The sequence below is a fragment of the Acomys russatus genome, chromosome 30 (assembly GCF_903995435.1).
Source record: "Acomys russatus chromosome 30, mAcoRus1.1, whole genome shotgun sequence".
In the NCBI taxonomy this organism is placed as follows: Eukaryota; Metazoa; Chordata; class Mammalia; order Rodentia; family Muridae; genus Acomys; species Acomys russatus.
This window is the reverse complement of record NC_067166.1, coordinates 35,705,061-35,777,149: the sequence shown is the minus strand read 5'-3', so window position 1 is coordinate 35,777,149 and position 72,089 is coordinate 35,705,061.

Sequence of the window (72,089 nt, the reverse complement as noted above, 5' to 3'; positions counted from 1 at the left end):
ATACCAAAGAAAATGATGCAGAAGAAGAAATAAGGAAAACTGCACCTTTCATGATAGCCACAAGCAATAAAAAATAACTAGGGGTAACTCTAACCAAGCAAGTGAAGAACTTGTTTGAAAAAAATCTTCAATCTCTGAAGAAAGAGATTGAAGATGACATCAGAAGATGGAAAGATCTCCCTTGTTCATGGATTGGGAGAATTAACATAGTAAAAATGGCCATCTTACCAAAAGCAATTTACAGATTCAATGCAATCCCTATCAAAATACCTACACAAGTTTTAAAAGACATTGAATGATCAATTCTCAACTTCATATGGAAAAACAAAAAACTCAGACTAGATAAAACAATCCTGTACAATAAAAGATCCTCCAGAGAAATCTCCGTACCTGGTCTCAAGCTGTACTGTAGAGCAACAGTAATTAAATAACATGGTACTAGCACAGCAATAAGCTGGTTGATCAATGAAATCATATTGAAGACCCGGAAATGAATCCACACACATATGGTCACTTGATTTTTGACAAAGAAGCCAAATCTCAATGAAAAAAGGATAGCATTTGCAACAAATGGTACTGGTTGAACTGGATGTCTACATGTAGAAAAATCAATTAGACCCATACTTATCACCATGCACAAAACTCAAGTCCAAGTGGCTGCAACATAAAACCAGAGACACTAAATAGTTTAGAAGAAAAAGTGAGGAAGAGCCTGGAACATATTGGCACAGGAGACAACTTCCTGAACAGAACACCAACAGCCCAGGACTTAACATCAACAATTAATAAATAAGACCCCATGATGCTGAGAAACCTCTCTAAAGCAGAAGACACTGTCAACAGAATAAAGCGAGAGCCCACAGACTGGGAAAAGATCTTCCCCAACCCTACATCTGACAAAGGTCTGATATCCAAAATATATAAAGAACTCAAGAAATTAAACACCACCAAACCAATTTACCCCATTAAGGAATGGGGCTCAGAACTAAACAGATTTCTCAACAGAGGAATATTGAATGGCTGAGAAACACTTAAAGAAATGCTCAACATCTTTAGTCATCAGAAAAATGCAAATCAAAATGACTCTGAGATTCTATCATACACTCCTCAGAATGGCTAAGATAAAATACTCAAGTGACAACACATGCTGGCAAGGATGTGGAGAAAGAAAGAAATTTTATGTTTTGTGGCTATTGTGAAGGGTGCTGTTTCACTAATTTCTTTCTCAGCTTTATTTACTTATTTATTTATTTATTCATTTATTATTTATTTATTTATTGGATAAGGAGGGCTACTTACTTTTTTGAGTTGATTCTTTTATACAGTCACTTTGCTGAAGGTGTTTATCAGCTGAAGATGTTCCTTGGGAGAATGTTTGGGGCCACTTGTGTATACTATCATGTCATGCACCAATATTGATACTTTGATTTCTTCCTTTTCATTTTGTGTCCTTTTGATCTCCTTTAGTTGTCTTATTGCTCTAGCTAGGACTTCAAGTACTACATTGAAGAGATACAGAGAAAGTGGACAGCCTCATCTTGTCACTAATTTCAGTGGAATTGATTTAAGTTTCTCTCTGTTTAATTTGATGTTGGCTATAGGCTTATTGCATATTGTCTTAACTATGTTTAGGTATGTGCCACGTATCCCTTATCTCTCCAAGACTTTCAACATGAATGGATGTTGAACTTTGTCAAATAATTTTTTAGAAAGTAAAGACATGATAATGTGGGTTTTTTCAGTTTGTTTATATGGTAGATTACATTAGATTTCTATATATTGAATCACCCCTGAATTCCTGTGATACAGCTTACTTGGTCATGTTGGAATAGAATATATTTTTGATGTGTTCTTTGATCAGTTTGCAAGTACTTTATTTAGTATTTCTGCATCAAAGTTCCTAAAGGAAATTGGTCTGAAATTCTCTTTCTTGAGTCTTTGTGTGTTTTAACTATCAAGGTGTCTGTCATTATGTCTCACTTTTCATTTCTGATTTTGTTGATTTAAACATTATTCCTCTGCCTTTTAGATAGATTGGCTAAGGGTTTGTCTATCTTGTTGATTTTCTCAAAGAATCAGATTTTGGTTTTATTGATTATTTGAATTGTTTTCTTTGTTCCTAATTTATTGATTTTAGTCCTGAGTTTGATGATATTCTGTCATCTGTTCCTCTTTGGTGTGTTTGATTCTTTTTATTCTAGGATTTTTATACAGCACTGGCTTACCTGTCTATGAATGGCACTACCCACATTGGACTGAGTTGTTAAGATGCTAGTTATGAGATCTCTCCAATTTCTTTATTAAGTTGCTGAGTGTTGTGAATTTTACTCATAGCACTGGTTTCATTGTGTACCATAAATTTCAGTATTACAACTGGTATCAAGAAACAAAATAATTTAACAATTTAATCTTTTTAAAATAGAAACTCCTTCCATTTTACCACAACTAATATTTTAGAATTAAGCTTATGTAAGAATATAAAAACTTAAAATAGTTAAATGATGGACACTATACAGCATTAATAGCAGTGAAATTTATCTAATTATGTGGTTGCCTAAAGGATTGATCATTTTTAATGCATGCTTAATTTTATGTTAGACTCTAAAGTTGTGGGATTAAAGCAAGGAGACTTTTTCTCACCAGTCTCATAACAGGAGGCAGAGGGATTGCCTATGACATGCACTCTTTTGGCCACTAGTTGATCACTTCCCCCTGCTGGGGGACCTTGGCAGGTGACAGAGGAAGAAGATGCAAGCAGTCCAGATAAGTCTTGAAAGACTGGCGTCAGATGGTAAGTGATGAGGATTCCCCTTTTCTGAGGACTATGGACCAAGCAGAGACATGGGAGGGGGCTATAATCAGGAATTAAAGTGAATAAATTAAAAATGAATAAATTAGAAAGCAATCCATTTTTAAAATAAGTGATATAATCACTATTCTTTTTTTTTTTTTTTGAAAATTTATAGATGTGAGAAGAAGACACTTAAATTGAAGGTCCATCAGATTAGTTTGTGGACATAAATGAAACATTTTCTTGATTCTAACTGCTGTACGAGGGTACACTCCAATGTGGGCAATGCCTTCTATAGACAGATAAGCCAATGTTGTATAAAAACAAGGAAGCTGACATTAAGCTGGTGTTTTCATTTTGTAGGTCTTCTTATGGCAATCATATTGTTTAAATTTCATGAGTGTGTTATTTCTGCCATGTATGGAAAATATAACAATAATAAAGGAAGATGGGGTCATGATTTTTAGGTAAGTGAAGGGAAATAGGAATTATTTGAGGTGGATGAAAAAGGAGTAAAAAATATAGGGTAATCATGTATAAATTATCAAAAGTCATAACATTTTATATAAAAAATAAACAAAAAATGTGACATTATTCCTCACTTCAAAGACATCATATATTTCTACTCTAAAATGTGGTATTATAACCGTACAACTAAATTGTATTTCAAGCTTTACTTCCAATACTTTAAAAGTGCTATTTCAGGCTGTTTGGGATAAGTAGGTCATAAAAAATAACTTAGGTAGTTGATTAAATAATGGTTATATCAATTACTAGTCTACTTTTGTTACCAGAATATATACTAGGTGTAACATACAGATATAGTTCTATGTAAAGATAAGATAAAATACTTAGATAAGGTCTTCAAAAACCTCAAAGATATACAGAATATGGCACTTAAAGGTATTTTATTATTTCAAAGATTCGTTGACAATGAGATATGTTAATGCCTGGCAACACCCAACCTAACTCAAAGAAGATGATGCACATCAAAGAACCACCTTATGGAGATGGCAAACAAGCCACTGGACAAAATGTCCTTGTTTCTGCAACAGATTGAATTCTGCATAAAAATGGGCAAACTTGGATGCAGGGAGAGTCAATAGTTCCTGACTCACATATATGACCATCAGCATATTGGGCAATGAGGTTGAAGATGATGCTTCAATGTTATAGCAAGTGTTGGGTGACTGTTCAAGCAGCTAACTGTCTTTATCATCTTCTCACTTGGAAAGCTGCTAACCTGCACTCCATTTGTACTCAGCTAATTAATTTTACTCCCTCTCAAAGTCTCTGATGAGGATGAAGACCAGATAGTTTCGTTCTACAAGAAAGCTTTGTTGTTTAGGGGTTCAGATGTTTTTAGGCTAGATTGATATTTTAAGTTGATAGAGATGAGATATGATATATAGGGATTTACATTCAAAATTTTAGATGCATCAATATAGAAAAGATGTTTTCTACAAGGCTACCAAATACAAATAGCTGAAACACTTTGAATGTAGCACTTATATAATTCCTGATTGTTTCGTGGTTCTTCTTGGCTGTAGGTAGTTTATTGTATATATGTGTACTAATATAAACATATATGCTTTAAAAAGTAAGTGAACTGGACCATGGAGCAAGCAATGAAGCATCATTCCTCTGTAGTATCTGCTTCAATTTCTACATCTAGATTTCTGTTTAATAGTCCCACCCCTGATTTCCTCAGTAACTACCTACCAGAAGTGTAATATGAAAATAAACCCTTTCCTCCCAAGTTGTTTTGTTCATGATATTTATCACAGCAACAGAACAGCAAACTGTAACAGGAAATAGACACTTCTACACAAATGGCCAAGAACAAAGAGTTCAACACCCCTAAACATTGTAAAATACAAAGCAAACACACAATGTGATATTACTTCATTTCTTTACAAATCATTGTAATAAGACTAAAGTTTTGGAAAGAAGTACATAAAAGATTGCTATACAATTGTGATGAGAATGTAAATTACTATGATCATTTTGAAAAAAATGTATGGAGTTATTAAAGAAAGTACAAATAACACCACCTAGTAGCTATGATCAAAAGAAATAAAATAAGTCTCTCACAATGAAGTCTACACTCCTATTATACAGTTTTCCTATTAATAATAAAGAAACAGAGACACTATAAATACCTTTCAGATGATGAATATATAAAGAATATGTGATGCATCTACATCTATATCTGTCTATCTACATATGTATCATATATATGAATACTATATGGAACAACAAGAACGAATGGGAGTTCTTTATGTTCAGCAGAGTAATTCAGGCACAGAAAGAAATATCACATAATTTTATTCATCTAGGCCATCCTAGTTGCTATCATTGAATCATAACAATATTTCATCATAAATACATACAATTTATGCCAGTGTATACCTGATAAAATAAATACAAATTTATAATTAATAGTATTTCAAGAGAATTTTTCTTTGTTCTGCCTTGCTAAAAATTGAACTAGGGACACCCACATGATGGTCAAGCTATATCTCCAAGCTGCTCAAAGAGCTCATTATACAGAAAATTCTTACTTAAGATACAACTTAACACAATTAAGAAGCACAGAAAGCAACCTTAATTATAGCCAGAGTGCTCTCATCTAGTCAACACTAAGGCTTCATTTTATTAAGCTTTATGTGCCTCACCACAGACCACCAAATTTTATTCACAACATTACACAATAGGATAATTATTATCATTTATATTTTAATAAAACATTTTATGAATCCTCTTTTATGACTGTCAAGAGACAGAGGCACATATCTGTATAAACAGCAACCAAAGACTAAACAAATTAGCATTTTCAGAAATACGCAATTTTCAGCTGGGTTGTGGTTTTGCATGCCTTTAATCCCAGCACTCGGGAGGCAGAGGCAGGCACATCACTGTGAGTTTGAGGCCAGCCTGGTCTACAAAGCGAGTCCAGGACAGTCAAGTCTGCACAGAGAAAGCCTGTCTCAAAAAATAGAAAAGAAATATGCAATTTTCTTCAATATTTTAGAGAGGTTAAACGTACAGGTTATCACATATTGTGGCCACTAGAATTGTGCTGCCCTCTTCTTTGAGGCTTTTTCCTTTTGATACCACAATACCCTTTAGATGTCCAATCAGAACATGCCCCAAGATTCTGGAATAAATTGAAGTCAGGAGTCACATACATGTTTTAATAGAAGGAACTAGTTAAAGCCATAGGAGGGAAATGAAAACAAAATAAACAATAGAAATAAATTTGAAACTAGCAGCTCTCTGGAGTTCAATAACCAATCAATCTATTCTACTTGCTAAGTTCCAGGTTAGTGAGAGATGTTGACACACATAAACACACCCCACCCCACACATACACATGCAGACACAGGCACCCCCTCACACACATGCACAGACACACATGCACATGGATAATTTATGAATAATGGCATTTTAAGTTGTTCTCTGGCCTCACAAAGCATGTCCCTTTGTATATACATGCACAAATTTTCATCATGAAATTTCCAAGTAAATGTATAGAGCTGGAAAAGATCATCCTGAATGAAGTTACCCCGACTCAGAAGGACACACATGATATGTGCACACTTAAAAGTGGATATTAGCCATATAATACAGGATAACCATAATATAGAAGCTAAGTACCAAGAAGACCTTAGGGAGGATGCTTATTACTCATTCAGAAAGGCAAATACAGTATACACTGGAAGCTATTGAAGACAGTGGACAGAATGGGAGCCTACTACAGACATTCTCAGAAAGACTCCACCCAGCAGGAGATCCAAGCCGATGCTGAGACTCAGTCAAACTTTGAGCAGAGCACAAGGAATCTTATGGAAGAATGAGTAGGTAGAAGGACCCTGAGGACAGCAGCTCCACAAGGAGACCAACAAAGTCAACAAATCTGGAACAAGGGGCTCCTGAAGAGACTGATGCACTAACCAAAGACCAGGCATGGAGAGAACCTAGGCCCCCTACTCAGATGTACCCCATATGCAACTCAGTCTCCATATGAGTCCCATAGTAAGGGGAGCAGAGGCTGTCTCTGCCATGGACTCTGTTGTCTGCTCTTTGATCACTTCCCCCTGGCAGGGTGCTCTACCAGACCAGAGAAGAAGAGGGTGCAGACAGTCTTGATGAAACTTGCTAGGCTGGGGTCAGTTGCTCGAGAAGGAAGGTTCCCTTCTGAGGACTATGGGAGGGTTATAAGGGGAAGAGGAAGAAAGAGTGGAACCAAGAGGAGAGGAAGGAGGGAGCTATAATCAATATGTACAGTGAATAAATTAAAAATAAATTTAAATATAAAAGAGTACGATATTTTAAATTATCAAAATCCACAGAAAGTTTTCTTCAAAGTATGAGCAGTGCTGAAGCAAAATTTTATATATTTTAATAAATATTTTAAGCTTTCTTCAACTTTATTTCAGTTAATAAACTCTGACAACTTCAAATATAACACAAATTTTAAACCGGATAAGTATAGCTTTTTATGAACATAACTACAAAGTGACCCTGTTTGGGATGAGCAGAGTACAGGTCTATCCCTTATCAGAAATTAATATAGAAGTGTTTCTTTTGGGTTCTGAAGTATATATATTCATGCTAACATGAACAATTGATCCATCAATCTATAGATAGAAGATAGTTTGATTGACTAATTGATTGTTGCACACACCCACCCACACACACACACACACACACAGAGAGAGAGAGAGAAGAAAACAGGGTTCAACCTTCCTAAACATCAGAAAAATACAAAGTAAAAGCAAATATTGTTCACTTACATATGATATCTCAAAATAATTTCATATACTATTTTTGTGTATTTTACTGTGAGTAGAACTTCATAAAATTTTAATTTTGTGTATTTTATATTCTTTTTACTGTTGATCTGTTGATACACATTTAGTCTGAATCCACAATTTGGCCTGTATTAAGAGTGCTTCAATTATCATGGGCATACAAATATGTGAAAATCATTCTCTATGGTATATTGAAGAACTTGCAGTGACTAATCATATGGAAGTTATGGTTTTAATATTTTGAAGAGCCCTTATGCAGGTTTCCATGCTGGCTGAGCTAATATAGAGTCTTTCCATTTAGAGAAGTTTATTTATGAACACTTTAACCAACATTTATTTCTTGTTTCCTTTGTAGATAGCCATAAATGCTGGAGTGAGATGAAATTACCGGTTAGTTTTGCTTTGCATTTTGAAAATGGCTAGGATACTTTGTTCATGTGAGTTTTGTCCATGTATATTTTTTCACTTAAAAAATCATTTTGGGTTGGCAGAAGGGAGTCCCTCAAGGGAAGAATGGATAAGAAAACTGGTGTATTTACAGAAAGCAATAGTACTCTGCTCTTAAATCAAATGAATCATGAAATTTGCAGGCAAATGGATGGAACTAGAAAAGATCACCCTGAGTGAGGTAACCCAGACCCAGAAAGACACACATGATATGGACTCACGTATAAGTGAATTTTAGCCATATAGTACAGGATAAGCATACTACAATGCACAGACCAAAAGATGAGTAATGGGGAAGGACAAATTGAGTATGCTTAAATCTCACTCAGAAGGAGAAATAGAATAGACAGAGGTAGTTCTTGAAGAGCCAGAACGAGGTAAGAAAGGAAAGACAGAGAGATGTGAGAGTGGAGATCAGATGTGGTGTGAGCAGGGGTTTGAGGACAAAAGTAATATAGAGAATGGAGAAACTGTGGGTAGAGCATCTCTGTGACAATCTAGAGACCTAAGTCAGGTTAGGCACCCAGGTGGATATGAGAAGAGACTCCTACTAGCAGGGGACATAGAAACTGAGGACCACACCCTGTAACTAGACAAGTCTAGTAGAGGGAGGGGAAAACCAACCAAGCCACAGAAACTTGAAACTCAAAATTCACTCTGCCTACAAAATATACAGAGATAAAAATAGAGCAGATACAGTAGAGCTTGAAGGAAAGTCCATCCAATGCCTGGCCCAACCCAACACCCACCCCCATGGGAGAAAACCAACCTCTGACACTATTAAGGATACCTTGCTCTGCTTGCATACAGGAGTCAAATAGAGTTGTCCTCTGAGAGGCTCCACCCAGCAACACCTCAAAACAGATGCTGAGACTCACAGGCCAACATTGAGAAAAACATATGGAGCCTTGCAGAAAAGTGGGGACAAGGAGCCAAGGACGTGGAGGTGAAAGGAGCTTCACAAGAAAACCAACAGAGCCAACTAATCAGGGCACAGAGTGGCCTGCCAAGACTGAAGCACCAAGCAAGGACTTTGCACGGACTGGGCCCACAAAGATTTAGCTGATGGACATTTCAGGCTTCCAGTGGTTCCTTTAGTAAGGGGAGCAAAGGCTGTCTCTGACATGGACTATCTTACCAGCTTTTCAATTACTTACCCCAGTGGGACTACATTTCCAGGCCATCAGGGAAGAGGACATGCTCAGTCCTTATATGACTTGATGACTTGTGGTGAATGGGAAGGAGTGCTCCCCTTTTCTGAGGAATACAGGAGGGGCAGTGACACTGGCAGGTGAGGAGAGGTGGGGCCATGACCAGGATGTAAGTAAATAAATAAATAATCATTAAAAATTCAGTTTATTTCCATTTTCTACTTGTTAATTTGGTTTAATCCTTCTTAATTATGAAGATGTTTTAGCATAATCTTTTAACTCTACAAAAAAACACTCATTGATTTTATTATAATACAAGAAAAAGATTTAATATCAACTCTCTGATACAAAAACAATTTAGAGCCAATAAAGGCAGTATTCATAAATGTTAGCATTTAAGAAAAATTTAGGAAGTCTAGACAAACACTATGTTGAGGACTGGACTGAGGAATTTAAACTCCTTGTTTTCCAATTGGTTTCTCCCAAGCTGAAAGCAGCTAGACTAACCCAACAGCTGGTTTCAAATTCAAGGATTAAATACTGCCTTTTATGCTGCTATTTTTCAAACATGCACAGATTTTAGTGGGCACACAGCAATGCCAATTTTCTCCTTTAACCCTTCTAATTAAATAAAGTATGCAATCAAAATAACAGGAATGTACTTTTACTTTGCCTAATGCAGCGAGGATTCAGCATTTTAGCATTTTTGTCTTGATTTTACTCATGCAAAAAGCTGTTATTTTTGTTTGGAGAGGAACAGAATGGTCCTAAGAAAATAGGAAGGGTCTTTGTACTTCATAAGTGATTTACAGTAGCAGACATTTATCACTTGGCAAGCTTGAAATCCCTTCCCCGTGACTTTGATTTTGGTGTAGCTTTTCTGCCTTGTAAGTACCATTAGAGCTGAGAAGCAGATATTCTAGGTTTAGATAGCTCAGATGCTTCACGCTCCTAAACACTGAAGCATTTCAGTACTGTATCTGTGGTAATTATATAATTTACCCTGATTTAATGTCAAAGTCACCCCATCATTGACAACTGGTGACACTTGAATCAACATTTTCAAATATGGATAACAATCCATATGTACCATATATATTTGGCTACAATTATTATTATTTCTAAATTAGTAAATTTGAGCTTTTATCTGCCTGTAGAATTCCATTGTACCCAAATAAAGAGGAACACTTGGGACCACAGATTATTTTATGAAGTCAGTTAATTTCTTCATACGAAATGATCTTAGTATAAAAGTACAGTTATTTTTCATGAATGAAGCACTTATGTTATCCATACTTTATAATTTTTAAGTCTTTATTATGATCTATTACTATTGCTTTAGTTTCTGAGTAATTAATTTGAGAACTATCCTATACTACAGCTACATATGTTTATAATATATACTATATATGAATATATATAATAGGTATTTTGTGTTTACATTTATAATTCAGCATTTGCCAACTACAGTGATTCTTCTCCTATTGTTGTAAAGCATGAAAGAGTAAACTAAAATGTGTTAGGCTAACGAATAGTTTAATAATGGATTTTATATGATAAACCTACATATTTGATTATCTGTGGACAACTTGGTGATAACAATAAATAATAACTAGAGTGGTGAAATTTTCATGTCAATATTTTCATTTCAAAATAATTTTATATGCCTGTGCTTTTAACAGAATTACCAAAACTCAGGAAATAAAAGTATGGATTTGTCAATCAATACGCTTTCTAACACTACATCTCTAGCTATGCCAATATATTCGCTTAAGATTCACACTCCTTTTCTCAGCACTTCTCAAAATCTCATTCATCCTTCAGCCATTGACTCAATTCCCACTTTTTCAATAGAGGTCTCTCTCATCATTCAAGCTAAGATGAATTCTTCTTGGTCTGAGCTCCCTTGGAATTTTTTTACTGTACAATGTTTTCAGAAATTAATCGTACATGTTCTTTTTTTGGGAGGGGCAGAATGAGTTTAATAGGTTTACACTTCTAGGTCATAATTTATCATGGTCATAAGTCAAAGCAGGAACCCCAGTGTCAGGAAGGATGGAAGGATACAGCTTACTGTCTCACTCTCTGGCTCATGCTCTTGAAGTAGGGAAAAGAGTAATCAGAGACATTGGAAGGCATCTTGACTCTAATATAAAATAGTTGTGTAACATTGGCCAGTTACTTAGTGTCTAGTGACATGAGCAAGTATCTGATCCTCACCACCTGCCAGGTATGGTTTAAGATGCCCCCACATGTATTATTTCATTTAATCTACAATTAAGTGAAAAGGATAGTTGAAATCATAATGCTTCTCTGTATATAAGGACATTGATACATGGTGCTCTTATCCATATTACTATGTCAGGTTAGTGTAATAGTCAAAGTCATATCAATAGCACAATATAAAAACAGAATTCCAACCTCAACAGGCTGCTCTGGTGTATATGCAATACAGTTCTGTGTCAGGATTATGGGACAGCTCTTAAACCCTTGAGATTATTAAGTAGGTGGCACTAAATAATAAATGTGAAATGGCTTCTTGTACTTGCGCATAACATGTTGTTCCCCTCTCTTATTTATTTATTTATTTATTTATTTATTTATTTGTGTGTGAATTGTCACTCACGTTTTACATTTAACCTATCAAGTGCTTACACAGTTCCGAAAGATGACACAGAAACTGCTACTTTGTTACTTATATCCCTAGGCCAAGAATGCAAATACCGTTACGACATGTAACTTGTGTGCCTTCAGCCTCACCTCTCACAGTAGGTCCATCTCTCACCTCTCACAGTAGGTCCATCTCTCACCTCTCACAGTAGGTCTGTCCCCAAGTATATCTATCACCAGTAGCTCTCTGAAAATCCCTTTGCCATTTCACACAGACAGTCCATGGTGATTCACTCTACTACCATCCCATTGTTTATCTCACCTACTTTGAGTCTGCTTTAGCCCTGCCCAGCCTTCTCATGAAAGTCATGCTCACACAGCCAGCAAAGAATGATCCGCTTATCTGTCTGCACAACCTCCCATGTGTGCCAGGTTTTACCGCTCAGTAAACAAGGTAGGCTCTGGGTATTTCAATGCACAGTGAAAGGATCTGCAAAGCAGGGCCCTGGCACTTAGCATTTTAGTATTCCCTGTGCTTTGTACAGTAACTGGAACTGCAGGCACGTGATGGGGCTTATTAAATTTTCCAGATAACACAAAATTCATTTCTTGAACTTGATTTGCTCTGGAAAAGGTTTTGGAAAAAGGGATTTCCCAGTAATAGACACTCTTCCAGGAATCCAACATTAGAGGGTTTTTTTCTCTTTCAAAAATGTATTCTGCACAATGGTTTGCTAGTGGAGACAGAATTGTACTATGGTAAAACAGACTAGACAGTAATGAATCTTGACCATCTTGCCCTTGAGATTACAGCATTCATTAGGATATCTACTAATTTAGCAAATATTTATTGAGTGCCATTGCCTATTATAAAGGGTAGGAAAGAATCAGTCTCCTCATGATCAGGCAACATACCTTGTCTCTGAAAAGTCCTACAATAAAGAAACAGCTTCACCTTATTTTGAAAAATATATACTGATACATTTGATCATAATTTAATTTTTATATATCATTACTCCAGATACTACAAACTTCAGAAAATATTGCCGGTCAATGTTACCCATTCAGATAAGACATTTTCTCTCCTAACCTCTTCACTTTTTAAAATCTTAGTTTTTACTTATGTGGTGGTAAGTAAAAAAAAAAAAATGGTCATTCATGTCATTTCCTCAAAACTTAAAATATTCTCAATATTTAAATTGCTATGTATATAGAATAAGTGCAGATGTAATGCTATAAAGCTGATGGTAGACACTAATAACAATGTGGAGCAAAAGCCACTGGAAGCCTCCCCTGCCAGTAGAAACAAGCAGCATGTTTAGCATCAGTCACTTACCTGTGGTTCTAATGTCTTGCTTGATCCGGTCCTTGTTCCTACTTTTGCCAAGATACTGTCACACAGATTTTGAAACTTCATCTGGAATTTGCTACCATGTTTTACTGAAAAATAAGTTTTTATTTGTTATTTCTTCTGGAACGGGAAATGCAGTGCAAAGCTACATCAATGGTTAGATCAATTAATTTTTAAAGTTACTTTTAATTTTGTCATTATCTGCTATCCAAAACAAAATTACTTTTTCAAACCAAATTAATTTTCACCTTTATGTTTCTTCTTTCCTGTGTATGTATATGTCTTATATTCAGGTGTGTCGGCCATTGTCAAGTGTGTCTAAATTAATTGTACTCCACTTATGTTTTTTATTGTAACAATAAGCATTGATTTTTACTTATTTTTAAATATTATTTTATTATAACTTTTCATATTGCATCCCAATTGTAATCCCCTCACTCTTATTTTCCTGTTCCCACCCTCCTTCCCTCTTCCTCCCTATTACCCTCTGGTAGACCTGACAGGTGGGGCTCTTCTCCCCCTATTAGATCTCTTCAGAATTACCTGCCTCCCCTTCCTCTGTGTTCCCTCATGACCTCTTTGCCAAGGGACAGTGATCAAATTGCGGGCACCAGAGTTCTCTACCATCCCCCCTTCCCCACGTGGAGAATGAGATATCATCAGCTACATATGAATAGGAGGTTTAGGTTCTCTGCTTGCAATGTACCCAGACACAGAACGACAAGCATGGTTTCCTGGCTTATAAGCGGATATTAACCCAACATAAATGTCCTCTGAGAACCCCATCGACCAGATTGGTACAGATACTAGCCCTTGCTGCCAGACTCTGGATTTATACTGTGATTTATATGACGAGTTGGGAAATGGAAGGACAGAGGCTCCACAAGGAGACTCTCAAGGCTGGAGGATTTGGACCCAGGGGCCTGCACAAACTGATGCACCACTTATTTTTTGACGTAAGGTTTTTCAGTGGGTGTGGAGCTGGCAGTTTTGCCTATATTGGCAGGCCAGACAGCCTGGAAGATCTGCCCATCTTGCCCTACAGATCTTGAATTACAGAGGTCAGACATTGTCATAAATTTTATTGGTGAGTAGGTGCTCAAGAACCAAACTCAAGCCCATCCTTCTTCAGCAAGCCTTTTAAAACACCCGACGCTGGTGCCTCACATTTGACCATGTCCCCTGGAGGGGGAGACCTGGTGGCACTCAGAGGAAGGACAGCAGGTAGCCAAGAAGAGACTTGATACCCTATGAGCATATACAGGGGGAGGTAATCCCCCTCAGGAACAGTCATAGAGGAGAGGATTAAGGGGAAAATGGGAGGGAGGGAAGAATGGGAGGATACAAGGGATGGGGTAACCATTGAGATGTAACAAGAATAGATTAATAATAAACAAAAACAAAAAACAAACAAACAAACAAAAACATCTGACTGATGCTAGCACTTTCGTTTTCTCTGGAGCTCCTTTCTTTTCTTTTTAAAATGTTATTTATTTATTCGTGTCTTCTATATTCTATGCCAACTGCAGTTTTCCTCGTTCCTCTCCTCCCACTCGGCACCTCATTTCCCTCATATACATTCCTTCTCCATTTTCCTTTAGAAAAAAAAGTACGTCTCCCAAGGATAGCAACCAAACATGCCATACCGAGTTGTAATAAGACTAGGCACGTATCCACGTATCATCATATCAAAACTAGACGAGAAAACCCAGTAGGGAAAAAAAAGGGGGTCCCAAAAGCAGGCAAGACTCAGAGGCAGCCCCTGCAAACCATGCTAGGAGTCCCCAGAGAACACCAAGCTCCACAACCATTACACAGAGGTCTTAGGCCAGATTCATACAGGTTGCCTGGTTCTTGCTTCAATTTGTGTAAGGTCCTATGATCCCTGCTTAGTGGATTCTGTGGGGTATGTTCTTGTGGTATCTTTGACCCATCTGCCTCCTTCAATCCTTCCTCCTCTGTTCACCCAGGAACCCCAAGCTCCACCTGATATTTGGCTGTTGATAACTGCATCTGCTCCATCACAGGTGGCTTTTCACATGGTATTCCACTTGGATTTATGAGCATCTATAATCCTCCCAATGCTGCCTCTGTCTCGTTGCCTTTTCGATGAGTGGCTGATTATATTTCCTCAGGAGATATGGGACTATTTAATTTGTTTCCCTGATCTTGATTCAACTTTGCATGGGTCTATCTTGAGAAAACTGCTTCCTATCCTCTGAATCACTGAGGATTAAGTCAACCCATGGAAATCTTAGATGCTTAAGAATCACTGGTAAGTGAACACTTGTGCGCAAACTGAATAAACTATGGGATAAAAACAGGATATGGAGTAGTGATGAGGATAGTAACACACGGGAAGTGCCACATGCCCCTTTGCCACAGAAGATGTTACATCAAAGAAAGTTGTGAGCAATACCATGAGTTTTCCCCTGCTAAGGCATCTTGGGTCTTGTTAAATTGGTTTTCAAAATATCTCATTATGAAAGAAGATTAACAGCTCTTTTATTTATTGCTGAACAATATTTGGTGATGTATAATAAATAAACATTTATTAAGTCAACAAATGAAAAGAAGTTGGATTGACTTAGAAGCTGAACACATTTTGCAAATTTACCTCAGTGAAGAGACATATCTGTGACAGGAAATTCATTTAATCACTAGCACTGCTCAAATGGTAAGTGATAATTCCTTTCTTCCTTTGCTTCCCCTACACCTCTTTACTCCACACTCCATACTTTCCTTTTTCTTCTTTTATTGTCTTTTTTTTTTTCAAGTGTTGAGAATCTAAACCATAGAACGTCTTTAGCTGCACCCAACTGCTGCTGGAGCACTGTGCACTAACACTGTTTATAAAGAGATCCTGGCTTTACAAAATAGAACTGTATCAGACATTGTGTAAGTCACACAACTGTACTGGAATTTAAAAAAAAAAAAGAGTTTTCTTCTCTCTTGGTCTCTTCAATAGTTGAAATGTGTGATTCCTCTAATAAGTTAAAAATGATATACAGAAGGATAATTTGTAGTGAACAAAATTAGTGAAAGAGAAATTCCAAATTCAGATTATGCCAACTTTAAAGTGGAAATTTGTCAAAAGAAAATATTCTTTTTTTCAATAATTACTTAGTTAAAATAGACTAAAAGACCTTTCAGTGAGGATTACAATGTCAATTGTCTACAGCTTAAAAATATGACCAAAATCCAATTAAAATAAAATTGAATTAGCATATTATACAGTGGAAATTAACCTACTTTATACATTTTTAAGTTTGTTATAGAACTATTCACTGTGTTTAGAATGTTAACATGAGCAATCACTTACTACATTTGGGTAGTTTCACTTTTAGTGACTTCAATATCTTTCAAGAGGTTCCTTAATGAACTCTCCAGGGATAAAGGGATGGTTCAGAGAGTATGAGCACTTGCTGTTTTTGAGAGGGCTAGAATTTGGTTCAACAGCACCCTGATCACACAGTTCACAACAGCCTGTAACTTCAGTTTCAGGGGAACAGACCCTCTTCTAGCTCCTCAGGCACTCACATACACCACAGCACATACATAAAAACATAAACAAAATAACAATAAATCTTTAAAAGTTTTATTCTGCATTAATACTTTTCTAGTAAGCTCTCAGTGAATAATTAAAAGTACAGTTGATGATTATCATAAATATACAAAATTGTCCATATATTTGTTACTAATTACCTGGTAGTTTATACTCATAAAAATGTCATATTCTTGTCATTTTCTTTTGTCCGTACTACCTTGGTCCCTAACTTCGTTCCAATCATGGAAAAGCAAACATAAAATCCTGATGTTGAACAAGTCTCTCCTAGTTCCTTGTCTATGATGCATACAAAAATTGTCATCATATTTTTAGGAAGGCTGTAGGCATATAATGGATGCTAAGAGATAAGACTCATTAGTATTAGGAATCAAGTGTATCCACGTTTTGAGGTAGTTGCTGGATATGAACAACTTTTTTTTCCTAGAATGTCCAGAATAATCAGCCCTATATGGGTTTCATATAACAAAATGAGTTAATACGTGCAAGGCTCTTCATTATCATTTTCTTAAGATGTTCTGAATTCTAAAAGCTATTTTATTTCCTTGTAATATACACTAAATTACATTTCATAAAAATTCTCTCATTGATTTTTAACTTTGCAGATAATCCTTCTGTCATAACACCTCATCGCGTATGATTCAAATATCCTTTTCTGGAAGGTAGGTAGGTTTAGAAGAATACATTACATCAGGGTCCTCTAACTTAGAGAAATGAGTCCTGCGTATAATGATTTGTCCCTACTTGGAATTCCATTTGCTTTCTGACACTGAGTGAAATAATACTCACTTCCCAGACTGCACATTTTCTTTATGATTTTTTTTTGTGTGTGTCAGTCATAAATTCTCACGTGTAAAACAATATAATGAAGTAAATAACGGCTGCAATAGTATAAAACTAAACTTGAATATTTTCTCTCTATAACATGTCAGTTTCACCCTGTTGTGATTTGGTTTTTACTAATAGTAAACATTGAGTGCAGACTCACTGAGTACTCTCTCTGGCATATAAAATAAGCTATCTTTCATCTCAGTTACGTGGACTTTATTTTTTTTTCTCTGATATTTGAATCAAAAGTTTTCATGTTAAATCCATGTTAATGTTGAATTTGAATTTCCCTCTGAACTGGAGAGTGTTTGGGTTCTCTTTATTTATGATGAAGTTCATCTAAAATTTCTTATTTCACTGATTAGAGCAAAGTTATACATACTGTTTGATATGTCAATAATTTCCAGATAGAGAAAAAATTCTAAATGAAAACTGAAACATTCAACAAAAGCACTGGCACCTGACGTCTGGTACAGAAGACTCAGAACACAGAGGACATTATTTCCAAGCTAGACTTTTCTTCCTATAAAAAGATGCCACCGGCAAGAATAATGGTGCTCCACAATGTTACTAGAGTGCTATATTTGTAAAGCAGCATGCAACCTCATAAAAAGGTAATGAGTTCCTTAAGTGATAGTAAAATAAGCTTTCATGTAGAGATTCTCAGAGGTGCTGCTGTCCATGGGTAGTAGATGTACATTACCTATTTTGTGTTGCAATTTTCACTACAGAAAAAAAAAAAAGAAATTATAGTAATGGTCACTTTTCTGTCTTGTGTGATAAAAAATACCCTAGTGGAGTTAACCTAATTAGAGAAAATGACAAAATCTTAAGTAAAATTTATACTTACCTGGCTATTCTTTTTGTAGCATAGTATTGGATAAGACTGGTGGCTTATCTCTATGACTGATCACAGACTTAACCCAGATGCCTGATTTTAGTTGATTTGTTCTACTTTGAGTTTAATCCATTATTGCTACAGAAAGTATGCAAAACTATTTGGCATTTAGTTTAAGGTATTACTTGAAGACTCCCTTCTATGTTCCTTTGCAAAATACTAGAAAGTAAAATTTTTAATTTTGTAAACTTATAGTTATAAAGATATTTAAGAAGCTTAAAATCTTTCTATATTTTAATGTCCTCCTTTAAAGAAAAAGAAATCCTGTGTACTATTTGCACAGAATCAATAGGAATTTGTTTAGCACAATCTCTTGACTAATTGCACGTAAAATCAGAAAAATTTTCCCTGTTCATTCTTTACTCTTAGTATAGGTTCTCTCACTCTTTAGTATAACAGGAAAGAGATATTCACAGAGTTCACTAAGTGGCAGATATGTCAAGTATTTAAGTGCTTGTCAAAGTAATGTTGTCAAGGTGACATGTTAGGGTAAGGAGAAATTCTAAAAGTTCAAATAGAAAACATGATTCTGAGGTAGATATTTTAAAATACATTTGATAGATTTCAAATAAATAATATAAAACTCATATTGAAGGAAAGCCATAAAACAGATGCACCTCTGCTCCCAAAGTGTAAAATATGCATATCTCTCTAAAACTAGAGAGCTAACAACACAGGAAGGTTGTTAGCTTGAAGTGAAAAAACTATAAAAGTGTTTCCTCTAAAATCAAAATCAAAGTGTCACGGAGCTAAATTCCATTTTCCTTAGACAGGACTATAATATATACATAAATACTCACATGAATACATTTCTTCCACTTGCATTACATGGTTTATTTAATGAGAGAGGGAAACATAAAAGTTGACATTGATCTGTAGCTACTAAAGAATAAGTCTGTACAGGTTTGAAAATAACCACATAACAGCAGCTTTTTTAATTCTTGCATCTCAAACTGGGATATCAGCTTACCCTGACAGCAACTAGCTTTTCACTAATAACTCGTGCTAGAACGTCAGATATAACATGTTAAGTACATATTTTTGTATTTACATAAATTAGGTAAAAAAAAAAGTAAAAGGATAAAATTCAGAAGAGCTGCAACTAAATGGCTATTTGCTTTTCAAAATAGACCGGTTATTAAAAAACATTTTGGGTGTGATGCTGTTATTTTAAATAATAAAAATATAACAAAATGAGGTTAAAAAAACAAATACATTCGAATTGGAGTAAAGAAGCAAACAGAAGGGAAAAAAGCTTAAGAGAGGGCACAAGAATCAGAAGACCTGGTGTACATTGTGCAGACCCTCTGCATACGGCACAGTTACCATGCGTTCATATGAGCTTTTTTGATCTTGGTGATTTAGAAGGCCTTTTTTTTTCTTAGTGTCTTCCACTGATTTAATTTATTGCTATGTATTCTGTGTTAGAAAATTAGTAGTATTTGGTATTATCCTGGGTCCCTGGGCTATCAAGTCTCAGGTTCTTGGTCAGCCTAGCAGTGTTGGGTATAGGCTCTGTCTAGATACAAGTATGGGCTGTAAGTCAAATCACATATTGGTTATTTAGTCCCACAAGATATTTGCCACCTTTGCCATAGCATATCTTGCAGGTTAGATAATAGAGTATATCACTGGTTTGTGGTTGGGTTTGTGTTTTGACATTTTGTTTTTCTTTTTTGAGGGTAGATGGTGTAGCATTCAGACTATCTTCCTGTACCAAAAAATAGGCTTTATCATGATATGTAGGCTCAGATTTTTCAAAACCTACTTTATTTAGTGTTCTTAAATACCTCAACTTCAATTCTAACTCACCAACCAGAGGATGGAGAAAAATAATGCCAGTTGGAAAATGGTTTATGAACCTATTGAGAAGTAGTTCTTTGAGTCAATTTTCTTTGTGTTGTTAGGATACCAGCAGTCCGATTCAACAGCCAACACAAAACAGCAACAGGAATCCATAGCAGTGGCAAGATCCAGTAGACACAACAAGGTTTGGCTGACTCAGCATTGAGTCAGTGGAAGAGACCAGAATCAACCAAAGTACCATAGGTTCTCTGGAATATTTCTCTCTGTGAACTGAAGACCAGCAAAAACCAATGGAGACCAGCGAAGAGTTGCACAGGCGCAGCAGTGTAACAACGCAAAGGGCATCTCTCCTCTGTCTGTGGTTCTATTCTTCCAACCATCATGTGCCCTTCCATTTGTCTATTCTCGGCAAAATATCACATGCTCGCTCAAAGACATCTTCCAGAAAAACCTCACATGACATAAGTGAGTCTTCAAAGAAAACAGAAACTTCCACTTCAATGGTACCAACTCAACTCCTTAATCTTTGATGAGTGGTGTGGTGTTGATATCAGGAATACGTTTGTTGTTAGTCTGTGGAAAGCAACCCACAGTTTTGATAACAGCCTGGGTTATTTGGGAATTTCCATGTGACCCTGTTGGCCAACAGGTGAACACTAGTAAACATCAACCAAAGACCTTGGTCATATCTAGAGTTACATAGAACCTGATTCTGCAACATAAAAAGGAGTATTGAAAATAAAAATTTCTCAAGTCTTACAGATAAGAATAGTCAAAGCATTTAATTTTCTGGAATCACAAGTAGAGGATTGAATGGAGACCATGTGGAACTCTGTACCATTTAGCCTGAGGGGAAGAATGGATATTGCTGTAAAGAGCTTATTTTGTAGTGATTTGGGTCATCAAAACTTAAAAAAAAATAAAATAAAATTCTCAGAAGCCAAAAAATTTATTTTGAATTTTCAAGACTACACTCTCTGACAGTGCCTATCATACAGACACATAAAGCATTGAACATAAGCTCCTAAACTCCCAGTTCTTGCACCAGGAGATAGGTGCAAGGTCTATGATCCAGGAAGGATGTTTTATATAAAATGAGGGCAAAAACTAAGACCACATGCAGCTAGGACTTCAGACAGTGACGAATGATGAGGCATTAAGCATGGCAGAAAGGGAATCCAGCCTCCATGATTCAGGGAAGTAGAGACGTGTTAAATCCATGGATAGCTTTGTATGTAAAGGAAGATAGATTGCTACCACCTTTCTTGAAAAGAGATTGGCATGGCGCATTTCAGAATCTTCTGAATTAACAGTGACCATCAGTATAAGTTCAATATTATGTGTAGAGTTACTGTTATTTTAGTAAATAGCATATGGCTTAGAATGTGGAAAGAATCTGGAAATTTAAATAATCATTTAAATTTTATGAAAATTTATTTTCTATATAAATAAATTTTTAACCTTTTATATGGTTTGATAATGAGTTTTATGCCTCAATGTGATGGCTAAAACGCCTCAAACCTGTAATTCTCACTTGCCCAAGAATGGGGAACTTATTAGAATAACGGGGCTATGGTTCACGTAGTATAATGAGGCATGCGTATTTGCTTCTGTAAACAAGGTTGGTTGTCCCAGCAGATGGGATGTATTAATCATAACTTGTAGGCAAGAGTTACACTAGCACGTATGCTTGCCACTATACCACTAATCGGGGGATGGTGTTAACTATGTAGCTTTTGGATTTTGCCCTTATAAGCCTTGACTAATGTAATTTGATGCGGTACTCTGGAAATCCCAGGAATGGACCTGACCGTATCCATGAACCTGGACAATATTTAATACAGTTTACTTCAAATGTGCCTCAAAGATTGTTGAAATGTTCTTACTCTCACCTGGCAGGATGAACACTATGTATTCCTTATAGCATGTGCAAAATATGTCACATATTTATGTTTTTAATCATAATGAGTGAGTTAACCCAGAAGCAGAAAGAATCAAATGGTATATATTCACTTATATCTGCATACTAGCCCAAGGGGCATGTCCCACGAAAGCCTTCACTTACCAGGAAACTGGGACAGAGGGGAAGGCACCCTATTGGGACTCTAAATGAGAGACGCATGGGAGAATAGCAAAATAAAAGGATACAGAGGGTCCTAGAAATCTACAAGTAGAACAATATGATAGGCAGATTTGGGCCCAGGGGTCCCGCTCAAACTAAGGCACCAGCCAAGGACAATACAGGAGGTAAACTTTAAACCCTTCCCAGATCTAGCCAATGGTCAGAACATTCTCCACAGTTGATTGGAGAGTGTGATATGACTTTCTCACGTACTCTGGTGCCTCACATTTGACCATGTCCCCTGGAGGGGGAGACCTGGTGGCACTCAGAGGAAGGACAGCAAGTAGCCAAGAAGAGACTTGATACCCTATGAGAATATACAGGGGGACGTAATCCCCCTCAGGAACAGTCATAGGGGAGGGGAATAATGGGAAAATGGGGGGGGGGAGGAATGGGAGGATACAAGGGATGGGATAAACATTGAGATGTAACAAGAATAAATTAATTAAAAAAAAGGAAAAAAATATTAATCTATTTAAAATATAAATCAAGATTGGCAAAAATATAGATGATATTGGGTAAAAAAGATCAAATAGAAGTTCAAAGAAGTATAAAGTTCAAGTGTAGAGTTCAAAGCATAAAGAAGTTCACACGTTTCTTTTACTCCTTATTTAAGAGACCAGTTAAATCTGGGAACACTATTAGCTTTACAGTAGAGTGAACGATGACATAGTATTTCTTACATTTAGTTTTAAAGGAAACCTAGAAATTCTGTTACATCTAAACTTAGCTGAGTCTCTTCAGATTCATCACTTGCTACCATATGCTATGTTCAGATCACAATTTCCATAATCTGTGAAGTGGTTACAGATGTCTGCTCTTAAATAAAAACAACTACAAGTTTGCAAAAGAATGTGCATGGGCCATGTTTCCAATCTAAGACTGGGAACTTTGCTCTATTTTGCAGATTTATCTTCATACTTTTAAAACTCCTAACAAGATTTGCTATGTAATCTACACACTTCTTTTAAAGCTTTCCTTCATTTCATGACCCATTCTGAGTGCAGCAATGTCACACAGTGGCCATTTGCTCTCCTTTGAAGAACAACCTTCAAGCACAAGCAAACACCCTTTCCCTTTAGCTGATAGAATCAAACAGCTCTCTTCTTACTCAGAAATATTTAATCTACTTGCTTTGGAAGAAAAGTTTTTTTGTTTTGTTTTGTTATGTTTTTTTTTTCTTTTTTAATTTTTTTAATTTATTCATATTACATCTCAATGGTTATCCCCTCCCTTGTATCTTCCCATTCCTCCCTCCCTCCCATTTTCCCCTTCCTCCCCTTCCCTGTGACTGTGACTGAGGGGGACCTCCTCCCCCTGTATATGCTCATAGGGTATCAAGTCTCTTCTTGGTAGCCAGCTATCCCTTCCTCTGAGTGCCACTAGGCCTCCCCATCCAGGGGACTTGGTCAAATATGAGGCACCAGAGTACGTGTGAAAGTCAGACCCCAGATGATCCTAGAAACCTACAAGAAGAACATTATGATAGGCAGATTGGGCCTCAGGGGTCCCGCTCAAACTATGGCACCAGCCAAAGACAATACAGTCTGTAAACTTCAAACCCCTACCCAGATCTAGACAATGGACAGGACATTCTCCACAGTTGAGTGGAGAGAAGTTGTTTTTTTTTAATCATGGTTTTTTTTTTTTTTTTTTTTTACAAATTTGAGTCTCTACACCAGTGGTTTTCAACCTTGTTGATGTTGAGCGTCTTTAATACAGCTCATCATGTTCTTGTGACCCAAACCATGAAATTATTTTGGATACTACTCCATAATTGTAATTTTACTTCTGTTATGAATCATAATATAAACATTTGATATGGCAGACAGCTAATATGTGACCCATGTGAATGGATAGTTTGACTCCCGCCCCCCCCCCCCGCCCAAAAGGATCGTGACCTGCATGTTAAGAACTGTTGCTATATACCATGAATGGCAATCTTGAATAATTTGCCTATTTTTGAATTTAAAAGATAGAGTCCAAAAGTACTTAAGTTGTGGCACTAGTGAGATGGGAGTACTTAGAAGTGAGTCTGGGGTTTCTGAGGTACTCCTGTCCTCAGACCTCACCTTCGTTTGTAAAGAAGGGGCCAAAAGACAGCTGTCAGCATGCTTCTCATACCTCTTTTACATAGAGGCTCAGCTCTCATTCCTTTGCCAATTACTTTGAATGAAGAGTTTTCATCAGAATTACATATTGTGCATATATATTAACAATTCAGGGTTTCTCTCTATATATAGTTACTTATAATATTATATAAACATTCCAATTTAAATGTACTGGTGAATTTCCTCATGTTTTGGAGGGGGGGATTTTGAAATAATATTAGATAAAAATTAAATCCAAAAGGAATATATTAACCAAAAAAATGTTCTGCTATAAAATATAAATCTAGTAGTTCAACAACTCCATGATAAACTATAAAGTATTTTAGATTGAGTAAAGATTGTTTTTCCATTACTATTGATAGTAGTCAACTTATTAGAACCATCATATACATAGAAATATAAAAAATAGTAGATTTAATAAATGCAGAGTTTCAATAAGTTAAAGTCATAAAAACCCTTTACATTTAAAATCACATTAATGTAGATAGTGTCCTTATTTACTGAATATATATATCTTAAAGACTTTTGTTAATTAATTTATTCTTTCAGTGCCCAGGAGTGAATGTTGGCTGTGTACCACATTTTCCCTCCAATAAAATAAAACAAGGGAGAGTGGAGAAAAGTAGGAAGCAGAAAGTTGAATCAATGATACTAAATTATAGCAGAAGGATTAATCAATGAATTCTCAGTTACAGTTAGATAGGAGCAAAAAGTTCCTGTGTGTTTTTGCTCAGTGGGATGACTACAGATAACACTTTTAATTGGTACAGACTGTGATGGGTGGGAAGCTTAAGAGGGTCTAAGAAGAGTTGAGGAATAGCCAGCAATAATCAAAATATACTTTATGAAAATTTCTATTTTCAACAAATTACTAAAAATAAAATTTTGTAAATTTTGATAATGAAAAACAGTAAATATGTTGCTTAAATCAACCTGATTTAAGCAAGCACATTGGCAAAGCCTAACATGGAGCAGGGATCTAGATTAGAATTGGTTTTCAAAACTGACTTCACAGACCAACCCTCCACAGGAAACATCATCCTTGGAATTAAAATAGGTTACCTCCAAGTCCTGGTCCCAGTTATGGGGTCTCACATCTAAATGTACATGTGCAAATTTGTGGGGTTTTGTTTAATGTTTTCTTAAGTTGTAAGGCAGCTATGGGAAACATAAAAGTTAAAACATTCCCTCCTTCCAATTTTTGCAGAATGTTCTCAAAACTACAAATAACCATAATTGCACATATATAGTTATTACCTTTTAACTCAAGGCAGTTCGAGTCCAAAGTCAAACCAAGTTATACATCAGCAGTGCCTGCAAATAGGTCCAAATTTCTATGTATTCAGTAAAAATAAGTTTAATAAATTAAAGAGAGTAAGAAGTCTACACTTCCATGAAAATCTTTCTGTCACCTGCATTATCATGATCAAAAGGGTAACTACTGGTGGCAGTTTTGCTTGTCTTTGCTACTTTGTTATTGTACCTTTATCTTCTGCCTGTATTTCTCTAAAAAAAATCCAGAAGGCCATTGATTTTCCTATAGGTGGTAGTTATTAACTCACTTTCTTCTTAACAATGTCTATGTAAATGGTAGGATTTCTTCTTAGACTTGGTACCTTTGACTTCTAAATTGCTATATTATATTGTAGTATAACAGAAAGTTATAACTGTGCCATTTAAGAGCTTATCTAAGATATTTAGAGAGAAAAGTAAAGCCACTGTAGTCAATACTAATTAGTATTAGTATTAGTCATTAGTATTGACTTCACCATGTGAGTATTAACTTTTAATATTTGCCTTAAAAAGCCTTTTATTTCTCAATGTGGTGATGAGAATTAAAAAGATAAGGCTAGATAAACATGGAGAGTTTCCATTTATCAAGTGTTATAAAATATCTAATTATGAAATATTAGTTAGTTGAAAGCTAATTAATTTATGGCAAAATTCAAACTAATTTCATAATAAGAAATATCATTTTAACATTTAAAAATTAAGGAGTGTTCCTCTCTCCCCACATACTCGCCAGCATGTAGTGTCGCTTGAATTTTTGATCTTAGCCATTCTGATGGGTGTAAGATGGAATCTCAGGGTTGTTTTGATTTGCATTTCCCTGATGACTAAGGATGTTGAACATTTCTTTAAGTGTTTCTCAGCTATTTGATATTCCTCTGTTGAGAATTCTCTGTTTAGTTCCAAGCTCCATTTCTCAATTGGGTTATTTGGTTTGGTGGTGTTTAATTTCTTGAGTTCTTTATATATTTTGGATATTAGACCTTTGTCAGATGTAAGGTTGGTGAAGATATTTTCCCAGTCTGTAGGCTGTCGCTTTGTTCTCTTGACAGTGTCTCCTGCCTTACAGAAGCTTCTCAGCCTCATGAGGTCCCATTTATTAATTGTTGACATCCTTCATTGCTGGTGGGAATGCAAACTAGTACAGCCACTTCGGAAATCTATCTGGTGCTATCTCAGAAAACTGGGAATAGGGCTTCCTCAAGACTCAGATATTCCACTCCTTGGAATATACCCAGAAGATGCTCCAGCACACAACAAGAAAATTTGCTCAACCATGTTCATAGCAGCCTTATTCATAATAGCCAGAACATGGAAACAACCTAAGTGTCCATCAGAAGAGGAATGGATAAAGAAACTGTGGCACATATACACCATGGAATACTACTCAGCTATTAAAAACAAGAAATTCCCGAAATTTGTGGATTGAGCTAGAAATGATCATAATGAGTGAGTTAACCCAGAAGCAGAAAGACTCAAATGGTATATACTCACTTACATCTGCATACTAGCCCAAGGGGCATGTCCCAAGAAAGCCTTCACTTACCAGGAAACTGGGACAGAGGGGAGAACATCCTACTGGGACTCTAGATGAGAGAAGCATGGGAGAATAGCAAAGTAGAAGGATCCAGAGGGTCCTAGAAACCTACAAGAAGAACATTATGACAGGCAGATTTGGGCCCAGGGGTCCCGCTCAAACTAAGGCACCAGCCAAGAACAATACAGGCGGTAAACTTTAAACCCCTACCCAGATCTAGCCAATGGTCAGAACATTCTCCACAGTTGAGTGGAGAGTGGGATATGCCTTTCTCACGTACTCTGGTGCCTCATATTTGACCATGTCCCCTGGAGGGGAAGACCTTGTGGCACTCAGAGGAAGGACAAAAGGTTACTAAGAAGAGACTTGATACCCTATGAGCATATACAGGGAGAGGTAATCCCCCTAAGGAACAGTCATAGGGGAGGGGAATAAGGGGAAAATGGGAGGGGGGGGAAGAATGGCAGGATACAAAGGATGGGATAACCATTGAGATGTAACAAGAATAAATTAATAAAAAAGTAAGTAGAAAAAAGCATTTAAAAATTACTACTGTGTTCTTATTTCCTTTTAAAGGATGAGAAATTAGGAAAAATCAGTGAAATGCAGTTTTTTGTTTTTTGTTTTTTGTTTTGTTTTTTTGTTTTTTTGTTTTTTTGTTTTTTTGTTTTTTTTTTTTTTTGGTCTGGTAAAACCATTAGCAAAGTAGCTACATGTGAATATTTATTAAAATAAATATTCTAACTCTAATCATCATTACTATGGTAAATGTTCTTGAAAGTCGAGCTTCAATTAGACCAGCATCATTTGTTGAAGATTCTTTCCTTTTTCCCATTGTCAAGATTTGGCTTCCTTTTCAAAAATCAATTGTCCATAGGTCTGTAGGTTTATTTCTGGGTTCAAAAAATGCTAATAGACCCTTATTTACCACCCTGCATAAAACTAAAGCACAAATGGATTAAAGACCCCAACATAATACCAAACACAGTAAATCTGTTTGAAGAAAAGGTGAGAAAGAGCCTTTAACTCATTGGCACAGGAGACAACTTCCTGAACAGAACACCAGTAGCCCAGGCTCTAATTAAGAAATGGGACCTCACAAAATGGAAAAGTTCTTGTAGAGCAAAGGACACTGTCAACAAAACAAAAAGACAGCCTATAGATTAGGAAAAGATCTTCACCAACCCTACGTCAGACAAAGGTCTAATATCCAAAATATATAAAGAACTCAAGAAAGTAAACATCACCAAACCAAATAACCCAATTTTAAAATGGGGTATGGAGCTAAACAAAGAATTCTCAACTGAATGCCTGAAAACCCCTAAAGAAATGCTCAATATCCTTAGTCATCAGGGAAACACAAATGAAAATGACTCCAAAATCCCATCTTTCACCTGTCAGAATGCCTAAGACAAAACAAACAAACAAATACCTCAAGTGACAGCAATGTGGAGAAAAGGAAACAGTCCTCCATTGCTGGTGGGAATGCAAACTTGTACAAGCACTTTGGAAATTAATCTAGTGCTTTCTCAGAAAAATTGGGAATAGTGTTACCTTAAGACTGATCTATGCCACTCCTGGGCATACACCTGAAAGATGCTCCACCATATAAGGACATTTGCTCAGCTGTGTTCATAGCAGCTTTATCCATAATAGCCAGAATCTAGAAACAACTTAGATGTCCCTCAACATAAGAATGGATAAAGAAACAGTGATACATTTATACAAAGGAATACTAGTGAGCTATTAAAAACAAGGAAATCTTGAAATATGCAGGCAAATGAGTGGAACTAGAAAAGATCATCTTGAGTGGGGTAACCCAGATGCAGAAAGACATGCATGGTATATGCTCACTTATAGCTGGATATTTGCCCAACATAGATGTCCTCTGAGAGACTCTACTCAGAGGGGCATTGGGACAGATGCTGAGACTCCCTGCTAATTTCTATGTGACAGTACTATGGAGGAATGGGTGGATGGAAGGACTCAGATGGTTCAGGAGCCCCACAAAGAGACCAATCAAGGTAGGTGGAACTGTACCCAGAAAGCTCTACACAAACTGTTGCACCAACCAAGGACAATGCATGCAATAAACCTTGACCCCCTGGACAGCTCACTCACCATGGTTGTGGGAAGAGAGGGGACTGTCTCTGACATGAACTCTAGTGCTCTTGATTTGATCACTTCCCCTTGAAGGGGAGGCCTATTGGCACACAGAGGAAGGGGAAACAGGCTATGCAGATGAGAGCTGACAGGCTGGGGTTATATGGTGGGGAAGAGGTGTCCTTCTGTCTGAGGTCTAGGGGAGTTAAACAGGATAGAAGGGGGAGTGAGGGTGGGAATGGGATTATACAAGTGAGGGAATAACAATCGGGTATGATTTGAATGAATTATAATAAATTAATGTAAAAAAAGAAAGAGCTTCAAAAGGAAACTCATAATCACAGCCTCTGTTCAAGAATGAGTCAGAATTTAATAGTCAATAATTAAAAAGAATGACTTCTTTTCACTTGAAAATAATATGCGGAAAAGGCAAATTATGTGAACTGACAAAAGAGTCTCGGTTTCTAGAAGAAAAATTTATACAAATAGATCTACTGCTGTAAATCGATCAAATAAAATTATAACAGACTGATAGTGACTAACAACTTTTCAGATGATAAAAATTCCATATTAAAACTTATAAGGTTTCCATAGATTAATGTAATGTTCATACAATCTTAAGCAAAAAACCAACAATGAAATCGATATAGTGTATAAAAGTCAAGGGTATACAAGATAGTTTTGAAGAATAAGGTGGGAATGACAGTTGTCTAAGAATAAACACTATTTAAACAGTTATTTAAAATAATGTAAGCAAATAGAGTTTAGTCAAGAAGAGAAACTTGCCTTATAACATGGAAAAAATATCTGAAAAGTGTGGAATTACATGGAAATGAAAAATGCTCATTAGCATTCATGCATTTATAGTATAAGAAAATAATTGATATTAGTTTATATTATGCTGAACACAATGCACTTTAGAAGTATTTAAAAACATTAAATGTCCACATTAAAACCAGTTATTAATGTCCCTGTGTATTTGTTTTCTGTGCTTTCTCCTTTTATTTCATATCTAATTTGTGGTCTGTTTACTTTTTTGTTTGCTTGTTTGTTTTCTTCTTTCTTTTTTCTTTTTCCTTCCTTCATTTCATCTTTCATTTTTTAACATTGTTTCATTTATATCTTCTTAAAAAGACAGCAGAACTACAGAAGGAACACTTTTAAATGCATCAGTACCTAAACTACTTCTAGGTAAAATGTTATGGTGTTTAATATTTCCTTTACATCAACCAAGGTTTAAAAAAGAGAGAGAACTGGCATGTCCCCAGTAACTGCTACTGAGTACACGGGAATTCACAGCAGTATTCTTCTGCTTTTAATAAGTTAGAACTTTTTGAAACAATATGCCTCAGAGATAAAGGAAAATGTATTGACCAAAGACATTCCTTTTTGAAATGGGATTGATCTGAATTTTTCTTACCTCAGGTCTAGCTGTTTTGCACTGAGAAGTTTTTTGCAAGCTGATAACGGAGGTAAGCAATCAGAAGTCCTACTCAGGTATGACATTTCTGAACCACAACGGTGAACAATATTGACGTAGACATTTCAAAGTCCCTACTCTAGATGAAGACCTATAGGCAATTAACAGCTGCCAAAAGAGGGGGAATTACTCATCACCAGCCATGAGCTTCTGATTTCTTGTACAATACTGAACGGTCAGCCCTAAAGTTTATAGACGCAGAGGATGCTTAATGAACTACGAAAATTGTTCATTTTTTTGTAAGCATATTCAACATCTATAGTTAGAGCAGAAGAAACACTATGAATTTGAGAACCAGAGGCTGGCTATAGAAGGGGTAGGAGGAAGGAGAGAGAGTGGATAAATTATATAATTATATTTTGATTTAAATTTTAAATGGTAGAAAAACTGCAACCCATCCACTAAACAAACAAACATATGGCAAACTATGGTATTAAGTGATATTTAAACAAAATGGCTTAAAATAATTTACTTGAAATCACAATAAGAGCAACTTCCAATTACAGAACAGATAAACTGGAAAACAAACCAACCAACAAAACTTCTTACAGAACAAGATAACAAGAAATCTTTATAAATAAATTTTAAATTAAAAGAAGAAGAATATATGGAGTAAATATTAAATGATTGCCACTATATTAGTACCACAGAAAATGTGCTAGTGCCTTTAAAAACATTATTAATTTCTCAATCAATGCTAATCAATAGTTAAGTAATTCATGCCATAAATCCAACTCATTTAAGAATAGTAAACTGTCTATACCTGATACTATTGAACATATTGAGAGCAAAAATTAAAATAATTTAGGTGACAAATATGCCATGAAAGCTTAAGACTTTTTTAGTGTCTGTAGATCAAAATCCAGTATTAGAGTAGTTTATACATTTTTAAAACTGCAAATTGGAGACATTTAATATTGTCCAGTGATAGCAAAAGCTTAATTATAAGATATTACACAAAGTGAGCATCAATAAAAATCAATAAATTTGTATTGTACAGACAGCTTCTATGACCATGATCTAAATTTTTAATATTTGATTTAAATATAAAATCAAAAAATTACATATAGTTAAAGATATAATCTCTAAATTTACACTGAAAATTGTATTTTAAGTAAATATTAAAGCAAATAATTATATTAAGGAAACATTTTAGAATAAAAGCTAATGGAGGTTCTCAGAGAAATATGTGGCTTTCAGGAAACACATTATGGAGGAAATTACATAGAAATTTTATTAATAAATGGAGAAATATGTGGCCAGAAAGATATCTCAGCAGGCGAAGGTGCTTGCACCCAATGCTGTGTCCCTGAGTCGTCTCTACACTGACATGGGAGAATGGCCTCCGGAGCTTGGGAGTACTCACTTGCCCACCCACAGAATCAATTGAAAAAAATTAAAGATTTAAAGCCCTATTAATTCTGAGTGTGTGATATCTTCTGCAACAGAGGCAGACCTTTAGTTCTAGAAGACCAAAAGAGCAATCAATGTTTTATTGTTCATGAACTCACTCTTAGACTCCTCTGGCCAACCAGAGGAAAGGGAGCATCACATGACCATAATTGGGACTTTGTTAGTCTATAGCTCTTGGGGAGAATATTATTGCTTATCTACATTAGTTTGGAAGCTAAGCAATCAATATTTGTTCTTTTGAGAGTAACTGAAATTTTAAAATGTGATGGATGTGGTGTGGCACACTCATTATCTCAGTTTAGGAGGTACAGGCAGGAGAATCAGGAGCTAAGGTTACCTCCAGTTACACAGTGAGTTGAAAGCCACTCTGGGCTACAGGAGACCTCATCTCAAATAATAGCAACTAGAATCAAAAGACTTAAGAAACCCTAGATATTAAACTAATGAATGCCTCTACATTCCTCCTTCCATCATCATCTACCAATCTTTAAAACACTGCAACTTTCATTATTACTGTACAGTTCACTGTTCATTGACTTTTCCCTGATAAGCATGTTCTCAACAACGAAATGAATTGGCCTGTGCTCCCGTCTTTCTGTTGTTCGAACCCTAAACTCCGGGGTGAAATAACAAGACACGGGACTTCTGAAAAGGGAAGGCTTTGGGACCTAAGGTTTGGGGTTTGGATCAGCACTTGTATAAAGTAAATACTAATGAGGGAAGTATTCCTGACTATAGGTAAGATGTAGACTCTATCAAAGCCTTAATCTGGGACATCCAGGATCCAAAAACATTAGGAATGTATGCCATTCACAAATCTCCCTGTTTAGGCTAATTTTTGTAGCCGCCAGATGATAAATACATACTCCAAAAATATTTCTGTCGACTTTTTTAACTAACCTCTCTCTCTCTCTCTCTCTCTCTCTCTCTCTCTCTCTGTTCTGCACACTCTCTTTTTCTTTGGTCCTTTTCTCTCACATTTCAGCAAGGTGGGCTTCCCATTCATGACTTATTTGCTTCAAGCACCCCAGCCCTAAAATAACAGACACATGCACAATAACCACATAAAATCCTTTTAATAATTGCTTGATTATGAGGATGAAAGGCACAAAATTCTTTCTATGTGCTAACACATCTTTGAGATAGAGACACTCTATGGGGTTGTTTTCTTTTCCACAGATTATATCTTTAGATATTCCTGTGATTACAGATGATTATTTATGAACATTTTTATTGTTTTAAAAATCATTTATATTTAATGGTAAAAACATGTTTCAAGATTCTACACTTTTAGCTATTCTTTCAATGTTCGGATGTCGTGTACTTGGGCAACAGTTGATGTAAAGTAGCATATAAATTTCTAATGTTTCATTTCATGAATATTTTTTAATTTTTCTTATTTGTGTAATTTAAATTTTGAAGTGTTAATATTATATGTGTAGAGTGGATTTTACTTTCATTTTATTTGGTCAACTTAGGATTTTTAGGACTTCTTGAATCAGAAAAAATGTGACTTTGAGTGATCCTAGAATATTCTTAATGATACGATTGTCTTCTGACTGAACATTATAAACACATGTTCTATATTTACTTTATTTTAAGCCCCTTATACCACTTCTTCTATTTTCCATGAGTGATAATTTTGATAATTTCATAAAATATATCCTTCAGTCATCTAACTCATCTACACAGATTTTTAACAACTGCTCCTGACTCAGCTGACTCATTTAATGAAAAAATGTTCTAACGATTCTGAATCTGTACTTCCATTGCATTCAGGAGGCTGAGGCAGTCAGTTCAAGACATGGGATAAACATTGAGATGTAACAAGAATAAATTAATAAAAAAAAATTTTTAAATAATAAAATAAGAAATAAATTAAAAATTTTAAATTAATCTCTGAACGGTGAGAAAAAGTGATATTCAGGGGATATTTGGTCTACTTTATGAGCATGCACAAGGTTTCTAGATTCATGGTTCCAACCATCTCTGTAATGGATGAAAGATGTGGTACCAGTCACCTGACTTTACAGAAAGAAGCAGATTGCCGTCAACTTTGTGTCATCTGGCATTATTGTGGCTTCCTGAAAGACTAAGAATAAAATTAAAATATGCAGAGAAAAAAAAAAAAAAGACCATCTTCGGCTGTGAAACAAGACTTTTCAAAAGAAAAACTAAAGAGAAAGAAAGGATCAGAAACATAATTTTATAATATAAATATAAATATTATAAACTATAAAAGATATTTTATAATATTTTCTACATTGAAAGGGGATCAGTTTTCATCATTGTTTTTTCCATTAATATAAAATTTCTCGACGTTTACATGTGTTTAAAAATGCACTTAAGTGCAGTTAGATGGCTTTCGACAAATATTTAATTAATATGATGAAACCACTGAGCACTAATCTCACCTTCAACTTGCTCTTTGGTACTCACAAAGGTCACTCTCCCCTCTCAGAGTGGAACAACCACTGGTATTATTTTTTTAAACTACCTATTAGCTGTATTCCTTGTTAAGAATTTTTTGTAAAGGAATTCATGCACAATGTATATTTGCTATCTTCAGGAATTTGGAAAAGAAAGTATATATGGAACTATTTACTAAGATTTTTAGGCAAGCAAAATACCTCAAGTCAATAGCTTTAAAATAGTAATTAAGGAAGAAACCTTAAATTCATCAGTCTGTAACATGATTCTTACAAACAGTAGAACTTGTTCTTGTACATTTATAAATATGTAGCAATCTTTAGGCAAAGCTGATGAGGAGGAGTCCAGCCTTCTGTATGCCTAATTGGACACCTCTAATTAAAAGAATTAACTCCTTGCTTGGGTATGGTGGTTTCAATAGGAATGACCCATAGACTCATGTGTTTAAATCTTGGCCCATAGAGACTGGTTCTATGTTGTAAGATGTGGCCTCATTGAAGGAGGTGTGGCCTTTCTGGAGGGCTGTGTCACTATGAAGGCAGGTTTTGAGGTCTCAGCTGGTACTGTCCAGCAGCCTGCTTATCTGGCTATAAAGCCTCTTCCACACCTATCGCCACAGGCTCACTGCCATGCGGACAGCCATAGTGAGTATGAAGTAAACCTCTGAACCTGTAAACCAGCACCAACTGATATTTTCTTTTATAAAAAACACAACTGAGGCATAGGTTAACATTGAGGAAAAAGTTAACATGTGTTTCTTTATTTAAGTTTACATTTTAACTAAAATATAACTACATAATTTCCCCCTTCCTTTTCCTCTAGGCCTCCCACACCCCCACTATCAAATGAATATCCTGTTTTTCTTATTATTATTATGTACATACACATATGTACATAAATACAACCTTCTGAGTCCACTTTGTTATGTGTGTGTATACAGTTTCAGGGGTGACCATTCTGCATGATATAACAAATTAGGACTCATTCCTGGAAGAGGCTGATTCTTCCTCTTTGAATGATCATTCATTGCCCAATTTAATGCAGCTTTTTCTGTTTTTTTTTTTTTTTTTTTTTTTGCTAAACTAAATTACTTTGCAGTCCACTGCTCAGAAGGAAACTATTATGATGTTGCAGTAGGCATGATACTTTAGCAAATTGTGTTGATTGTTTAAAATTCATATGGGGCTGGCATATAGCTGTGTGAGTGAATGCATTTCTGCTTCTCTTTCATGTGCAAAGCTCAGGGTTGCATCCTCAGCAGAGGGAGAGGAAAGGCTTTTCTAAATTAGTTTTCATAATTAAACAAGACTTAAATATTACCATGTCTGTTTTACTAGTATCATGAAATTTCTGACGAATAGTATTAAATGAATGTGTTTGAGTAAATAAGGTAACTTCAACACATCAATAATCACTCAGACAGGGAACCCACCCACAGAAACTTCGACTCAAAATTTCACCCTGCCTACAAGATGTTCAGGGATAAAGACAGAGCTGATATAGCAGAGATTGAGAGAAGGTCCAACCAATGCCCGGCCCACACCAAGACATACCCCATGGGAGTGAACCAACTCCTGACACTATTAACAGTACATGGATAGGCTTGCAGGCAGGAGTCAAGCATAAATGTCCTCTGACAGGTTCCACCCAGCAGCACGTTGAACCAGATGCTGAGACTCATAGCCAAGCATTGGGCAGGCTGTGCTTAGGAAATCTTGTGGAAAGGTGAGGGGAAGGAGAAAAGCACTGGGAGGTGGCAGGAACTTTGCAAGACCAACAGAGCCAACTAACCAGGGCCCAGAGCGGCCTGTGGAGACTGAAGTACTGAGGACCTCGCATGGACACGACCTAGTCCTCCTGCAAAGATGTAGCTGATGGGAAGCCCAAGCTTCATGTGGGTCCCCTAGTAAAGGGAGTGAGGACTCTATGACACAGATTCTTCCGCCAGCTTTTTGATTACTTCCCCCTTGGCAGTACTGCCTTGCCAGGCCACGGGAGAAGAGAACACAGTCAGTCCTGATAGGACTTGATGAGCTGGGGTGGATGGGAGGAGGAGTTCCCCTCTTCTGGGGAGTAGTGGGGAAAATGTGGGAGAGAGAAGGAGGGTGGGGCTGGAGGTGAGTTGAGATAGGCTACAACCAAGATATAAAGTGAATTAATATATACATGTTTAAATATAAATATATATATATATATATATATATAATCACTCATATATTTGAAGTAGCACAATTATCACTCTAGTTAGAATTATAGTTTCCTAGTGTGAGGAGTAGGACTATAAACTAGAGTTTGTTATCATTAATAGAAAAGAATGAAGTACATATATATATATATATATATATATATATCATCAAGGACTATATTTAAAATAAACTTTGTAAGAGCTTTTAAACCTAATGAATTTAATCAAAATTAATACAATGGGAAATAATAGAAACAGAATCATGACCAAATGAAACAGCTGTTCAGTCTAGAAGTTCTAAAATGATCATATCATGACTCTGAAAACAATTATCTTAAGAGGTCTTTGGAACAGAAGGGTTATAGCATTATTAGAGGCTGTCTCAGGAGAGTTCCCCTTCACCTTACTATTGACCTGTTAAAATAAAACACTAAACAGTGCTGTTAGCTCAGTGACCCCTTCATCAGTTAACAGGAAGCCTCTTTGTTCTAAGGCAAGGTCAAAATACCAAACCAACTAAAGATCAAAAAGGTTTGAGGGCACAGGTTCCATATATCTTGTATGTTGCAGAAAGGTTATGACCCAATTCAATTATAAACAAGACATAAAAATTTTTTATTTGCTCTCAAAATGTTGTAGATTCTTTCAAATACAGAAATTGTAGTGTTTTTTTTCTGCACATATTACTCATTTCAAAAATCATTATCAGAAGGCACTGTTTTCACTTAAGTAAAATCATCCATCCTTATGTGTACAGATTTATTAACTCCTCCAATTACAAATGAAATTTGTATTTTTAATTAAAAGTTTGCATGCCTGATACATACATTTCCATATATTATAAATCTCCATATATTATAAATATTTGCTGATGAAAAAGCTTTATTCAAAATTCACTCCTGCTTACTTTGAGTGGATTATAAGTAAAATTTATCATGCTATTCTCTCTTTTTTCTATATGCAACCTGTATAATTCAGTAACACCACAGAAGTGATTACTATTCATATTGAATTTAAGAGAAAGTTATAATATATATTTTTAGCAGCATAAGGACAGTAAAATTTTATTTTAACACTAAGACATTCAGTATTGGTTTTAGCCTTACTAAAAAATTACTTATGAAAAATGCAGTTTCATTTAAGCTGTTAGATGAATGAACAAAAAGTTGAAAAATCATGTCAAATGAGTGTTTTTTTGTATTCTGAAGCAAAGTTATCTGAATTTGAGATTTCATAACCTTAGCCTTATAAATATTAATGCTGTTTCCCACACCACTGTTCTGCTTCCCTTTATTAGATGTTACACACATTATCATAGTAATAATCTAAAAACAGAGTGGAAATCAGCTGATAACCTTGCCAGTAGGATGACATTATTGTTAAGATTTAAGGAATAAAATGCTGAGCCAGGGCACATGGGACAGTGTCTTCTAGAAATTAATCCCTGTTGATCTTTATGAAACCTTTATCACATAATCTTGATTTACCAAAAATCATTCAAAAGGAAACTTAGTACTCAGGATAACTCATGGGCATACGTTTTAGTGATAACGTGTAAGAGTGGAGAACAGGATTTAAGATGTGCAAGTGGGTGTACTGTCTCCAAAGAGTGAGAAATCACTGGATTGCTTTATCAACGTCATTGGAGACCTCTGTTGGAGTAACTGCTGAGTACCACCCATTTAGTTCATTGAGTATTGAACTGGCAGGACCAATAAAATCCCAGTTTCCAGCTCGGTTGATTATCTGCTGTAAATGTTAACATACTCTATCCATACTGTACTAGTTTGGCTAGATATCTTCTTCGGGAAAAAAATGAATCACATAGGAAGTTAATTTTGTATCTAAAAAAGATTATAAAACTAATAAAGACGTAAAATTAAAATTACTAATTCTGTGAAACATTAAATGCTTTTTCATTATCACATGTAGTTTGAACTATTGCATTAAATATCAATCATTTCAATTGAACCTTTTAGTTGTGTCATTTTTTTTTTTCTTAGCAATTATGATTCAGTACTTTGGATTACTTTGATAGTTGTCTGAGTGTTATCAAAATGTCTGACACTTTGTAAGATTTTAATAAATTTGTCTTTTCTCACAGTAGTTTATGTGTTTAAAGTGTGAAAAAAAAATTTTTACTGAGCAGTCATATGCCTTCAATTCACCTTTCATGGCTGCATTATTCAGTTCTCATCTGAATGTCTGCTGCCTTTTAATACATTATCTCATCAATTTGTGGTTCTCTGTGTTCATCATTCATGATATTATTATCAGAGATAATATCCTTAAGATATATCATGCAATGAATTTGTTCTTTTTTTATTATTGATTTATTCTTGTTACATCTCAACAGTTATCCCATCCCTTCTATCCTCCCATTCTTCCCTCTCTCCCATTTTCCCCTTACTCCCCTCCCCTATGACTGTTCCTGAGGGGGATTACCTCTTCCTGTATATGCTCATAGGGTATCAAGTCTCTTCTTGGCAACCTGCTGTCCTTCCTCTGAGTGCCACAAGGTCTCCCCTTCCAGGGACATGGTCAACTGTGAGGCACCAGAGTACGTGAGAAAGTCATATCCCACTCTCCACTCAACAGTGGAGAATGTTCTGACCATTGGCTAGATCTGGGTAGGGGTTTAAAGTTTACTGCCTGTATTGTCCTTGGCTGGTGCCTTAGTTTGAGCAGGACCCCCTGGGCCCAAATCTGCCTATCATAATGTTCTTCTTGTAGGTTTCTAGGACCCTCTGGATCCTTCTACTTTGCTATTCTCCCATGCTTCTCTCATCTAGAGTCCCAGTAGGATGCCCTCCCCTCTGTCCCAGTTTCCTGGTAAGTGAAGGCTTTCCTGCTGAATGGGTGCATACGATGAAATTTTACACTGTCCTTTTTAAAGCAACATGGTAGGAAACGTATGCTGTGGGAAAGTGCTAGCTCAGATGTGGGGGTGCTGTGAAAGACCTGGTGTCAGTCTGTACTGCTCTATGTAGTAGCCGAGTCTCTGCATTCTTAATATACCAACCTTCATACATTTTCAGGAGTAGTTCTTACTTATTCATTTTTTACAAGTTATTTTTTCTCTGTATACATAGATATTTGAAGTTTTTGGAGTAAATGCATTACATTCTATAAAAAGAGAAATATAAAAATTTACACATTGACAACCATTGCATAAAATAATATCATGGATTCAAATATCTGCAGCTAGATTAATTTTGGAAACAAGAATACATGAAATACATTTACAATTATATTGCTCTACTAACATTTCAAAATAGTTATATTTCTAATGTTACAGATATAGAGATTTATAAGCAAATTAACTATATTTATCTCATTACATTTTTTACTTATCTTTTATCATAACATCTCAAAAATGCAAAGTAGTGTGTCCAGCAAAGAAATAAAAACATTAAGAGGATGTTTATATTTTCATTTATACTTGAGAGAAAAATTTTTTGAAAGTTTAAGATGTTTCTATTATCTTTTAAAGTTTGGTTTGTGATTTGGCAAGTCAATAATGTGTGCTAATTATTTTCTATTCTCTTTTAACTACTTTTTATATTTCACCCTATCTAGAAAAATGTATTTGTACACTTGCACATACACAAAATCCTAAAATATATTTTTGGACACATGTTAACAAACAAACAAAACTTATAATTTTCTATATATAATTATACAAACATCTATATTTCTTATAATCAGCCAAGCTTCTGCTATTGGTATATATGAGACCTTTCATAATAAACTTTTAGATTGTCTATTCTCAATACTTTATAATATCAAACCTAGAAGCCCACTGTTTTTTACTTTCCCCAAAATTATGTGGCCCTAAGTGGTTGAAAACATTTAGCCCCTCTGATCCCCAGGATAACCTAGAACTAGACTCTGTGAGATGAAACTGTCAATTGTCCATGGTCATTGAGCTAGAGTGAACCTCCAAGTTCAGGGGAAAGGTAAAATTTTATCCAGTCCTTTTTTCCTTTCCCCATGAGAAGCTGAAAAACAAGCAACATAATTTCAGTGTCCTTGTAGCATTCTTCCAGAATTCATCACAAGGCCATTATAATAAATCTTTTCTTCAACACAAAAGGAAAATATCATGAATTTTTTTTTTAAATCTTGGCTTCTGTATGATAATCGGCTATGTACCAAATAATGCACCACATTACTTGCACTATGTTGCCATCACCTTACAGGAGTGTCCTACCTGAGGCAGTGATCTCATCCTTACTGTTCTGCAAAGTTTAAATGTTTCCTCTGGAGTGTTAATACTATTGTGGCATCAATTTCTAACAAATATAAAGTACCCTACCTTTGAAAAAATGGATTAATATAAGGCATAATGCTGAAGTATGTGTCAAGTGTAACCTTTATAACGTTCCTTGTCAGGTTTTTCCATTAGAGACCTCATAAGCAGGCCCTGCATATCAGTCACGGTGTTCCCTGACAGCTTTAACCTTCCCAAGTGGCTGAGTACACCATCTTCACTGCAGCCTATTGACCAAGGCAATAAGCCATTCTATATAGTGTATTAAAGTCATTTTCCACATGCTACCTCAGCACGACCCATTGTTCATGCCGGCTCCTGCTGACCATGGAAAACCTGCACTCCACACTAAATTGCTACACTTTACCCGTTACACCAGTTAAGCAATAAGCCCCCAACTGAATTGTTTTTTTCCTTCATAGTCTAAAAAGCACAGCGATTATCACAAGTGCTCAAGATGCAATTTTAGACTGTCAAAAATCCCTGCAAATAATTTAAACACTTAAAATATATGCTGACTGTGGAAACTTTATTTTTTTGTTCTAATTCACCAATTCTTTGTTCCTGGATGCCTAAGGGTGGCAGGCCATCTGTGCAACTCGAAGGAGCCCTGGGCACTTGGTGTCAAAGGTTGTGTTTCAGCCCCATGAAATTCACCTCATCTCTGCTGAAATCAGCTTTGTTGCTAGACCCTCTGACAAATGAGTCCAATCTAGGCCAGGTGCCCTTGACTTGACCCTGGCCAATGCAAACAATAGGGCAGACTCAGCCAGTGGAAAAGATGTTCTGCACTAATGAACCCAGCGGTGGCCACAGGTCAGTTAAAAAACAGGGGATAATGTTCAATCTTTTCAGGTGCACATTTATAATGAGCGAAGCACACAGTCTCTTTCAGGATAGAGCACGTAACACAAAGACCGTATTTGTACACTCATCAAGCCTAATGGACCCTGAGGGTGCAATAGGAATATGTTTTTAATTTAATCTTTATTGAATGACCTTACACACTTCATTTTCTCTGCACGGTACCATGAAATGGACATACTCTTATCAAGTAGAGAACTGAACACAGATGAATATATAAATGACCAAAACCTGCTGGGTATGTAGATGAATTTTCCTCCCTAATTTTCACCTCTGTTCATCCTCCTGCTGGCTCTTGGCAGCTCCATGAGGGGATATTCCCTTAAAACGTCCTCCAGATTAGCCAGTCAAGCAAACCAGAGGACTCCCACCTAAAAGCTGACCATACGAAACTTTGTAATGTTAAGTAATGAAACAAAGAAAAATGGTTTTCAAAATAAAACAGAAGTTCAGGATTATTTTTCAGTCAAGATTGCAAATGGCTAGGTCTTAGGAGTAGAAGGAAAATTTAATATACTGTTTAGCTCCTAAGCACATTAAAGCAAGTACTCAGTTAATCACAAATAAATTTTTAGCCAGACAATAAATTAATTAATTATAACTTCTTTAAAAATATTTTCAGGGCTGGAGAGATGGCTCAGAGGTTAAGAGCACTGACTGCTCTTCCAGAGGCTCTAAGTTCAATTCCCAGCAACCACACGGTGGCTCACAACCATCTATATATGACTTGATGCTCTCTTCTAGCCTGCAGGTATACATGCAGACAAAGCACAGTATACATAATAATCATTAAATATATCTTCAAATAAATAAAAAAAGCCCAAAATATATTTTCAGCTTAGTTGTTAATTGTTTAGGTGAAGAGTTAAAAATAAAGTAGCCAGGCGTGGTGGCACACGCCTTTAATTCCAGCAATCAGGAGGCAGAGGCAGGTGCATCTATGTGAGTTCAAGGCCAGCCTGGTCTAAAAATGGAGTCCAGGACAGACGGGGTTACACAGAGAAACCTTGTCTAGAAAAAGCAAAAGAAGGAAAGAAAGATAGAAAGAAAGAAAGAAAGAAAGAAAGAAAGAAAGAAAGAAAGATAGAAAGAAAAGGTTAAGCTCTCTTTTAGAATAGTAGATCCCCTTCTTGTAGAATTTTGATACCTAAAGTGCTGCAGGTAATAGTGAGGTTCTGCAAGGTGTGGCCTGTGTGCTTGTAATCCCAGCAATAAAAGGCTGCAGCTCACCCTAAGGTAACATGAAGCAAGACAGCCAAGGATTCCAGGCTAAGCAGCCTGAGCTACAGTCTGAGCTACAACCTGTGGGCGGGGAAGAAAAAACCCCCACAAAACTTTCATGTTCTCTTATAATGTTGCTTTTCAAAATCTGGCCAGAATTTAAATGAGGAACAAGAGCTTCTTATGTCCCACCTTACATACTGGGAAGTTAAAACATTTTATGCTGTCACTGCCTAACATTTTCAAGGCCGACATCAACAGCAAAACAAAAGGGATGGATATAAAATGTTTTACACATTTTCTCTTTTTCGTGTCTCTAGCTGTTAGAACTTTGTATTTAGGGCTCATTGTGTTTCAAATATATACAATTAGAAAAATCACTTTAAACTTTGTAGAAAATGGTACAGGTGGATGGGCAAACTTGGGAAAGGAAAGTTTCTATTTGTGTGTGTGTGTTCTCATTAAAATATGCTTATCACTTATGGTGATGGTCAATCTTCTACGTTTTAATCACATTAAACACTCACACTTGATGCTAGCCCAAAGCAGGTTCTTTCAAGCTGGCTATCAGATAGAAGCTCAGCTCACCCTGTTGAGAGACTAATGGGCAAGTTGTAAATCATGGCAAGAGTTATTTTCATCCTGTTCCTTTTAGCTCCATTGCAGCTGATGACAAGCTTTAAAAAGCCTTCTGTAAAAAGTAGTTTGATTTAACTTGAATGCATTAGAATCAACTTGTATTCAATTTTAGAGAAATACTACTTAAAATTTAAAATTCTTTATTTTTACAAGTCTTCAATCTAATCTGTGATAGCATGCAATCAAGGCAAAGCTGTTTCAGTCTCATTGGCCTAATACCTAAGATTAATTATAGAAACATCTGTTTATGGCAATTATGAGTAGCAACTTTTTTTTGGTCAAGGGCTATTCAAACATTCAACTTCAGCTAATGTTTTGAACACTCAAGTTTGAAAGAAAGAAATACCCTTACCCTTATACTGTTATAGACAAAAAAAGGAAGTAATTATTGAAACCCAAACCACATTGGCAATATCAATTAGTTTTCTGACGTGAGAACATTCATGTACAGTTCATTCCCAACTCTTTGGTCTTCCCACAGGAATGTACACTTATATAGCTTTTGGTCTCTCGGGTAAAAGCAAGATATTTGAGACATGATGCCAATAAGTGCCAGCCTTGAGGAATTCTATTCTCAAGCATAGTGTGATGTTCCTCCTTTCTGAACAGAACCATAGCATGCATAGGGAAGTTTCCTTCCATCTTCAGAGGCATACACGGACTTTTGGGCTTTTCTACCTCTCTTACCTTCTTTTTCTCCCACAAGATCCTTTGGGATACATTGATCCCAACTATTTCTTTCACAATTACCTCCTAGCCTCAAACACAGAATCTTAAGTGCCTTCAGTGCCCCAGCCATGTGGAAAATTCACAAGTCCTGAGACCATTTGTTGAATTACTTGGGTTTATTTATGTACTTAACTCAATATCATTTAACATTGTCATCCAAAACTATGGTACATGAAGGATAATCAAGGGAAATTTTTAATTGAGTCATTCAGCCACAGAACTTAGTACATGTCAATGTGACAAGTTGTGTTTTAAGCTTATGATAAGGGAAGAAGTAGATGTTACCCCAACCCTGGAATTCATATTGTTGAGAATTTTTCTAGTAGTTTACATTATTTCTAAATTTTGAAAACAATATTTGAAAGTCATAAAGCTGATATATTTTCAAACACTTACCGTCTTTAACATCTGTAAAATGAAAATACATTGTTATACACTGGGATGAACACTGTTTTCAGAGGAAGACCTTTTGGCACTATTGTGGACATAAACAGAGAACTTCAATGATTATTGGTATTTTATGAATATTTTACACTATAGTTGTCTATGGAATCATCTTAGGGTCGCTATGATTTTAGATGAATATTAATAACTCTCAGAAACATATTTGTTAATATAATTATTATTAAGATCTCATCCTGGGACAAATAATTTTTAAAATAAATTTTAAAAGATTATTGCCTAGCAACCATGGAAGTATAAAGAATAGTGCAATAACATGACATGAATCACAGCCTACTCATCCACCAATTTCAATTCTTAAATGATCAGAGAGTTGCCTTTGTAAAAGAATGTGAGTATAAAATGTTGTATCTGTTACAACAGCAGGGTATTAAACTTGCAGAAGTCACTGAATTCTTGTTACTGAGTCATTATAGGCCATTCATATTAAGGATAGATGTGAAGAATTTTAATCTAAATTTTAATCCTGGTTCCTTTATTTTCTACTCAAATAAGTCACTATCTCTTAGCAATCTGTTTTTTTTTAGACATTATTGAAAGATTTAAGAATTAGTCTTTATGTAATATTTACCCATTTTAGCAACTACTCTTTCTACAAAAATAAACGACATTATCACTCTTAATATGAGAATTAATATCATCTTTAACTATGATGGCAGCATCAGCAGAGTATTTTTACTGACTTTGAGATCCTCTGAGTTCCTTACTATCAAGCTGGTAGTCTAGGAGGTCTATCAAAAGAGAATTTCCAAAGTCAGCGTACTGAAACCTGCTACAGTTATTGGTAGCTATATCTGTTTTATCCAGAGAGAAATTATTTTATATTCATTTTCTGTAAAAAATAAAAACAAACAAAATGAGAGCAAAACCAAAACTCAGGTAAGACACTCTTCCAAAAATTACACTGATCTGTTCACAAGGTGGAGAAATGACAAAGACTTATAGATATTTTTCTCCACCCAGGTGAGTTTTGGTTAATTGAGTTATACTTTTTAGAAAGATGTTTGTATTTACTCTGGTAGATTCACCAAAGAGACAGTTCTCCAGTAAGGGTATTAGCTGAGCTTTCAGAGGATCCATGTTTGATTCACAGAACTCAGACAGTAGCTCACCATCATTTGTACTCCAAATTTAGAGTCACTCTGTGGTTATGAACAGTGTGGTCATGGAGATAATGACTCTAGGGTTAGGGTTAGGGTTAAGGTTAGGGAGATGACGGTTCACAGAAATGGATGACTGGAAGATGTAAGACTTAGAAACAACCAACAAAGCTGTGCTTTTTGAAGTTCTAGTGTATTGCTGTAGAGCTATATTATTTAATTAAAATATAAATTACATAATGCAGAATTTATAATTTTAAATCTCATGCTTTATTCAAATTTGCTGAAATAAATGTCTCCAGTTTGTATGTGTCTGTACATTAGAAAGGCAGATAATATACTATTGATAAACCATCTATAACATCTAGAGATAGTCCAAGAGAGATAAGAGAGCATTCATAAGCAAAGAATATTTTAAGGAATAGACATTTATTAATATAATGCAATCTCATAACACATACTTGTAGTTCATACATACAGAAATGCAAAAATTCTACTTTATATAGTACCTTCAAGGTTTTGGTGAAAAATGTGGATGACTATAGAGAGAAAGAGTGTTTACATTTAATGTGAAGTTTACTCAAACTTCTGAAATTGTGCCTGAAAGAATGTTGGAGAATACAAATCAGGAACAGTAACAAGGTAGTTAAATTCAAAGTATGAGGGAGGGAGGGTAGGATCCAGAGAGTATGAAGAAGGGGGCTACAATTGGGATGTAAATTGAACAAATTAAAAATTAATAATTTTAGAAAAAGAAAGACTGTTTATTATCAACGTAGGTGGCAATGCACTAAGAAAATACAAATAAAAATTGAAAAATAATACCAAGAAATATGATAAAAAGAAGTAAGAGAATTAAAACTAACTTGTAACGAAAATGTATACATTTCAGAACATAACTAAGAATGAAGGACAGAAGTTAAGAAAAACATTGAGAATATAATTAATCAAAATATATGATAAATGTACAAACAAACTTCGAAATACTTAACGTTTAATTTTCTGAACAAAGCTGGAATACTAACATAAAAGTTTTAAAACTAATTTTTTTAAATGCTCATTTATTTGTAGTACTGATTGCTTTTCAAAAAGTCTGGGTTTGGTTTCTCACACCCACATGTTGGCTGACAACAATCTGTAACCCCAGCTCAAGGAAACCCAATACTCTTCTCTATCCTCTAATGGCACTAGCCAACATACATGATTCATAAGCATGCAAAAAAATAATAAAAGAAAAAATTTAAAGAGTAATAAATATAAAATTTTACAAGCATACTTATAAGTTGTATAGCTCTATATCTAGATTAGAAATGTATCAAAAAACATGGAAACCATGCTATGCAAACTGTCATAGTAAGAAAGCTAAGGTGTTTTCACTAATATCAAATTAAACTTTGCTTCAAACAAGGAGTGTGGTTTATAAAAAATATACATAGGTTGAACACATTCAAAGTACAAAAAAAAAAAGACAGAGTAATATATGTGATATTATAAACATTAATTTTCACGTTTTACAAGCTGAGGAATACCCTAGCACATAAGCCTCCAGGCATGCCTGTGGGGTTGATTACACTAACTGAAATGGGTGATACACCTACTAATATTGGCATCATTCTCTGGGTGGGGCCCTTGGGTACACCAATGGAGACATGGAACTGATGCTCAGCAGAGGCTCTTCACTTTCTGCTTCCAGATAGTGGACGCACTGCGGTGAAGTGTGGTCTTGACTTCCTGACCATGACAGATTACTGGTACTTCTGAACTCTGTTCCAGAATATGTCCTTTTTCCCCCTAAATTGCTTCTGTTATGGTATTTTATCATTCTAACAGAAAATGAAACTAAGACAACATGTAACAATATTTCAAGCCACGGGAATAAAAACTGATAGCACATTGGAATGAAATAGAAAAAAAACATTTAAATGTGACTGGACATTTCAAGTATCCTTTATCAGCCTAGACCTATAGTACATTGCAATGCTTTATTGTTGTTATAAAATGAATTACAGAATAATTTTCAAATACAGATGAAATAATAATTTTTGAATTCTCAACAGCAGTAATCTCAAATGGCCAAGAAGCATTTAAAGAAATATTCAGCATATTTAGCCATCAGGAAAATGTAAATCAAAATCATTACCTTACAACTCTCAGAATGACTAAGATCAAAAATACAAGTCAAGGATGCAGAGCAAGAGGAACATTCTTCTATTATTGACGGGAGTGCAAACCTGTCCAGCCACATTGGAAATCGATTGGGCTGAGAAAATCACAAATGTAGCAGCTACGCACCTTGGCCAACATGTGGGTCCCCTAACAATGGGAGTAGACGCTATCGCTGACTCTGTTGCCTACCTTTGGATCCCTTCCCATAGCTGGACTGCCTTTCATGGCCTCAGTGAGAGAGGGTGTCCTCATTATTGATAAAACTTGATATATGGGTGGGTTGGTACCCATTGGGGGCCACCTCTTCTCAGAGAAGGGAAGGGGAGAATAGGGGAGGAGGATGTGACAGCGGGACTGGGAGGAGAGAAGGGGATGCATCAATCAGGGTGTAAAGTGATTAAATAAATTAATTAATGAAAAACATAGGAGAATAAACATTTAATAATATTGAGATATAGACATTATGTAAAATTTGTGGTCATTTTCTAAATACTAGAAATATCATGGAGAATTTAAAAAGTGTTTGAGATGAGTTGATAACTAAAAGAGAACATGTCAAAATGTGTGTGGTATAGCTGTAATTGTTGATTTTAGAAAAGGAAATAATTAAAGTTCAATTATATAATTGAAGATAAAGACAGAGAATTTCAGAGAATATAATAATAAATGGGGACAAATATTACGTGTTCTCAGTAATTTAACAATTCTATTCTTTTAAAACATTGATAAAATTGGTCAAGCTTAAAATTAATAAACATCAAAACACAGAAAAATTACTACCTATACAGAAATGAAACAAATGTTATAACAACAGATTCTACAGATACAAAATAACTTTCCATTTACTTATTCTTTTTTAATTTTTTATTTTTATTAATTAAACATTTTTCATTTTTTACATATACATATAGTTTTTACACATATATACAATAAACTACATAAAGCAAGAAGAACCATGACATAATCAGGAATTATATAAATGTTACATTCTTAGTGTTTTGGCTATTTGTATTCGACTGCCTTGAGGAAAACATCTTTTCTTTCTGGGTGAGTCTAAAATTCTGAATGTAAACCAATCTCCATTATATCTTGTCATCATTATCAACATCTACCTAGACCTAAAAAACATCTTAACTCCTAAACAACTAAGCTTCATTGTAAAAGTAAGATACACGGTCTTCAACTCCATCAGAGACTTAGAAGGAATAAACCTGCCAGGAGGGCAGGTTAGTACCTTTCCAAATGAAGATGACAGAGACAGTTTTCTATCTGAATAATTCACCATAGCTCTCTATTATGTTGGAACATCTTCTTTAGCCTTCTGGCCTAATATATCTGACAGACTTGTTTGTAAGACAGGAATTATTGAGGACATGCTTACCCTGTCTTGGCAGAGTTTGGACTTTGACTCTGCTTGGACCAAGCTTGCCCTTTTTTAGGCCGAATTTTCTTTGTGGTAGAAAGGAGGACCTTTTACCCAGTGGGTTATTTGCCACATTTGAAGCCATTTCCATAAGGAGGTCCTTAAATGCTCATCATCCTCTTTAAAGTAGGCTGGGTATTGCCAGGAGTTAACCTGTCTCATTGTCAGTGAATCTTTAAAATAATAAACACATTTTTAAATGCCATATTCTGCGTGTCTCTGAGGTTTTCAAAGACCTTATATAAGTATCCTACTTCATGTTCCAGCACCAAGAGTTTCAATTGTTGTTTCTCATCAGAACAGGACTGCTCCCAGGATACTTTTTTTCCAATTTATTTATTTATTTTATTATTTTTTAAAAACTTTTTAAATTAATTTATTCATATTACATCTCGATTGTTAGCCCTTCTCCTGTTTCCTCCCATTCCTCCCTCCCACCCACTTCCCCCTTCTCCCCTCCCCTATGTCTGTGATTGAGGGAGACCTCCTCCCCCTATATACGCTCTTCGAATATCGAGTCTCTTCTTGGTAACTTGCTATCCTTCCTCAACATAGTAAAAATGGCCATCTTACCAAAAGCAATTTACAGATTCAACGCAATCCCTATCAAAATACCTACAAAGTATTTTGAAGATATTGAAAGATCAATTCTCAAATTCATGTGGGGAAATAAAAAACCCAGAATAGCAAAAAACAATCCTATACAATAAAAGATCCTCCGGAGGAATCTCCATACCTGATCTCAAGCTGTACTACAGAGCAACAGTAATTAAAACAGCATGGTACTGGCAAAGCAATAGGCTGGTGGATCAATGGAATCGAATTGAAGCTTCCAGGACACTTTCAAAGAAAGATTCCAATCCCAATTGGCCCACCATCAGACTGTCCCACACAGGACTCTAATTAAGCCCGGACTTTCTCAGCATTTAGAAACTGGACCACAAGTGCAATCCCTAGCTTGCTTAACCATTTCCTCAATTGTATTCGGGCTCCTACTAGGTACTATTCACCCCAAATCAGGAAGATGAAACTTTAATAGATTGACACACTATTTCCGTTAAGGGGGTATGGTAGGTTTTTTGGTTGCTTTCCTGGGCTATTGAGGGTTATTATCAACGGGAGTTGGTTACAAGTTATTTTTTATCTTATTTAGAAAGAAAACAAAGTTAGATTTAGCGATGTCTCTCTTTTCCCTTATCTTCCATTATTAGGTTTGGAGATAGGAATTGAAAATAAAGACAGGGGAATATAGAAATATATAGGGAAGACAGAACAAAAAGTAGATTAGCAAATCCACTTCTCAATGTAATGCCTCAATTCTCACTCACAAGGTTATTTTTAATTCACTGGTATAGAATTTTTTATATAGATGCAAAACAAGTTTAATTCTAGATACAGTGGTATAGAATTCAAATGTAAGTTTATTATTCATACAATATATATATATACACTATATATATATGTATATATATACAATGAGATATTGTACCCATTTATTCAATTGTAATACATCACTTATTTCCAATACTTTGAAAGTGCTATTGCAGGATGTTTAGGATAAGCAAGTTATACAAGTTAATTGTTAGCAGATCAAATCATGGTCATGTTAATCACTAGTCTATTTTTATCACAGGAATATACATCTTAGGTATAGCAGATAGATATGATTCCATTTACTTGTTCTTAAATTTTAATCATCAATCCTTATACTTTGATGGAATATCTTTCACATATTTTATCAAACACATTTGTAATTATTTTATTTTTTATGTTATTGTAAGTGAAATAGATTTTGTGATCCCTATCTTTAGATAATTAAGCAGTGGTGCATAGAAATACTGAGTTTTGCATCCAAATTTTATATCTTACAGTGTATTTGACCACTTTCCCTTGGTGGAGAGGCCTGGTGGCACTCAGAGAAAGGGTAAGCAGGCTACCATGATGAGACTTGATAGGATGTGACCATATGGTGGGTGAGAAGGTCCCCTTCTGTCACAAACCTAGGGGAGGGGAATAGGGTGAAAGAAGAAGGGAGGGAGAAATGGGAGGATACAAATGAAGGGACAACAATTGAGTTGTAATCTGAATAAATGAATGAAATAAAAGCTTTTTAAATGTATTAGATTTGCATACTAGGTCAAATATCTTTTGGGTAGAAATTTTATTTCTTATGTGCAAAATAATGTCATAAGCAACAGAAAATTGTACTTCTTTCAAATTTTCATGGCGTTCAATTCTTTTTGAATTTCTATGATGTCTTTCAATAGAATAAAAGAGAATGCAAGAACGAAGCATAGGTCTGCTTGCCTTACTCTTGATAGGAGAGGAAAACCTTTACCCTTAGTCCATTTAATGTGATATCAGCTATGAGTTTGTGGCACTTTCTACTTGTTTTGTTGAAATGCAGTACTCTATATCTAATTTGTTGGTTATTAGTTCAAAAAAATATTTTGAATTAATTTAATGTCTTTGATGAATCTATTCAGGTGTTCACTTAGTGATTACACTTCATTATGTTGATGTTGCCTTTTCATTTATTGACTCTTATATTCATTTCAAGCTGTCATACCAGGAATAAGTCTCACTTGATGCAGTCAATCAACTTTTTAATGCACGGTTGAAACTTACTTCACATTTTATTATGAAAGTATAGTTTTTATAACATTATAGTGTTGGTAGGAACATGGAAGAATAGAAATAGAAAGCACAGAAATAAACACATTGTTATACAGTTGTACGCATAAAGTTATTGTGTAGTGTAAATGCTGATTTCTGTACCCTGTTCCCCCACCCTTGCCATGTCTGGTTGTATAAACTCTGCTTCCCAATTGTTCCTAGGATATGTCAATAAAGCAGTTGACAGGCAATCTATGAGCATGGCAGAGGGCAGGGCTAGATTTCCTACCAGCCAAAGAAGGGGGAATTAGGAGAAGAAGCATGGGATTCAGCTGGGAGTTTCAGCTACAGACCGAGGTGCCGGAGAGATGAAGAAGATTCACCTTGAGCAAAGAAAAAAACTAAAAAGCAAGTAACTTGGGGATTTTGGCAAAGATGGTGTAAGGATAGCATAGAGGTTTAAGAACAGACTTAAACTGCTCAAGATGGTGTTTGAAAGCCTTGTATTAAAAATGAGTCTCAATGATATGTGTTATAGCTGGGTTAAGAAATAAGCTAAAAAAACAAACACTGTTTCATAAAAGAAAAAAAATATCTTCAATAACTGGCACACAAAGAGGGACAGAATTTACTGTAATCTAGCAAGAGCTATTGTAGAAAATAAAACTACCGGGCAGTTCCTTAGTTCTGTTTTTTAAAAAAAAAAATAGAAGAACCATAGTTTCAAAAGCAGGAACTCACAATTCCTGATAGGTCAGAACCCTGCAGAGCATCAGGGACTTCAACAGGCTTCAGAAAAGCAAAAACTGATACATAAAAACCCAAGAGAGGCAAAGTAAATAAATAAATAAATAAATAAAGCAAGCAAGTGTCTCAATGTCCTAGCCAAAGCAGAAAGCTAAATTCCTTCGAGAAGATGCTCTTGCTGGGTTGATGCTTTCTGGACCTGATAACTTCCTAGCATGGGAAACCAGTCAGAATCCAGTGAAGGAGGTAGAAAAAAGCTTCTCCCTGAAAGCAAGAAACAGACGCAGACTGAGAAGTCTCAAGTATCTGAACTGGTAAGTTATAATAGGAAGCTTGGCTGAAGGAAGGAAAGTCTTCAGGATAGGCTTTGAGATTAAAGATTATTTTATGTGTTGAAAGTGGAAGAAGATAGTGACACAATGCTTCAACTCCATTTGTTTGTTTCTCTTAGCATACATATATTTCTTTCAGTGACAATTTCAGTTTTGTACATCCTTTTTAAGAGATCTCAAAACAAGAAAGGCTCGGAGAAAGAAGTGACAGATACATTACATGCTAAATTAAAGACCATGGATGAGATGTTGGAGTAATCCTTGAATAAAAAAAAAAATAGAGAACCTTCAGAGAAATGCAATCTGGAACTTTAATAACACTGAAAATGGGAGATTCAGATAGGTAAATCCACAAAAAATTGAGGAAATTGCTGAATGGCCACCCATTGAGATGATGGTTAGAAAGGCTTTGACTATAGGCCAACATAATCCGACTAGATATTGTATGTGTATTGTCAAGGTTCAATTAGTAGATGAAGGTCTATATGCTAAAATAGAAATGCAGATACTGTTTGGTGTTGTCTTGGAACAAGGTCATACAATGGCATGTGTGATCTGTTTTACAGAGTTTATAGAGCCGAAACATATGCACCATGCCATAGGTTCAGATTCAGAATTCCAATAGGCTTTTGCCTTAAATTCTGGAGAGTATGATTTTTTTAATTTTTATTAATTTATTCTTGTTATATCTCAATGGTTATCCCATCCCTTGTATCCTCCTATTCTTCCCTCCCTCCCATTTTCCCCTTATTCCCCTCCCCTATGAATGTTCCTGAGGGGGATTTCCTCCCTCTGTATATGCTCATAGGGTATCAAGTCTCTTCTTGGTAGCCTGCTATTCTTCCTCTGAGTGCCACCAGGTCCCCCCATCCAGGGGACATGGTCAAATATGAGACACCAGAGTTCGTGTGAAAGTCATACCCCACTCTCCACTCAACTGTGGAGAACGTTCTGTCCATTGGTTAGATCTGGGTAGGGGTTTAAAGTTTACTGCCTGTATTGTCCTTGGCTGGTGCCTTAGTTTGAGCAGGACCCCCGGGCCCAAATCTGTCTATCATCGCTGGTGGGAATGCAAACTAGTACAGCCACTTTGGAAATCTATCTGGTGCTATCTCAGAATACTGGGAATAGGGCTTCCTCAAGACTCAGCTATTCCACTCCTTGGAATATACCCAGATGATGCTCCAGCACACAACAAGGACATATGTTCAACCATGTTCATAGCAGCCTTATTCATAATAGCCAGAACATGGAAACAGTCTAAGTGTCTGTCAGTAGAAGAATGGATAAAGAAACTGTGGCACATATACACTATGGAATACTACTCAGCTATTAAAAGCAAGGAATTCCCAAAATTTGTGGACAAATGGATTGAGCTAAAGGTGATCTAAATGAGTGAGTTAACCCAGAAGCAGAAAGACTCAAATGGTATATACTCACTTATATCTGCATACTAGCCCAAGGGGCATGTCCCATGAAAGCCTTCACTTACCAGGAAACTGGGACAAGGGGAGGACATCCTACTGGGACTCTAGATGAGAGAAGCATGGGAAAATAGCAAAGTAGAAGGATCCAGAGGGTCCTAAAACCTACAACTGGAGAGTATGATTTTAAGGTAATACATTTGTCAAAGATGGTGACCGTCATAGAGATCTTTTTGCAAATCAGCGTGTGTTCCCATAGAAGTACAATTTCTTAAGCATTATAATGTAAAACCTGTCACAGATATAACATAATCCTATAGGTCAAACAATTACGAAAAGCTCTAAAAGTAATTTTAAAAAGATGGCCATAAACAGAAGAAAAATATAATAACTCCCCAAAATAGATCAATGATTTATTGATTTCAAAAATTTTAAATGAGACAAGTAAGTACTAAGATACACACTGGATTTTTAAAAAGGACTGCTGAATTAGATCATCATATAAAGGTCCCATTTCCAAAGTAGATGATGGTAAATATGTTGTGTTGGGGAGGAGAATATGATCTTGTCTTCACTGGAAACAAAAAGCTATGTATTCCATACAAACTGGTGGAAATAAGATTTGACAAGGGAGAAACCTCCTGAAAATCTTGACTGCAGACAGAAGGAAGGAAATCAATAAGACCAAAAAGGACAACCCACATAATGTGCTGATCCCTCCCCATGGGAGTAGCTCTGAGACTACCTGAAACAATGAAATGTCTCCTGATAGGAACTCAGCTATGCATGTCCAATAAATCTTTGGCTACAGAGTCCTTAGGAGTTATCATGCCAATCTTTATAATGGCATAAATAGAATTTTTCATACAGAGAATCATCTTTAACTGAGCTATGCTCAGTACATACCTATATTAATGCAAAATGTATAATATTTTTGAAAGTTTATATATTTTGCTGAGCAAGAAGACCAGACAGCAAAAAAGTCAAGACAAGTAGCCCAGGTGGCTCCTACATCACAGACAGTGTCAGTATCTGTTTCTTCAAAAATCTTAATCCAGGGCAATTTGAAAACCGATGTTTAGATTGTCCAGCATTACAGACTGTCCAGTAAGGTCTTCAGTTAAGCTCTGAATTTTATCAGCATGCAGAGACTGGACAGCTAAAGTTTCAGACAGGAAAGTATCCCAATTTTTATGGTCCCCATGAAACAAAATAATATGCCATTCCCATGGGAGTTGTTAATTGGTTTTTGGTCTTTCTGTGGATGATAGATGTTTGCTATAATTTTAAAAGGGTTGGATATAAGAATAAGTAAAAGGATAGATTATTAAATCTACTTTTAGACCAAAGAACACATTATTAAGCCAAAATATTACATTTATATAGATATTTGAATATTAAGACAGATATAAGATGATGTTTGGTTATGACATGCTAAAGCATTGTACCTGTGAAATTGTTAAAACAGCAATGTTAAATCTAGTCTTTTTGAAAACTGCTATTGCCAATTGTTTAGGATAATTAGGATATGTATATTTGTCAGACAATCAAACTCATAGTCATGGTAAACACTAGTTTAGTTAATTACAAACATGTTTTAGATTTACAGATAAAATAGCTAAAAACTAACAATTAAGATAAGATAAATAGATGGTCTTCAAAATCCCAGAGTTCTACAGAATATGGCACTTGGAGATTTTTAATAACTTGAGACTTTTAAAACATGAGACAGGTCTGCTCCTGGAAGCACCCCAGTTCTACTTCAAAGATCATCAAATGCTTCATGTGTGGCAAGTAAGCCACTGAGTGAGAAAATGGCCCTGGGTCAATTACAGACAGAAAACTGTCCAAACAGCACAGAATGGAAACAGAAGAATTGACTGCAAAGATTTGCAAGGACAAGGTAGGCAAGTCCATTACAATTCCTGGCTCACAAATAGTCTGCCAAATATTCTGGGTCAGAAGGCTGAATATGATGCTCCAACACCAACACTTTAGAAAAAAATTTGAGGTACTGTTCAGACAGCTAAATATCTCTGTCATTTCCATACTTTTGGAAGTTGCTTGCCTGCACTCCCTACATATTTAGGTAATATTTATACCTTAAGTCTCTGACGGGATTGAAAACTAGAGGGTTATAGTCTCAATGTTAAATTTAAATTTCTTAAGATGATAGAAATTGGTAGTAAAATACACTCTCCAAGGATTGCCAAATATGCAAATGTTAAGTCTTACCTAATAATTTTTTATAATTGTCATCATTTGTTATTTGTAATGGGGATTGTAAGAAAAGGAGCCTTTTATTTGACTAAAGGGGGAAATATAGGAATAAGGTTATTGTGAAATTTAAATGCTTATTCCTTTACACATCATGTCTGGTTGCAAGCTTTGTTCTGAGAATTCACTGTCTAAATGTTATGTAAACTCTGCTCCCCAATTGTCCTTCCAGATAGGTCAATAAAGCAGCATACAGCTGGGTTGGACTTCCTCCCATGCAGGGGGAGAAGAGCTGAGAGGAAGCAGCGCATTCAGCCACTGGTAGAGGTCCAAGGAAGATCAGGGGGAAAAGAGCTGGAGCCAAGGAAAGCTACAAAGTGCAAGTACTGCTAGGATGCTTTCTGGGAATAGGACAAAATAGCATAGAGAGTTAAGAAGAGACTTAAACTGCTCAAGATGGTGTTGTAAAGCCTTAAATTATTTTTAAAAAAAGTCTTAATTATTTGTGTGATAAGTGGCTTAAAAAATAAGCTAAGAGAAACCAACATTGTTTTATAAAAATAACTTCAGCATATAGTCAATGAATCACTGAATCAAATTTCAAGAGCACATAAGAAAGTATAGTATTTTCTTTAATAAAAAATTCTGAGGCATGTGGACACCAAGGAACAAATAAATGAAACCGAAGTCTTTTTAATACCATACAAAAATTAGCTCAATATAACTTAAATATTTCAAAATAAATATCCATTCCACAAAACTCTCAGAATAAATGATAGAAAAGCTTTATGGCATTGATTTTGTCTTATTACTTTCATATGGCAACATAGTATGGATAGGACATCAAGTCCAACTGTATAAAAATCATGTAGTTTCTTCATAGAAATATCCAATGAAGTAAAATGTACCTTATAGAATAAGAGGGGAAAAAAGCACAATTAATCTGATCCACTGTTAAGGTTCCAAATATACATGCATGTGATATGGTAGCAAAATCGACAAGCAATGCTGGTAAGTAAAATGAAATCTGAATGTATCAAGATGGTGTAGAAAACAGCCCACAGTGCGGCGATAATGAAGAGCTTGCTGGCTGTGTCTTTCAGATTCCTACCTCTCATGGGAAACTCCAGGCTTGTCGGCATTGCCTATAGTCCCAGCATTTGGGAAGTGGAAACAGGAACATCTTTGGGACACTCTGTCTAGGTAGTCTAGCAACTAGCAAGCTTCAGGTTCCATGAAAGACTTTGTTCTCAAAGACATCAGGTTGTTTGTTTGTGTGTGTGTGTGTGTGTGTGTGTGTGTGTGTGTTTGTGTGTGTTGGTGAATGTGTGTGTATGTGTATGTATATATATGCATGGATTTAATGTCAAGGAACTTGAATGAGAGTATGGGAGTATATGGGAGAATGTGGAGGAAGAGAAGTGAAGGGCGACTTGATGTAATTATAATTAAAAAAATAAGAAATAAATTCTAAAAGGATATTTAGATGAGTTAAAGAGGTGGCTCAGAGTGTAAGAGCTTTTAAGCAAGCATTAGTATAGTATAGAGTTGAAATCACAGTGCACATATAAAAGATTTGAAAATATTCAGTCTTTATAAAATCCCACATGATACATGTGTGGAAGTCTGAGGGATCTGTTGGCTCACTTGTTCACATCCTAGTTTCAACATTTCTGGGAGATTCTGTCTAGAGGAAATAATGCCGAGTGCGATAGAGTAGGAAGCCTGGCTTCCTCTTCTGACCTGCATTAGCGGGAATGTGTGTGCATCAGCAAAAACACATATGTGCACATATGTACACATAATATACTACATTCACACAGTAAAAATAATTAAGTTAAATAATAAGGTAAAGAATAATGAAGGAAGACATCCAACTTCAACCCATAATATGCACAGCTGTGCACATATGTGCATATGCGCTTGTGGTTCTATGTGTTGCAGATATATAAATGTACTCAAAAGCCATTATTTATCCTTGAAAGTTGTGTGCATACTAATTAGGGCGTATGTATGTATTAAGACTATATATGTGTACACATACACATTATGCGTATAATAATAATTAAGGGAAAAGAGTTCACGATTTTGAAAGAGAGCAAAGGGGCACATGATTGGAGGAAGAGAAACGGAGTAATTATAGGATTAGAGTGTAATCTAAACAAATAAATAATTTTAAAAAAATTTTGGGTGACTGCTCAGGTAGCATTATGTCTCTGTCATCTCCTCCTTTGGAAAGCTGCTAACCAGCACTCCTGGTATATTCAGGTAATCAATTTTGTTACTTCTCAGTTCTCTCATGGTGTTGAGTCAGACCAGAAAATTTAGTTTTACAGTTAAGCTTAGTTGTTTAAGAGGTTTTAGGTCTAAGTAGATGTTTTAAGTTGATAATGATGAGATATGATAGATATTGATTTACACTCAGAATTTTAGACGCACCGAGATAGAAAAGATGTTTTCTTCAAGGCTGTCAAATACAAATAACCAAAACACTAAGGATGTAAAATTTATATAATTCCTTATTGTGCCATGGCTCTTATTGCTATTGCTAGTATATGGTACATGTGTGTAATAATATAAACTTATATTTTAAAAAAATGTTTAATTAAGAAAAATAAAAAGAAATCCAAATACAAAGGTCAGAGACAGACACAAGATGCAAAATAAATGAAATCCAGGAAATTTTTCATTTCAACAATGTATATCATATGCGTTAACAGTTATCTACAACGATTTAAAAAATATGAAATTTTAAAAATCATTTATTATAATTTATTCACAATACATCCTTATTGCTGTTCCCTCATTCTTTTTTAATATATTTTATTAATTTATTTATATTACATCTCAATTGTTATCTCATCCCTTGTATCCTCCCATTCCTCCCTTCCTCCCATTTTCCCCTTACTCCCCTCCCCTATGACTGTGACTGAGGGGGACCTCCTCCCCCTGTATATGCTCATAGGGTATCAAGTCTCTTCTTGGTAGCCTGCTATCCTTCCTCTGAGTGCCACCAGGCCTCCCCCCACTGTTATCTTCCAATTATCATGCTCTTGCTCTGATACCCTATTCCCCTCCCCTAGACCCTGGCTGGGTGGGGCCCTCCTCCCCTACCATCTGACTTCAGCCTATCAGGTCTCATCAGGATAGCCTCATCCCCTTGATCTCTGTGCCCACAAGGGATAATTTTAAAGTATGAAAATAAATTAATCAGTCTTTTGCTTTGCAACAGCCTGGACACATTTAAAAATTACTATACTAAGTGAAATGGGTCAGAAAAAAAGAGAGAAAGAAAGAAAAGAAAGAAAGAAAGAAAGAAAGAAAGAAAGAGAGAGAGAAAACCTCACTTGTATGGAATCAAAAATGCATAACTTATAAAAGAGGAGAGTGGAAGCCTAAGGAAGATAGAAAAAATGAGAAGATACTTGTCATGGGTAACAATTTCAATAATATGGAGAAGATCTCTGGCATAATATGGCATAGCAATGGTTAACATGTATACTGTATACTGGAAGGGCAAATCTTCAGTATTACAATATTAATGCCAAAACCAGTATTTATTTACTGATGGAATATTAACAAACATCAATGTGAGGTGCTAGCTCACACCATCAGTAAAACATTAGTAAGTCAAAATTCTCACAATACTTAATATGATTGATCATAGACAATAGGCAACATATAAAATATGATAAAGTAATAAATGAAGTTTCCTTTGAGTAGTTACAAAAATAACCACAAAGCTGGTAACTTACATAGTATTATTAAATGTCTCCCTTTAGTTATATTAGTAGAAAGACTGTAAATTGCAATAAATATTTTGAATTTTATATTTTACAAGTGACTTGCATTTAAAACATATAAACAGTTGCATAACTCAGTAATTAAATGGCAAAATACCTAGAAAAATGGTCACAAGTGTTTGTTCTGAAATTTCACAAAGGACCAAATATGCTCGGCTTGGCTGTTTATTATATGAAAAACATCAATACCATTAGTACTCAGGAATTTGACTTTAAATGAAAGAAATTTTTATGCACATAAGCTGAATAAGTCCCATTTTACATCCTGAATATTGCAAATTTCAACAAGAAAATAGGGCAAAGAATATTTTTTTGTGTTGCTAAATGATTTGTAATGATGATTTGTACAACTCTTCAATAAAAACCTTTAACAGGTTCTTATAAAAACTTAACCTACAACAACCTTAAAAACCCAACAATTATATATTAGATAATTATTAAAGAAATAGAAAATATATGTATAGCATCGAATTTCTGTTCATAGTTTTTGCTTTTATTTTTATATTTTGAGATGAAATTCTTATGCAATCCTACCTGGCCTGAAAGTCAGAATTATTCTGCTTTGGTCTCTTGAGTGATAGGCTATGGACACACTCCACTGCACTGAGCCCTGGTTTTTACCACACTGTCAAATAATCTTTACTGATGAGAGCTAAAACCTGGAGAATACTGCTGTCAAGATGAAAATAGACAAAAACTACAATATCTGCATATAACAGAGTGTTTTTCAATAATAAATATAAACTATTTATGCAATAATATAAATGAATTTCAATATATGTGAGGAAAATAAGGCAATCAAAAGTTTTACATTCATGACAAAATTCTGAGTTAAATATCAACAATAATTAAATAAATTTTAACTACATATACCTATTACAAGTATTTCTTGATTGTTTGTCCGAATCCTTATGTTATAAACTGTATGTTCTACTGAATCATTTATAGATTTTGGCAAAGATATCAATTGGTAATCAAAGGAATATTGCCATTCATTCTCTTCAAAGACACACTGAATAAAAATTCTCTCTTTTCTACTACTAAAGCTGATGGAAATTTTTACAAAACAAGAAAGCGTAAAAACAACAACAACAACAGCAGCACACACATTTATTTGAAATATGGCCCTGTTAAAACTCATGCTTCCTAGAATCATCAGATAAGATGTTCCACATCATCATGAGTTAGAGAGCGGCACTGTTGGGACGAGATATGTGGGATGCTGCACAGAACTGCAAGCTAAATTTTACTGTACACAAAAAGCTACTAAGAACAAGTGTCTAGTACCCTGAGTTATACTTACATATCGTATGTTTTGTGCATTTGTATATAGTGCTGAATCAATGTCTGTGTTTATTTTGTTAAACTGATATATGAGAAGCCCAGTTTATGTCAGAATAAATACCTTACCTCTTAGTGCAGAAGTCACTTCTTTCGACTTCTCTGAGTTTGCCAAGAAGCTATGCTGTTTATGTATTTGCTATTCCCTCAGACATCTGCAAACAAAATATCTACCTCATATTCATGAACACGAGGATTTAAGATATCTTGTAAATGCCCTTCAAATACAATGAAGTCAGTTAACTGTCTGAGAATAGAATGCTTTTGCCCACCTCAAGCTGTAAGCTTGCATTTTGAGACATGTCTATTGAAAATAACTGCACATATGAGTGCTACTTTCACTACTTCATGGATTAACTTATTTTTACAGCTTTTTTTATACTTTACCCTCAGAATCAAGCAGTAAAATCACTTAGGAATGTGAATTAAAAAACAGTTACTAATTTTAACATATTTGTCTCCTACAGAAATGGGAATGGTTGTTCATTGTGGTGGTTGTTCATCATTAGAACATTACCCCTGGTATGATTTACATTATAAAACAACACAGGAAGTCACCTTTTCTGCACATAGGAACATCATTGAAAGAATCTCACTTGTGTAGTTAGAGTCATTTTGTGGTATGGGAGCGCTTTATGTGTCAGTTTGTTTCAGATAGAATCTTACTGCAAAGCCCTGCTTGTTGTTTTACTTGTGTTAAAAAAAAAAAAAAAGTTTAAAAAGAAACAGAGCCACAAAGCAATTAACAAAGCAACCAACATACATTTGTTAAAAGGGATAGGAAAGGATGATTTTCTTTCCTCCATACTCTCAGTGTAATTCATATGGCACATAAGCAGTAAAGTATGCTCTGTTGGTCCTTATCTAATGTTTGCCTCCAGAACACACCCCTTTTTTCTGCCATTCCACTTTAAAAAGGGAAGGAGGAACTCCTATCATTCAGGGAGACTTCTACAAGTCCCTAAATTCCACATTTAGACAAGAGATATTAAAACACACAAGAAATACAAAATAAATTCACAATTATGCAGTTTAAATGATACCAAATAAATTGTTGTGTAGTACAGGTGTTAAATGAACTCATTTTAAAATACAAAAGTTTTAACTCTGGTACTGATAACAATTCTACTAAAAAAGAACATTGTTATGCTTTATTTTGTTATTTTAAAATGTTATACTTGTCTACAATGTAACTTAATCATTTACACTCTCAAGCCCTGTGATTTTCCAGCACCTCTCCATTACATCTTTCCAAAATTGTATCTTGTTTTCTCCATAGGGTAGACTTTCCTCTGGAAACTCTCCATGAACTGTGAAATTCAGTCAGTAAAAGATAAGATAATGTCAGGAGAAATAGCATAGTTGAGATCCCTTAGACACAAAAGACCTGAGAAGTTGGTGTAGAAGAAAATATTTTAAGGCTACAAAACAAACCTTAACTTAATAAATATTTAACCTGTTTGCAACACTTTTCTCATTGGGACAACTTTTTGTATCAATTATAAATAGTTACTTTAGAAATATTTTTGTATCCCATTACAAAGTTACAACTCTCATAACATTAAAATTACTTTTATTAATTTTATATCTGACTACTTTATAAAATTCTTTTCAAGCTATACATAATATTTACCTAGTACTGTACTTTCTCTCAGATTAAACAAATGTATAGCAGAGCAGAATGTGAGTGTAACAGGTAAAATATTGATACTATCTGAGAAAGATGAGAAAGAGTAAATGATCTCATAAGGTTATACACACATACTGTTTTAGCTCTGCTTGTCACTGGGCATGATAAAAGAGCTAGAGCATTGCCTAGGATTCAGTCTGAGATGCTGATGACTTCACCTCTCGACACTGCAGGTGAGATGTCATCATATCCAGGTCCTTACTACGCCAACTGCTGGATATGGGGCAAACATCTCACTGACCCTGAAAGCCTACAAGATAAGAGTCTGATTGAAAGAAATACTAGATGCAGACATCAAGATCCCCTTACTCTGTTAATCGTTCCTGTAAAATTCAAGTGCTTCCTTTATGGTTATATTTCAGAAGAAACGATCCTTGAGGTGACAAGGGTGTAAAGGGTTTTTTTTTTTTGGTTTTGTTTGGTTTTGGCTTGTTGTTGTTGTTTTTGTCTTTGTTTAATAAATACATCCTTGATTGATGCATAGTGCCTCAGGTCTCCTTTGAACTTTTAACATTTCACTGACCCCATCATGATGTATTTCAGAGGTAGGATAAAAACAAGAGTAATGTTTAATGTTAATATTTTTCAGAAACAGATGCAGCTGTGGGACATTTTGTCTAGTCTAGAGTCTCCTTAAGTGCACAGGTACCTATAATTCACCTGGATATTCTGAGAAGTAGGAAGATGAAGCTAACACCTTGAGAAATTTGTAGTTTTGGAACAAAACCAGAGTTTCTGAGTGTGGTGACTGCATCTATTCACCCCATCTTTTTTTCCCAGTCAAATACTTGCCCCCCCCCCTTTTTTTGTTTTAGAAGCTTTTGGAGGTGAGAATTCTTGGCTGAGCCTAGTCTCACCATGCTGATTTTGCCCTTTTGGTGGTCAGAGCCACTTGCTCTGCCTCATCACTACTACTCAAAGTCACCACTGCTTCTCTGTGACCCGTTGGTGATGCTGTCTCAGAGACCTTGTACTTGCCCTTTACAAAGTTCTTTGCAACCTCAGAGACTACAGCAGTGGTAAAACATGAAAACACAGGGTTCATATGCCTATACATCCCTGTTTTTAGGAGTCCCTACTAACATTTGTACAAGATGGCAAGTCTAGTTGCATCCTTTTTGTGGAAAACAAAAATTAGACATAAAATTTCCCTTTGCCAAAAAATAAGTAGCCATATGTTTGAGGAGGAGTGGGAGGGAAGGAAAAAGAAAGAATTTGAGGGAGATGAATGAAGGAAGTGATGTACATGTAGGGGGTACTCGCATGTGAAAATTTTTAATATGTGAACACAGGAATGGAAATATCAATGAGTGAACAATAAAACCAATCATTAAAAATCTTATACAAAAGTTCCAAAGGGAAAAAAGATATGTGTGAACACATTAACCTTCCTAAGAATAGCAAGCAACAGAGAGTAGTTTGAAGGTATGAAAAAGGAAAAAGAGGAGAAAGAGAAATAGAGAAGCATAATTTAAAGAATTCATTAAAAAAAAATTAAAACTAAGAGTTCATCACTGTTGCCTTAAGTGGTGTTTCAGAAGTTGAAGATAAGTCTCAATTGCTAATGACTTCACAAATTTTGGACATCCAATACAAAGGATTTGAGTTGGATTTAAATGTTTCTCCTACTTTAATGGTAACCAACATTTGCTTAATTGCACTTAAGGTCCAATAGGAAACATATCATCGCTATATTAGAAACTTAGTAAACTACACAGGGCTAGGGAGCTCATGGATCATAGAAGAAAACGTACTACAATCATTTTACTAGACCACTACAATGTCTAATTTAAGCTTACCTTTATAAAAACAGAAAAGTGTAGTTCTCAGTCTTCAACAAATGAGCTTCTCTTTACAGCAAATGTTGGCAGTTACAGAAAACCACAACTAATATAGTGATCATAGGTTCCTGGGAGCTCAGGTCCTGTATCTATAACATAACTTCTATACCAAAGTCTGAGTGGAAATATCATGTGAGGAGATGCAAAGACTGAAGAGACGGGGGACTAGGAAGTCCTGTATGAGTTTATGTCTCCTGAATATGACAGAGAAGATGAGCTCTTGATTGTTCAACAGTGCGAACTCCTAAAAAAAAGACCTGAACGATAATGATAGTAATAGTCATGCAGACACAATCTACAATGGTGACTTGGCTTCAAGCTGTGCTAATGCAATAATAGACTCTCAAAGTTTGTGCAACTAACCAAAAAATATCTCATTGGATTTAAGACCCACTTGATGAGATGCAACACATCACAGATACTCGTCGCATGGCAAAGAACCTGAAAGTAGATAAGTTAGGGACCTAGGAAATAAATCAAATCCTACTATTCTGATAATAGATCCTAACAACGAAATGACTCCTAACATTCCTATAACACTCTGCTTTTTTGTGTAGATCATTTTCTTGCTCAGCCAAAGAAGCATCCTCCAGCAATGGACGGGAATAAATACAATGAGCCACAGCTGGAAATTATGAAGTTGGGAATCACAGGCCATAAACATGATAAGCAAATGTTCCCCCACTGACTAAGCCACGCAGTGGTCTAAAACCAGTACCTATGTAAGTTGTCAAGGGAGGGAATAAATCAACGTTGCCATGGAGCTGTGGCACTGGTGATACTTTACATATCATATTTAAATTCCTTAAATAGGATACATTACACCCTATTTATTGACAGATTTCACTCAGCTTTATGCATTATATTTTGATGTCACAACAATCTATGTCATGGACATAATATAGATTAATCCAATTAGAAACTCTCCCTCCCATTGTGTGAAGTGTCCAACAAAAATAACACAGAAAATATCTGAATTAGTAAATGTTTATCCAATGGGCACAGGAAGTACATGACAAGATATGTGAATGTTCCAGGCTTCTATTCACCTGCCTTATACCAAGTAGTGCCTGGATCCCCAGTGAATGGGGGAAAACAACCTTTGCCTTAGTTGCTTGTATTAGGCCAAACTTGTGGATTAATTCACACATGAAAATGCTCATTGAAAGAACCAGTTATTATTTCTCTTCACCATTTGAAATATAAAATTAAATGAATATCTGCTGTGGTTTTGCTTTTTAATTGGATAGCTGTACCATGTGTATTTTGACAATCTTCTAAGTGAAGGAGTACATAGAGTACAAAATTTTGAGATACTGTCTTTTCCAACTTTGTCTACATTTGAACCAGCTTGCATATTTACAGTAATATTACCTTGTAAGAAGATCTCAGACCAAGTGGCTACGTGTCTCAGAAGATTTTAGTACTTGCTGCCAAGCCTTAAAACTTCAGTTTGAAACCAGGCTCCTGCCTGGTTGAATGAGAAAATCAACTCTTAGAAAATGTCCTCTGTCCTCAGTGTATGCTGCAGAGTATGTGTACATAAATACACACACACACACACACACACACACACACACACACACACACACACCAAAATGTCAAAAAAAAAATCCAATGATCAAACAAATGTACTTTTTAAAATATAAGAGAATCTCAGATCTCTTTCAGTAAGTTAACTTTTTTATTCAATTTATAAGTCTTGAAGAATATTTTGGAAAGGCTAACATCATAAAAAAGATCTACTACCTGATATAATTTATAAAAATTTTCATCTTCACAGGGGGAATGAATCAAATGGCCTCATTGATCCACACAGGAATTTTGTGCTTGCTTTCCAACCTAAGCCCAGTGCTACTAAAATTGACTTTTCATTGGTTTCTAAAGAGCACACTACTCTGCACTAAAATAAAAGTATAGATATCACATTTCTATTGAGTTACACAGATTCATATTTTAAAGCTGCTCTGTGTATTTGCTTTAAAGGTTATTCAGTAAAGCTTAAAAGGCAAGTTAAAATGTTCCCTTCCACCTGGTGTCATTGCTAAAAATACTAGATTATCAAGAAAAGTGTTTTGAAAGTCCCCCTTTTAGTATAGTGTTATATTTTCAGTTCATCTTTCTTGGTAAATGCAATACACACCCATGAAGGAAGATTAAGAAGAGTAAAGACACAAGGAAAATTATCAATATTTTACTAAATTGATACAACATAAAACATTAATGGCCTTGGAATATCAGCATAAGAAGGAATTTTACAACTGTACCATGCCCAACGTTCTCCTAAAGTTTTAATCCTTTCTGCACCATCTTTTACATGCCTAGCAATCACTTGCAGTGGTCAGCTTATTTCATTGATATCAATAATATTAGAGCAATTTTACTATCAAATTTCCCCCAAATCTTCCTAGGTTGAACATTGATGCTTAAGATATTTAGGTAGCTTTTATTGAATTAGCTACCAATGAATAGAACAGAATGATACCAGTATTTACCTCCTTGCAACCTCATGCTTCTATCTGAGTGGATGTAATAATATCTTCTTTATTTATATAAAGTATTAGGATGGCTTAGTTAATTTATCAAATATCTCTTACAAGTTCATGTAGAATGCTGACATCTATTTTTTTTTTTAAGAAATTGCTTGTCTTATAATTCTACACTTTATTTAGTTTGTCTATATAAAAAAGGTTATGGAGATTTGTGGGGGCTTGTAAAAGAAAGATGGTTTATATTACTGTAAAGTAAAAGGAGCTTATGTTATTCTGTTTTTGTAAAATACAAAACACTGTTAAAATGTAAGTTTTTGTGTGAGGTTATTATTCTTTGGGTTTCTCTTCACACCATGTTGGCTAGAATGCATTCACATTATGCTCTGGCAAAGAACCAGACTACACTCTATTCACATACTGAGAAACTGAATAAGCCTGACTTGAAAAATCAGAGACAAATTTGTATGGAGGAAAAAATTTCAAAGCAACTTGACCATGGGATGCTATTGAGCCATGCAGAGAGGACCCACCATGAATGTGGGTCATACCATTCCTTTGGTTCTATGTCTAAAAGGAAATGAAAAAGAGAAAAGCTTGATGAGTACCCATGGGCCTTCCTTTCTGTTTCCTTCCTAAAGATACAGCATGCCTAGCTGTCTCATACCTCTGCTGCCATGCATTTTCACAAGGATGGACCATCTCTTTAAAACAAAGACCTATTAATATTCCTTCTTTTAAAGCGTTTATGCTAAACATTGTCCTAAAACAATACAAAAACTTAACTAATGCATAAAAGTCAGGTCATTCCTGTGATGACCATTTCCTTGTGGCGTGTAGCCTTTTGAATGCCATGTTCAAAAATAATGTGAAAGAGTTTTGAAAAGGTAGGCTCCATAAACTTAGAGGCATTTAAACACAAACTAAATGGCGCATCCTGGTGAATGTTTGGGAGATCACATTCATTAACAGAAATCCAGATGGTAAAAATTGTGCTTAGAATGGTTCAGAGAGAAACAAAGAATTTCTCAGAAACTGGGCTCACAACCATTCATGCTTCACCCTGAGAACTAATATGACTATGTTCTGCATGAGTCAATATTGATTAAATGAGCTCATACTCAAAAGCAATAAGTAAATATTTTTGGATGAGGAAATTTCAAGATTGCATAGCATCTAGGCTATATATAATTGTTACTACTATATTATTTTGGTCACATCTATAGTGAGAGACAACAGAAATGATAAGAAGTGCATCTTATTTTTAAAAAGGGGTGTGAGTAAGGTTAAAGGTGGGAACAAGTTAGCTGTGGAGAAAGCAACTATAATTGTAAAATCAATGACTCTAATTAAGGAGACACCTTAAACTTCACACTGAAACAAGAAAAGTGTCCTCGGACAAAGCCCCACCACTGAAAGGTCCTATTTTGGACAATGGAAATTCTTTTGAAAGAAGAGAAATTTAGCTAAGCAGGTCAAAGAATGAAAACGCAGCTCAAACGAAAAGTCCTGAGGTCCGGAGCACAGAGAAGTTACTACAGCTGTGGCAAAATAGGGTGAACCACATCTTGAACTGGCAACAAAACCTTCAACTTGACCGTGTGATATAAGTTTGCAACAATGAAAATGGAAAGAATTACAGTGTGAAGGAGGCTTGTTCCCAGGATATAGAAACCTCCTGAGAATAGGCAATATGGGCTAACATCAAGTTTGCTGCAATGAAGACATTCATGTTAACATCTTGAGATGAAGCTTAGTGGCATTAATGACCACTGGATGTTGAAGATACCAAAAAACATCATCCAATGAAAGTAAAGGTATGGAATTTAGGTAATCCAAGAAAGAGTCTACATTTGATACAAGCAACAGAACTGAGGAGAAAGAAGTGCAAAATGATGCCATATAGGGTCTTGTTTGAGCCCCTTTCTGATCCCATTCAATGTTGTACTGTGATATGGAAGCATAAATGAACTCTTGCCTCCAAAGCTGCTTTTGGACATGATATTAATTTTACCAACTACAAAGCAAACTACATAAGATGCTATGGAAAATACTACTTTCACATGAACTCTGGTGCCCTATATTTGACCACGTCCCCTAGATGGGGGGACCTGGTGGCACTCAGAGGAGGGATAGCAGGCTACCAAGAAGATACTTGATACCCTATGAGCATATACAGGGGGAGGAAGTCCCCCTCAGTCACAGTCACAGGGGAGGGGAGGAAGGGGAAAATGGAGGGAGGGAAGATTGGGAGGATACAAGGGATGGGATAACAATGAAGATGTAATATGAATAAATTAATAAAATATATTTTAAAAATAAAATATTTTGGAGCTCTGACACACTACAAGAAGACATACCGTGAGCCAATTAGACCACTTTCCAGGATGCATCTGGAAAACTTCAAGTCAGTATATCATTTAGATGCTTGTAAACATTATTTATGTAGTCCTTTTCACTAAAGCCAAGTTATAGGCTCAGCCTAGGTGTCCATCAATAAACAAATGTATGTGCTGAAAACAGTTTTATTTACCAAAACAAGAAAATTGAAATGATTTATTCTCCTATAACATGTATATAACTTGAAATTATTACATAGTATAACTCAGGAAAAAAATCACATTGTCTTTCCTTTAGAGTCCTATATTGTGTGTGTGTGTGTGTGTGTGTGTGTGTGCGCACGCGTGCACGCGCGCATGCATACTCTGTCTATCTCTAGATCAACACTATCATCTATCTTTAGGATGCTAGATTATATATACATATGTATGTATATATAATTAATCAATCAATATGTCTATCTATCATCACACATATTTGCCTTATGCTAAATATAAATTTGGAAATCTATTTTGAAATATATGAAGAAAACAACATATTGAAAATAATGTTATGTATAAGTTCTAACATGAAAGCAAAACTTTTCTGTTATTAATTTTTTGTTCTGTTATTTTTGTGTAATTATGAGATATTATTCCATTCAACTTAAATTTTCTTTTATTGTTAGAAGTCACAGCTATATAAACTGAAATAAAATGTGTTAGAAAATATGTCATACACAAATGTAAAAAATTGGTAGATAATGTAATTTGTTTACAATACAGAATGTTAAAATTATGAATTCAAATTTTCATATAAAATTATAACAAGAATGCATTTTACAAGTTAAACAATCATATTTTAGTTATAATTATTTTAGACTATTCCAGCAATACCTGTATTCCCTGTACTTCTCTTATTTGTTTTCTTGGTCGTTTCTGAGATAGCATTTCACCATATATTTCAAGCTGGCTTTAAACCTGCAGTGCTCCTGAGACAAGATGAACACTGCTTTTTCTTGTTCTCAGCATTGAATCTAAAGTACTCTACGTAACATGCTAATATTCATCTAGTGAGAGTCTGTGCCAGACTTATCGCTGGCTGATCTAATGTGAGATGTGCGACTATAGAATATCTTCATATAACCTCTCTGATGTATAAAATGAAACTATTTTATTATGATTTCCTTTTATAACATGCAGTATATTTATTGTTATACTTTTATGGTGAAAAATATTACTTAAACATACTTCAGAGTCCAGATTTTGAAGATATTCTATATCTTTTTTTTATAATAAGAATATATAGTATAATAATCATTATATAATCAACATGCAATTTTAAACAAATGGAAGTATATTGTTCATGAAAATAAAAATATAATGAATTATATAATAATGAAATAGATTTGCAAAAGAAATGTAAAAACAAAATATCTAAAGGAAGTAAAGTACCTTT